Genomic DNA, 72,089 nt, shown 5'->3' with positions numbered 1-72,089 from the left:
GGGCCATCAGTAGCATAGGTAGCAGCATAATCAGCAGCTGAAGGGGCATCAGTTTCACCAGTCCCAGCTTCCTCAGTTTCACCAGCGTCAATAAAGGGGTCATCATTCCCAGAAGCACCAGTTTCATCCTTTTTCATTCCCAGGATCAGTTCCAGGATCATTTCTAGAAGCATTATTCCCTGCATCCCCAGAAGCACCAGTTTCATTGGCATCCCCATCAACACCAGTTGAATAAGTGTCATCTCCAGCTTCATTAGAACCATATGAGCCAGGCTCAGCAAAAGTAGCCTCAGTTCCAGGATCAGCTCCCAAAGCATTTATAGCAGCACCAGTCGGACCAGCAGGATTCATTAGAATCTCATTCCCAGAATCATTTCAAGCAACACCAGTTCAAACAACATAAATTGAACCAGTGAAACCAGCGTCAATAAAGGGGTCATCATTCCCAAGAGCATTCCCACCATCAGCAATATAACTGGCTTCATTCCCATAAGCACCGGTTGAACCAGAAGATTCACATATTATATCATTCCCATATGCACCAGTTGAACCTGGATTCCCAGGAGCACCAATTGAACTGGCATTTCAAGCAGCCCTATAAGCACTCACTAAACCCCTTTAAAACTTAGCTTATTTAAGCTTATCCAAAACCCTAACCTATAACCCCTTATTTAAAGGGCTAAGAAAGGCAGTACACCTTAACCCCTTATGGTAGGGCTCTCCTCTATACAGTTAGAGATATCCTTGCACTAGGAAGCGCAAGCCCCTCCGGGACCTTACCATTTCTGTCCTTACTTGTATGGGCTATCTTGACCATATCTGCCCTAACTATAAGGGCTTTACTGCCTGGGTGGGTGAAACTATCTACTGGAGAGGATAGATTTATTTATAAAGGCATCCATGTTCCTCGGTAGGTGCTGGGCTCGGCTATTCCTGCTATGCCTCTTGGCTGGCCAGACCGGCCGGCTATTTATCGCAGCAGGGTTATTGGCCCTACGGCCATTGCAAGCAAACTTAGCTTTCATGTTAGTCCTGCTACCATAACCCCTTTTCCCTAGGGCTTAAATAAGTAGGTGGAATCAATAGAGGTTGAAATTGTGCACAGTGATTGAGACTCCAACCATGGCATCTGCAAGGGTGTAACATACAAGGAATGTAATGAAGGTGGTGCAGGAACCCTCACCATATGAATAGTGAGTGACCCCATGAAAAAGTAGGGGCGATGGCGGCCCTCTCCCTCTCCTTAACAGTCGAGCACCTAAAGGTCCTCTCCTTAACAGTCGAGCCTGCTTACGCATCCTCTCCCTCTTGGTCGAGCACCTAAAGGTCCTTATGGTCGAGCACCTAAAGGTGATGGCGGCCTTAACAGTCGAGCCTGCTTACGCATCCTTATGGTCGAGTGATAAATCCCTGTGTTCCGTATACGTAAGCCCCGTCCCGGGGTCTGGGGTCCATCCTTCTCTCGGCCACTGCTGGGTCACTTCTATCTTGTATGTTGTCAACTTGGCTCTCTCATCTGTTGGGGAACTTGATACACTCGCATAAAAGCCGTTGTTAACTGAAGCCCTGAACTGAAGCACCTAGCCCCATGTCATTCACTCTCTGCACGAAGCCGTTCAAAGAAGCCCTGAACTGAAGCCGTTCATTCACTGCACATAGCCTCGACCCGGGCACATAGTTGACAAAAGCACATAGTCCATTTTATTCACCCCTTTTTTTCCCACCCTCGGTCTATCTATCGGTTGGCAGTAGTCGTCCTCCGGACCATCCCTCTCACAGAAGACTGGCCATAAAAAGATTTCCAGGCAAGCATATGTATCTACTATGACTGGCTATGCCCTTCCTTCTGGCTAAGATCGACTATGTCTGACTGGCATATGAACCTCATTCTTGTGAATTAACGTATGTAAGCCTCTTCATTCCTTCCATCCAGCAGCCCAGGTAGGAACTATGGTTCGGTAGCGTTAAGTGATGTAGGAACTATGTTTCCGTCTCGTTAAGTATTATGCAGGTAGTAACCTATGTTCCGTACGTAAAAACCCGTAAGATGTGCCAGTGTGGTAACGCCTCTCCCGTAAGATGTATAAGTGGTAACTTGCCTCCCCACTCCTAAGTTTAGAAATCGAATCAATGCCTATCCCGATAGATCAGTTTGTTCAGTTTGCATTATATAAGTTATAACCCAACAATAGGAGGAACCTAAAGGTGAGCACTAATCCGCAGGGGCCTACTACATAGGTGCTACTAAGGATACTACAGCTACACGTACAGCTATACACATTCCGCATATACCACTATGATTGCCAGGAGCCATTCATGCCCAGTTGAACGTAACCTGTTCTCTTTCCCACGTACACAGTCAGTGAGTGAGTACGTTAGTTAGGTTTGTGAGGTTAGGGGCTTTCCCGATAGACCGAACAGGATGGAGTTCTTATACGTGACCTGTTCTCAATACCACGTGCCCTGTAATTAGGTGGTGGTGGTCATTCTATGCGCGGGAACTGTTTATCATCCCCCCATCCCTGGAATGATGTTGGGATTCTAAGTGTCGTGTTACCAGCTCGACGTTAACTGGAAAGAACAACAGGTTGTCAACGAGTTTGAGACCCACGGGATTTAGAAGAAGGAATAACAGTTTCTTGCGCTTGCTTTCTTAGACTTTCCTGGGAGTCAGGATACAGGGTAGGACGAAAGGAGGATATTGCCTTGGCAAGGGCAACAATGAATACGGCTACGTATACGGCAGATACAATGGCAGATATGGCTGCGGATACGACGGCTACAACGGATATTAGCGGATACGGCAACTGCAGCCAACGTAGTAGTTAGTTTGAGGTGCACCAATAGAGAGAGGAGGAATCTGACGCTGCTGGCCGGTATCAGCGGCCAGAGGGTCCGGATGATGTAGTCTGTGAGGTCACGGACAAATGACAGCTTTCACCTTAGTGGCCTATCAAACCTTATCAATTCAGTTAAACCATTACTGAACGAGACGGAAACATAGTTACAGCAACACATAGAGCTAATCAAAGGGGCCTAAGCCACAGAGGTTACTACACAGGGCCACTAATCGCAGGGAAGGATACTAGTAATGGGGCTACACATAGAGCTACAACGTAGAGGATTCCTTTTAGTCCTACGGCTACTCACAGGAATCTAATACACAGAGAGGGGACCTAATCCGCAGGGCATACTCAATCAATGGGGACTAATTGAAGAGGACTAATCAAAGGGGACTGATCAACAGAGAAGGGGATACTCAATTGGGCTACTCCTACAGCAGCTACACTAGAGTACTTACTTAATACACATAGAGGTTACACGATGCATGAGGTACAATGGTTACACGAGGCAGGTTCGATTACAGTCATAGCTGGGCTGGCATACTCGGATACTCAGGCTGGAGACACTCATTGAGAAGTCACATTGAGCACTTCACATAGACGATCATTGACAGAAAGACAGAAGGGCATTCCCATACATAGAAAATCATACCTTGAACTCTGCCCTCTAACCTCTCGACCTCGACCCTCGACGAAGGAACTCGACCTCAAACTATTAATCTAAATCTTCCTGATACGGAAGAACCTCAGCCCTCAAAATAGATCCTTGACCCTCAAACTCGACCTCGAACTTGAACTCTTACTTTTATTACTTCGATCTTGACCCCGAAACTCACCTATAACCAAAACTAACTATACCTCGAAACTATAGCCTCTAACGCCACGGGACATTCTCTTCATTTTCTTTCGGGATTGATTTTGGACAGTCTTACGGGTGGATGCGTGGAGAGGGCTTTTCGGATTGAATTGATTGATTCACCTGATATCATCTTCCGATAGAACCGTTACCAACTTGACCCATCTTACGAGATAGGTGGAACACTGGACACTAGCAACATCGACCGAGATAGGCCATCCAGAATAAGAAGCTCTATTGCCTGATCTTGTATCAAGCCCCCTTCATTAACAGCTGTCGTCCCCTTCATTCGCTGAATAGCTCCTTACCACCAACCACACCTGCCCAGGCCGCAGCACCCAAGGCCCAGGATGTATTCAATATCATTCCCCTGATTCTCTATTACCCATTCGCGCATTACCGCATATTCCCCATTCAGTTCGCATTACTGCATTCTGTCCCCACCAGCCAACGTTCGCCCTATCTTTCCTAGAAAAAGACCAGGGTGGAAAACCTGATACCAGCGGTCATTCGGGGTACTCAAATATATTGTTTCTTAATGAAGATTGACTTTTCAAAAATTATCTATATGATTGCCGGGATTAAATCATCTTTTAGGTTCAGCGGGTCGCTGCTTGCTGGGAGAAGACGGGATGGATGCTATTACCTTGCCCCCTTGCCCCCTTGCCCTAAGCGGACAAGCGATCAATCCCTATCTTTATCGAGGCTTTATTATATTAAGGGGTCAAGGGTCGAGGTGTAGTAGTTGAAGTTCGAGGGTATAGTTTCGATAGTTATGGCAGCTATGGGGCAAACCTCCTGGCACAGTCAAAATGACTTTCAATCCGCGATGAAAACAGGGGATTCGGCCATATGAAACATGGGATTCGTCTATAATTGGCTATTAGCAATGGGCGGGCTATAAACAATGACCACCTCCTGGCTATCAACTGGCTGGGAATGACCGGCAATGACTGGATTGACTCCTCCTTCCTGTATTGACTAGCGGCTATCAAGATCCCCCGGTGACCGGCTCTGGGTTACCACTGGCTAACAACCGTCTAGCAATGACACCTCCTGGGATTGACTATCGGCCATCAGCGACCTTCTGTCTGTCTATGCTCAGCTACGTGCGTGGTGGGGCTAAGGCTTGTATGGTGGGCAGGTGCTATGTTTTGCTATGCTTGGCTATATTCTATGCTATACTCTCTTATCTATGCTTGGTAAGCTATCTCTATATTGTTGCTATCTATATCTTTCTCTGCTGCTCTATACGCTATGCTATGCTATGCTATATGCTGTTCTGCTAATTCATTGCTACGCTATTTGTGGCTATGCCAATGCTCATCATTTGTAGCTACGCTAATTTGGCTATGGCTTGTACGGTGGGCGCTATGCTCATTGGGCATTGGCTATGCTCCTTCAGTGAGGCTATGTCGTTTATGTGAGTGTCCCCTTCCCTGTGCTGTGCTGTCCCTTGCTGTGCCGGGTGGATGTGTATTCAGTAGATGCAGCCTGTTGCCGGTGGGATCGTCTCTTGGAATCGCCAGCATCAAGTAGAAAAATAGACTACTAGCATGCTTGCTCGCTTGCCGCTCTTAGAAGTAGTAAGCTTTCTTTTTCTCTTTTTCATTGAAACCTGGCATTCATTGAAACTTGGCATGTAGTACCAGCATTTGATGGACAAGTGAAACGTAGGGCGAGTATATTGCCAACGTCCATAAACCCTATAGCCTTCAGGGCCCTATGAACTGGCCTATGAACTGGGCAGCTAACAGGACAAGGTAAACGTCTCCATGCGAGCTCATATATCAACGTATATTGATGAGAACTAAAGAGATTTAGCTACTGCTGCACTAGACTAGCTAGAGATAGAAAGGGTTGAAAGAAAGCTAATTTCTATTGATCAGGCTTTTCGACAGAGGCAAGAACTAAGGGGGACTAAAAGAGTCTCTCTCTTAAGGCTTGTTTCCATGGAACTAAATGGCGCTTGTTGTCGGCAGGCTTGAACGGTACAGCAGTAGTCCATAGCGCAGGTAACATATAGACTTAGGCTATTATTTTCACACGGCACACGGATCAAGAAGAAGATCTCTCAACCGGGGATATTGCCATATCTACGTGAGACTAGTGGCATAAGAGTTCAGAGTGGTGGACGGAGAATAGTCATTAGACCCGGAAGGGATAAACACGTTGGACTCACTACGTGCATTCATGGTCTAGGGCTACAGATCTAGTAGTTCTTGCAGGTGGGATAAGGTGTAAGCATTTATGTGAAGGGTAGGTATATTCTTTCCTAGAATGCAGTGTATTCTGAATCGTATGGGCAAAGCTCTTCTTAAATCCAAGTTTGACCATCCAGCTGTGTTTCTGAAGTGCTGGCTGTTGAGAATCCATCTGACAGTTCCACGATCTCTGCTAGTAGAAGGGTGGTTAGGAGGGACTAAAAGGGTTTAGAGCGAAGCGAGCCGCATTAAGGTTCTTTTAGAACCGTTCACAATCCCGGTGTAGCATAAGCGGAGCCGTAACATAGTAGTAAGTCAAGCTAAAAGGTAAGTAGTGTCTGTAAGCCACCACCACAAGCACCACGAAGACTGGGCCTGTTTGTCTGTCTGCCTGTCTGTTGTAGGGTTCTCCACCCACCCACTCCACTAACTCAGTCACTGGGTTGCATGAAGGTAAGCGGGTCTAAGGCTCTGGTACGATTCTCAATTTTATTCTCTCGGGCTCATGAACCCACCCACCCAACGAATCTGGTGCGTGTAACACTGGTAAGAAGGGTCCAGCTAAACTCTCTCTCGTTCTAGGGTGAGGGTGAGCCAGCCGAACTCTCGACTAAAAGGAGAGGTACGGCCGGCATCTCGAATTCAGTCTTATTACGTATATAATAGTTCTAATTAATGGTTCGGCGGTGAAGTCTGTCCTCTCTTATATTAAGGTGAATGGGAGCGAGTCGGGTTCCGTGGAGTTAGTAGTCTCCTTTTCTTCCGGGTTGAGAAGGAAGGATTGCTTGCCTGACGATAGGAGGGCAAGGAATGTATATCGCTTGTCTGTAATCAGACAAGGAACGCGCGGGTCACAACGCTTGCATATTCACACGGGATCGTATAGACATTCAACACCAATAGCTCAGCTTTTCACCAGCGACCTTGAAAGGGGCTCTATACTTTCACATGGCCATGAGGAGCGGGAGCGGTAACTCATAGGCTATCTGTACTACACCTTTACTACTAATAGGTATTCTAACAGGTAGCATCTTTTCTCTTACTGCCAAGGTTTTCTATCTTTATGCATTGAGTTAGGCCATCTATAGCACATACATCTCTTGCTCCATTCGTTGGGGAACGCTTGCTCGTGGTCGGTGGGGAAGCGTATTAGCTTTCCTTGGGGTTACCATATTCTATTGCGGACCTTTATAAGGAGGAATACGCGTGTGGGACAAATCATGAGGGGCAAGGAACTATTCATGAGCATGAGCTAGTGGGGATACTACGTCTAGTGGGGATAGTACGTATAAGATACTGCCTTAGAGACTGCGGCGTGCCCGTATGAGGCCTTAGGTGGGATCTTCTATACATTCAATAGCATAAAGGGCATCACTAGTAGGTCTCAATTGGGGGTCCCATAGGTCGTCACTGCCTTATACAATAGAATAGATAGAATACACAGCCTACAGGGTGAGCCAACGAACCAAGGATCACTACTTTGGAGTGCCTCGGGTACCGAAGCCATCCATTCGGGTACGCATCACTAGTTAGTGCCCGATGGGGATAGTGTAATAGTCGGGCTAGTGGGGCAACGAATAGATATGCATCCGTTAGCTCCGTTAAGGAACACCTTAATAGAAAGGAGATCCGTTAGCCTTAGGAACGAGATAAAGACGAGATATATCTTTAGGAACAAGAAACGTTGCTAAAAAAGTGAGGATCTTTATACATACGTATCCAGCCGTTAGTGGGGCTAGTGGGGCAAGGAACTATTGGGATAAAGTGAGCTTCTTTACGGTTAAGTGAGCTTCTTTATACATACCTTAGTGCCCGTATGAGAGGAGATTTCAGGAAGACATCACTGCCTGAATGAAAGGAAGGCACACCTGAATGATAAGAGCTACTACCTTATTCCTAACTTTCTCCCTGTAAGATTCTTCTACTAATGCAAGTGGCCAAACACCTTTAGCTCCTAAACACATGCTTGCTTAGATAAGGAAGGACAGTTGCCGGGATTCACTGGGGCTTGAACCACACAAAGTAGAACTAGCCGGGATCAACCTCAACCTGTACGAGTCTTCAGTTGCGGGCTGCTAAATAGCCCTCTGGACGAGTAGTTCCTTACCCGGATAATAGCTCCCCGTACGATCAAAGTTCCTAACCGCTAAATAGCCCCCTATACGAGTATTAGTTCTCCTTTTGACCACCTAAGGGACTCTCTCACTTTGCCTAGCTGGGTTCGGCCTAACCTTGGGGCTTTCATTCAATGGCTCCCATTAGCAGCTTGACAACACAATTTAGCCCTGACTAAGCCACCCTAGGACACTTTAGTCTATATCTACTTATGCATGCTTAGATAAGGAATGTAACCCGGATTACCGTTACACAAAAAGACGGTTCACCTCAGCCAAGTATAGGTTACTATACATAAGAGCCCCCTGTACGAGGATAGAGGATAGTAGTTACGCGCTGGTAAATAGTGCCGGAACCCGTACAATAGGTGCCGGCTACATAGCTCCCTGTACCAGTCTTGGTTGCTGGCTTGAAAGTAGCTACGGAACGATTATATGGTCTATCCTAAGGCCGGTATCCCTAGATAGTTCTAGTTATTGATATAGATAGAATGAACATGCCATCAGTTACTTATTCGGGCTTGCTTATCTTCTCAAGGAAGCCTCCTCATACCCATTCGTAGAGTTACCCACTCTAGGCACTCTTCGGGGGGCTCGCTCGTCAAGGAGTATGGGTGGATAAATGCGGATCGCTGCTGGGAGGTCCAACCACCCTAAACTTTTCTCTTCGGCCATTCTCCCGGGTGCAGAGCAGATTTGTGAATTTGTTACGGCAACGTAATATTTGTCTCATCTTTTTTATGGCGAAATTACGTATATAACAACGGAAGTCCTTCCTCCGGTACTAGGTCAACCAAGAGTTCCAGTCCCAATCTTGAATTCAATGGCGAAATTCGTGATTTGATCATATTTCACAGACTATCTCCTTTGGGAGAAATAAGTACATTCGCGTAAATAAGAAGAAAATGATCTAATTCCTCTCCTTATCAGTCGAGCCCCCTGTCGGGTCCTTGCACTCGGAAGCGCAAGACCCTCCGGACCATCACTTTCTTTTCATTTTCATATATGACATCTAGGAAGAATTCGATGTATTTTTTTATGGAGAGGATGCGTAAGCATGGCTCGACCACCGCCCCCCCACCCAATAAGTAAAATGAATTCACCTCTAGGTTAGAATTCTATTCTTTCAATAAGGGTGAATTGGGGTTCGAATCCCCAGGTACCCACCTTTCCGTCTGTTCGTGATGCTGGGTTGCCCAAGCATGAAAGGCAGGCGGTCCTTCGGCCCCGAAAAGCCGGTTTCGGTCTGATTGAGAGCTGTAAAGGTAGTACAGATCTCTCAGTCGAGAGCTGGAAAGGTAGTACATCTCTCTCAGATCTCTGAATCAAAGAATCTATACTAGGTGGGCGCTGGGGGGCACGTTTCTCTCTGTTTCTCGGTTCAAAACAATGTAACCACCCCGGGAGAAAATGTACTTCATGCCTTCTGTATGGTCTTCCGGATAAGACATAACGCTGAGCTAGACCAGAGTGACAGGGATGAGTCTCCCGGGTTGTCCACGGCTCAACTTGAAGGGGCATGCTTCCCCAGTCTAGCACTTCAATCCATGGAGAGAGCTCTAAACCGAATCAATTCTAGCTCGCCACAAATGCATCTGAACTAGGCTTACTCCGGAGAGGGGCTATTAAGCCGTTATAGTCGTCCGCGACAGTCTCCAAAGGTCACACCTAACCGTGCGGGTGAACCGGAGCCCTTCCATCTGATATTCCCAAATCGATGCTCCTTATGGGGGAATCATTTACTAGGTATACGGATCAGATGGATGTTGGGGAGAGGGGGTTTGGGATCAATATTTAGAATCAAGCACGTGAATCCTTGTGGAAGGGTGACAAGGAGGGTTATCAGTATCCCCCGAGGGGAATCCGGTTAATGGACAAGCCTGGAAAGGGAACTGATTGCCCAGAGAACCGAAACCACCCAAAAGGAAAGGCGTGCGAGTCCCACCTTGTCCCACGGATCCCAGAGAATTGGAATACTTCGAGATGGTAGGATCCAAGAAACCGAAGACAATAAGAGCCGGTAAGAGATGCCGGATCTAATGGAAGGAAGCACTACTAAGGGTTTAGACCAAAGCTTGCACTTTAGGCGTTTCCACCCGTTCCTATCCACGGGCGGGGAACTCGACTTTATAAGGCATTTGAGAAAACCGCTTCAATGGCTCTTTTTATGAAATTTGACCTCACTTTCCAACCATCGATGGATGGATTGGCCATGCACGTGTCTGGTTAATAAGCTCATCAGAGCAAGGCCCTCGTTCGGAAACACGCACGTTACGGCATGGCAAGGCACACGTTACTTACATAAATAAATAAGGAGGGCACGTATTTGATACAGTAAATAAGGCGTTATAGGCGTATTTTATATAGGCGGATTTGAGACAGTTTGGTATTGTGTACTACTTTCTTTCTCCTTGGCCTTTTCTTATTTCCGGCCGGGCAATTGGACGTTATTTATTGTAGGTAAATACTTCCTTTCTTCGTTAAGTAAGGGTTCCGTAGGGGAACCATAGCCCCTAAGGTCCTTATCTTTACCAGGCCATCCCTTACCTTATTCCTCTTCTACAAAAAGAGCTTGGATGGAATAAAGGTAGGCATACCATTACTTATGATATTCTTCCTCTATTCAAGAAGACTTTGAAGTACGGAGTCACTCACTCATTCCGATGGGTGAGGGGCTCGACTGATAAGGAGAGGAACTTGAAGAACTAAAAGGCCGCCATCGCTCGACTGTTAAGGCCGCCATCGTGAGCCTGTCGAACTCTTTTTTAGTTACTTATTTGCCCCCCAAATTAAGTCAAAAAAAATAAGTAAATTGAATCACGCAAGTATAGTCGTTCGTTCCCTTCTCATTCAAATGAAATCAGATGACTGACTTGCTCGAGCAGCAGTGGCTTCCCAATCCCAATATATTATATATGTCATTATGCATTGTCGAATCAGAAAGGAAATAGAATGGCTGGACGTGTTGCTACAGTGAGTTGCCTAGCTCGTGGGTGGAGCAAGCAAGGGGCGCGAATACGCAGTGAACGACGGCTATGTGCATGGGACCATGGCTATGTGCGTGGGAAAGGGCTAAGTGAGACCTTCTCACACCAAGAGCGAGTTACTACAGCTCCTGAGATACGATGAACCTGTTGAGGATCATATGCAACTGACAATGGCTGTATGAACCAAAAAAGGCCTAGAAACCTAAGGGAGAGGGGCTAGGTTGAGCCATTCAGGCAGGGCAGGATAGTGCCTGAATGGGGGGGGGAGGGGCAGAGGAGCCAGGGAGAGGAAGGATGGCTCATATGGGTGAGCCATTCAGGCAGGATAGTGCCTGAATGGGGGGGGAGGGGCTAAAGCCAGGGAGAGTAAGGAGGGCTCACTCATTCATATGGGTGAGGGAGAGGAATAGACCTACCTTTCTTTTCATGCCTCCACCTGCATAGTTAACCACATTAAGACCTAGACCTGCCTTCTCCCTATAGCACTTAATGAATGAATGCTTATTGGATTGACCGGAACCACCCCTGGGTGTCTGCCCCCTGGTACCTTCTTACGGGAATCTTATTGTTGCGCACCTTCTTCTGAATAGATAGGATTTATACTCTACCCTTAGGATTAGATTCTCTTTGCGATCCTCATCTTTTGTTTCTTAACAGACAAATACCCTGAAAAAGTGCCACATGGTTTCATAAAGTAAGACCCCTTATCCTTGAAGGAAGGGCTTCTTGGATGGGCACTTTGAAACATTGCTAGCGCGCCTTGCTTACTTGCATTACTTAAGTACGATCACCCAACCAACCCACCCACCTTCTTTTTACCAACACACTCTATTCCATTAGTTAGCGAACGTTATAGTAAAGCAGAGTTAGCGTGCCAGGTAACTAGGTGGGAGGGTCCTTCGCTCAATCAATTCATTCCTTGATCCCTGAAACCTTTCAAGAAGGTATAACCTTCTCGTTACGGGAAAAGGAGAACCCTTCGCTATGCTCGCTCAAGCCTACACAAATTATGACCGGTGTTATGTAGAATTGTACGAACAACACTAAATACTGCTTGGAACGGGAAGCGGAGGGCGCGCAGTGGAAATGGAGTGGAATCGTAGGCTCGACGAACGAAATAGTAGATTAGGATCGATCATGCCCGCCCGAGAGGAGGTGACCTACTAGCTCGCGGTGCATAAGTAACTATTGAATGCGAAACCGCTTTGTGACGTTAGTGATATATTCCGACAGGGCTGAAAAAAAGTATTAGCCCGGTCTCTAAAGATGAAGAGAAAGGCCCGACCAGCCGCTTCTTCCAACCAATATGTATTTGTTCTGCAACCTTAGCCAGCCAATCTGATTTTCATTGTACCCATCTTTCCTTTATCTCTCGACTACCTATCCATAACCGCATTCGTTTGTTGATGACCTTATCCCGAACCCTTCTCGATTGAAGGAGCATCACTCACCCTACCTACCTATTCGTTCATCTGGGTGTGGGCCAAAGGGCTAGATTCGGGGTGGAGGGCTTATTACTTGAATCGCTGAAATGGCCTAAATAATGCGTTTGATCGCCACGAAAACCCAAGTAAGCTGTGTACCTCACCTCTGCCACTTGGTCACCTGTGCCTGCCTCCATCTTTGCTCTTAGCAGTTCATCGACTGATTCAACTGTACATACGAGACTAAACAATATGAAACCTGATGGCCTGGGGTGCTCTTTTGGGGTAGGGGCCCGCCCAAGATAGTGAGGTGGCCTCGCTAGGATTTATTACGTGGTCTGGCTTGTTGGTCGAGCTTGCTGGGTGGGGAGCTTGCTGGGGAGCTTGTTAGCTGGGGCCGAAGCTGGTGGGATAGATGGATCGGATGGATTGGATGGATCGGATGTGTGGGGGAGGTGGTCCACCGGACGAGAGAGATTATGTTACACCCATTTTCCCAGCAATGAATGAATGCACTGTTCACCAATAGCCCCATGTGACCTTTAAGTTAGTGTTCTTCGTGCCCAGTTATACGTGCCCCATAAGCCCAATAGGCCATTTTTGACAATCAGTACGTGCCCAGGAAGAAGTGCCTTAAGAGCAGTGCCGAGAGCCGAGACACCATCAGTCACAGTTTGACATTCCCCCCAGTTGGTTGACACAGGGAAGTGTCAATGCCGGTAGGAAATCCCAGGAGTGCCGATCCCAAAAGTTGATCCCAAGTGTTGATGCAGTCGATATCCAAGTGTCGAGTACTGAAATCCTGTCATCGAATCACCACCTGTCATTGAGTAGCGGCATCTAAACCTATCTGGAACAGCTATTGGCTATGCTCAGCTATAATATAGAAACGTTGTAAAGGGGTATAGTTTATTAAGAAGAAAATCCACTTTCCTGCCCCAATGATTCGGTGAACCGATCGATTGATTCTTATTGTCTGTTTGCGAACCGATGGATTACTTATCTGTCTGTGAACCAATAGCCCATCCTCACCCGTCATTGCCAGTCTGCCGATAGCCGAGACCCCAGAACAGTGTGTGAGCTGCCGCTAGCCGAACACGGGAGAGAGCATAGCTGTAGATCAGTGCCGATCAGTGCCGATAGACAATAGTCGATACAGGTTGTTGATGCACTTGATGCTTAGAGCTTTCTTTATACTTCAAGTTCTATCACGTCCCAATACGTGGGCTAATATAGCGCCCCAATGCAAGGTATAATCTAAACCCCCCATGTTGGTATCTACCCTCGACCCTACCTCCTCACTTACCGGTACGGATCACAAGGTTACTACATCAACTTGGATTGAAGGGATGATTCGACAATGCTTACTTACAAGGCACCTGTCGAGGAGGATCATGCGCCAGACACACACAGCAGAGTGCTAGTCTCCGGTAGTGCCCGCAAGGAAGGAACATAGCTGATGCCAGATAGTGATTGATTGATCGAGACTTAATGTCTTCTGAGTTTGCTGGCCGTTCAACTTCTCGATCTGCTACACATGCTTCACGCTGGCGGCTGGCTCATCATTCCTTATATATGTCATATTACACATATATAAAACGAATCCCCCTCTATCTATTCGTCGGATGCTTCATTCATCCATTTTGGTAAAAGAATGAAAAGAGTTTCCCTCCCATAAAGAGAGGAAAGATAATGAAACCGGCCGGACATAGAGGGACGAAAGAGAATCTAAGGTTTGGGTTTCACCTGTCTCGGGATCTTTTGCTGGATATTGATATGCTTTTTGTTTCTGAAACGGGCTATGGCCCTAGAGATGGAACTGGATATGCACCTGTAATAGATGCTGCCATCTTTGCTTCTCCTACAGAAGAAGAAAGAAGAAGATGGAGGGCACACGAATGACTATCTACCGCTTAGTGGGGTGTCCCAGGTTCCTGCGCGTACAAGATTTCCTAGCTCCGCAAGAGAAAGTCTAAAGAGTCTATGAGGCGAAGTGGCATGACTACAGTGGAACTTCTAACGCGCGGCGTGCCTGTTCTTTATATACTCTATTTTCTACGCTATGCTCGATATGCTATATGGCGATATATGGCTATGTATAGCTATGGGCTGTATGGCTTATGGTGTTTATGTGAGGCTGCTAGTATGGCTATGTATTACGTATGATCCTCCAATGGTGAATCGTATATAATGAGCTGTTTGAAATCGCTCTTGGTGTGATGGTATCGCTAGCTGTGATTCACTAACAGTGTCGCTCATAGTGCCGTACTGTACCGTACCATGCCGGGGTTGACATAGTCGCTGTTCACTGCATGCACATAGTAAAACACTGCACATAGTCGTTCACTGCACATAGTTGATTCGCCTGGATAGTGGCCTTCCTGGGTTTTCCCCAGGTCAAGGGGGTAAGGGTCCCCCGTTCTAGTGCTGGGGTTGGATTCCCTAGGGTGTGTAATGCCGATTGAACTGTTGCCCCTCCCCTTCCTGAAAGGCACTACCTGACCAGCGTGAATGGCTCAACCTAGCCCCTCTCTCTCTGAATGTCTCATCTATCCGGCCTCTGCTCTCCCTGAGGTGTATTTCTAGGCTTTTGTTGAAAGATTTGTGTAGCAGCCACTGTCTGTTGCATATGTTCCTCAAATAGTGAATCTCGACGTATGTAAGCTTTGTCATTGCATCCGGTTGAGGTAGGAAAATAGCATGGTTCCATAGCGTAAAGCTTAGTTAAGCCAGCGGAGTCCCATTGTCCCGTTCAGTCAGTCCGTGGGCGCTATCGGTTCACACCCCTAGGTTTTCTTGTTAGCGTAAGTAAGCAAGATCTATTTCAAAAGCAGCAAGCAGCTCCACTAATGGGCTTTCATTTCACTTGTGTTCTTTCGGTTCGCTGTGCGCTGTAGGTGGCCCTATCTGTGTATGCGCTTCTTCCTTCAGTTGACCGACCTCCTTCCGTCCGTTGGAGAACCTCCCCCAACCAAACATATAGCAAGCAAGCTCAAGAAGCCCGTCCGCAATAATCAATCTAGCAAGCGGCGAGGGTCCTGCTCAACCTCAAAGCAATTGTTGCCGTCCTGCCTGTCATAGTGCAACGTGGTGAAATGCCAATCTTCAGTTCAGTCATGAAAAAATCACTTTCTGTGCCCGAATGAGCGAGCAATGATGATTCCTCCGACCCCATAAAAAAGAGGTTTAGCTCAATAAAAACAGCGAACTATTTACCCACCCACCCCAATCCCCGAACGTAGTCGCTTGTCCGCATCGGACAAGGTGCGAAGCCGCTTGCTCGACCAAAGCCCCGTAAGGAATCGATAAGTACTTCGGCAAGGAAATAAGGAAGGTCCGGAGGGTCTTGCGCTTCCGAGTGCAAGGACCGCTACGAGTTGATAAGGTCAATCCTTTGACAATGCATATATTATATATGTCATTATGCATGAAGAAATGGCTCACATTCCAGTAGCGAAATGTCTTCATCATATGAAACTATGATGCGGTAGTTTTCCGTTCCGTATGCACGAATCAATTGATCATATTCGATCACTGATTCTGCCATTTCTCTCTTTCTTCCCGTCCCGTCCCCCCTCTCTGAGAAGGTCATCTGCATGTTGGTATTATATATGTCATTACGACATAACTCAATACCACCCGAAAACGACTATATATGTCATTATGCATTCATTCATTATATATGTCATTACGGTTTAGCAGACAATGCATATATGGGCATATGTAATTACGTCATTCATTATAGCAGTCATTCTTCTTGCTATGGGCATATGTCATTATGCCTCGCCCTATGACTTGAAACGAAGTGTTTCACGAACGACTCCTCGCCCTTATTAGGTCGGGCGAGTCACTTAACGTACCTCGTACCTCTACTTACTCAACTTACTTACCGGGTGAAAATTAGGTTCGGGAAGATATTTATGCTATCCGTCCGGGCCTTCCAACGATATCCGGGCCTTTAAACAGCAGTTGAGCTCCCCCATCCCCGAGCTTCCAACCGGGGTGGGGTACCCGTTTCTTGAATCAATGCTGGAGGGTTGTGAGAATCTCACTATAGATATGGATCTCTATCTTGATGATGCTAGAGTTGCTGGAAAGTAGAGATTAAGCTAGGAAGGAGGGTAAGTCAGGTGGGGGTGGTCGGCACGCATAAGTAGGCAGGTAAAGGTGGGTCTAAAGGCTAATAAGGGTTTATAGGAACGAGAGGTAGGAAGGTGGGTCGAATTAGTCGAGCGAAGCAGGAAAGGGAGAAGGAGAAAGGTGAAAGAAAGGAAAGGGAGAGTCGGCCGGTAAGTCATAAAAAGAGCAAGGATGGAATAATAGATGTAAGTAGGTAGGTAGGTAGAAATATAGGTAGAGTAAAAGAAAGGGCCGGTCTCGTAGGAATGAAATGAAACACTGTTGGAATATCTATATTTCATCGTCTCACCTGCCTGCTGCATCGTTGCACCTCTCGAAACGGGCTAAAATGCGCTTTTTGTTTGCTTTCACTTGACTTTGAGTCCTTTTTGATTAGTCATATGGTCATGGCGGAATACTTCAATGCTGTAGAACGCAGTTTGGTTAAGAAAGATGGGGCGGTAGAGAAAAAAAGAAATTGGAACAATCTTCTTCCAACCTTATTCTCTCTCGTCCTGGGTGCGATGAAAAGGAACAGCCTGGTATCCTGCTACGCTTTTCTTTCTAACCTACCGATCTTTGAAGGTAGGTGTGGTTCGTACCTAAGTGGCTTGAAGTGGGGGGGTGTGCAGTAATAAGGAAATAGGGCTGGACCGGGACTTATAACCTTTCACCAGCCGCGTTGATCCAGTGGGTTCTGTTTATTATCCAGAAGTAGGTTAAGCTGTTGATGGAGTTTAAGCACACGTTTAAGCATACGTTTATCCAGTCGTTGATGGAGCATAAGCAAAGGCAAGAGCAGCTAGAGCACGGGCATAGGAGGTTTTAGCTAGAGCATAGGCCAAGACTCAGCCAACAGCAGCATCAGAGCTAGTTTACTTTGTTGAAGCACCTGTTGACCTAGAACCACCACAAGCAGAAGCTTATACAGTACCAGCAGCATCATCAGTCGATACAGTTGATTCATTCCTAGACGAAGACTTTCCACCTCTCCGCTTCTGCCCCGACAGGATAGATAGTGGTGAGCTTGAGCCTACCATATCACACATCCCACCCACGTACTGGAATACATGTTGATGTATGAGGAACGAAGTGCAAGTCAAGTGCATATCATCCTTGATTCTTGCCTGCGAGAGATAGGGAAGTGCGTGCAGTGAGAAATATCCTTTTAAGCACCTAACCCTCACTCATCTATCGAACTCATCTATACTCGCCTACCTTACCTACAATTCCGTCCCTATAAGCCCTTCGGGGGAAGTAAGTAAAGCCATCCCCATCCCCACCCCCTGAAGGGGAAGAGCTATCAGGGGAAGCAGAGAAGGGAATAAGGATAAGTCAGTAGCGATCAAGGGAAGGGCATAGTAAGGTAGAGCTCTAAGATAAGGGAAGGGGAAGATCACGACCCAACCGAGCCAGGAGAATCATTTCTTTGTGGCGGGGCGGCTTGTTTTTGGCTCGCTTTCGCCATGCACGGTTTCACAATCCAACACGTAGAGCAGAGCCCACCTTCCTTCGCAGCGGTATCATACAGAGAAAAGTAACTTGGCCTTGCTTGCCGGCCAAGTCATCTCTTTCACTAGGCCTTACTTGCTTGCCGGCCAAGTGCCGTATCTCTGAGGATTTTATATTTCGCATTACTTATGAGATTATGTCATACCATATTTGTGATTCTTTTGGGGTGAAATCAATGTCATTCCAATGCAAGGTATTGTACCCTTCCTTTCCCTTCTCATTTTCACTCGGTATTCCAACCAAGCATGAAACTCAACCGCCAGGCATACCACCTAAGCGTCACACCTTAACTTACGAGCATGCAAGGCTAAGTCATATAGAAAGCATCCAACCTACGTGGTGGCTACTTCTGGTGCAACCCTTCAAATACCGGGAAGTCCCTTCCCTACCTGAGCTACACGCCCCCTCCTTCCTTCCTTCTGTGGAAGAGGCAGGTAGGTAAATGCTTTCAGGTGCATCCCCCCCCCTTCCCAACAGATGGAAATCCAGTCGAGCACATTATGAACTTCGGACCGTAAACCTCCTGACTCTATTATCGAAAGGATATGACCGTTTTCAAGAGCGAGCTTTTCATACCACCTGGAATCTTATCCGGTCTTAAAGATGACTGGGTGCGACCGGCGCCCTTCGGACCGTGCCGGGCAGAGGGGTCAGGCACCTACCACTCCCGGGCAGTGACCAGAAAGAAGTCCTCCTATTCATCTTTCCCGGACAAGGTGGAAGAACAAGCATTGGCGGCCACCCCTACTCTCCCCTGAGAAGTACCGGAGGGTGCGACCAGAGCTGCTGGACCTTTGGAAGGAAAAGCTCTTAAAAAGATCTTGAGGCCCATTATACGGAAGAACGTGTCTCGGGTGCGGAGAACTTATATAAGGTGAATGGGGAGTTTGGAAGTAAGTCCTACCTAACTACCCTTCGGAGAAGAAGAGCATCGAGTTACCCCTCTCCCCACTGACTTCATGGGTTGAGTGCAGCTCTAAAAGAGGACCTTAGAATTCTTGAGGAGTCGAGTCGATCATATACGTATTAACAACGACAACCGGTCGTTCGCCTTTTAAGCTCTCTCCAAGTTATAAGATAGAGAGGTCGCATCTTTTAAGCTCTCTGCCTCGCTTACGGGAAAGAACTGAAAACGAATGCCCTTTATATAGTATATATAGAAAGGAAAGCATCACTGGCGGGACCTTTTTTTCCATGACTAGCATGCGAGAATACAAGCATCACCGGAATACGAGCAACGCTAGCGGGATACAAGCATGCACACCCTGCACACCCTTCACTAGTGGTTAAGCACTACTGGAATCAATCAAGCTTCAAAACATCCATCACATACGGAATAACAAAATAGCTTCTCCATACGGAAAGAGACCCCCTGAACAAGCATCACGAGCATACGGGCATCACTAGCGGGAATAATAACTAGCAAGAACAACCAGCACGAGAGCATCACTAGCGTACAAGAATGCAAGCCCCTGCACGCCTTTAACCGGCATACGGCACCCCCGTCAATAACGCATTGAAATGTCTGGTGCCCCGACTTCCCCTGCAAGGGATTAATGGACTCGGACGTTTTTATATCTATCGCCCTGTAGGACCTTGAAAAAGCCTGACCAACCGTTTTAAGAGAGCATTCGAGCTTTTCAAATCCCTACGCCTTTGAAATGATCACTAGAGCAACTAACTATAACTACTCACTAGAGCCTCTTGGGGTTAGTTAAGGTACCGGTATGAATTCCGTTTCAGAGCTGGTTCCTTGATGCTTATTGGGTGGGGGGCGTTGGTCGAGCCTGCTTGCGCATCCTAAGTTGACTTATTGGGTGAGGGGGAACCTGGCGTATCAGTTATCAATTCTACCTGCTCAAACTGGTCAATTCAAGAGTGAAAGGGTGGCGTTACCCTCTATTGGGCCCCTACCCCTTTATAGAGACTCGCTCATCCCCATACGTCATGTTATACTCTCCAATTTCCCAGTTCAAGGTCCAAATTAATGCATCATATCAATTGACTAATCGATACGCCATCTTTGCTTACTTCATTTCCCATCCATTTCATAGAGGGAAAGGAAGGGGTTACCCATCCCAATCATCCCAATTGAGAAGGGTAACAAAAGAAATGTACCTTAGGGAGATGTACCTTAGAACGGAGTAAATTGAAGAAGAGGTACAAGGGTTGATGATACATTGAAGAGTCAACAAGGTGGCTAGATAAAGGGGGAATTCATCCCACTGAAGTAAGGGGAAAAGTAAGTGGTTGGGGGAACCCATCCCACAGAAAGGAGGCTGTCAGAGTCAAAGGGGTAACCCATCCCAATCTAAAGCGAGAAACCCCAAGTTGCACAAGTAGACCAGGGGATAGGGTAAGGTGATGAGAATCGAAGAGGCAAATAAGAGCGAAAACCACGGACAGGTCTTTCAAAGACCGACAAGACCAACCAACTAAAATCAACCACCAAACCACAGTAACCCCAGACCAGGCCATGTGAGAAATGGTAAGATGGAAAAGGCATTAGGGGCCAACCCCTAATGGACTGAAGGCAAGATCGCGTAATAACCAATCCAATCTAGCAGTACTTAGTGTGCAACGATATTGAAGCATATGCGCATTAATGAAGCAAGTAGAATGACATACATAACATGAGAAAAACCAGGGCATGTGGCTCCCAATGTAAGGCACAGGCCTCATGAAGACGGGCAAGGTGATCAATTCTCCTCTAATAACCTGGCCTCTAGTGGAGTGGCTACCCCGCCTCACTCCTTCTACGCTCTCTGTCCCGCCTAAGCCTCTAAGTTCTCAGCCTAACTCTATATCCTTCCTGCCTGGGAAGCCTTCTTATGTATGGACTATAGCAAGTGGAATGGAATAACAGGGGGAAGAGAATGGGTGGTGGGTGTGTGCCTATTGATTGCGCGGTGACTGGGAGAGCATATGAAGTCCAATCCAGTCAATCTCCGAGTTGGGACGGGGAAGGAGACCCTGGCTGGAAGCTCTCTGTCCAAGTCATAGTAATAATCACGTGAACCAATAGTCACTGGAACCTGGGCTACCTCGCGAGCTGGTTGTTGGAGGTGGTAGGCCGGTAGGGATTGGAACCTGCTGAACACGATTGATCCAAACTCATTCTGGACAAGTTTCGTGGGGAGAGAGAAGGGAGCCCTTTCATCAAAGAAAGAAATGACCCATCTCGCTTTTCAGCCAGTACCTTATATTATAGAGGTTATTATTTCATTGTCCCATATTCTCTAAAAAAAGAACATGAAAGTATGAGATACATGAATGATTCTTTTTTCTGTCCCTTGAGTGAGTATTAGAAGCGTTATATGTATTCTATTTTCTATACGTTATTATGAGAGTAGAACGAGTATGAGATACGAGTAGTGAGTATGATAAGCTTTATATGAATGAGTCCCATACTTCCAACAACAACCTTGAGTGTATGATTCTGTCTTCCCTACCTTACCTTGATGAGTTAGATATGATTATCTACGTTATTATGGGATTCCTCCGGGGTATCTATGGTTCCCTTCGGGGCTTAATAGTATGTGTCTGAGTCCCCTACTTACTTCCCATACATACATTGTACTAAGCTTCTGACATACATTCTGATTGGATCCCCTTCGGGGTTGTCTTTCTGTGCCCTCCTTCGTCGGGGTCCCTTTCTTACCTCTCATAGCTAGTGAGCCTATGTGAGTGAAAGAAGCCTTATATGTAGTTTGATGAGTCCCCTACTACCTTTCTTAGTGAGTCTGAATGAGTGGCCCGGCCGGGCGGGTATTTCTCCTTCCCTAGCCTTCTTATCTAAGCTTCATGAGTGGGTGTATGAGTGAAACTACTACTACCTTCTACCTTCTATTCGCTGTTACCTACCCTATCTGTACCTATCCTTCTTAGATCGGTGTTTCGGCTTCTACCTCATCTACCTCATACATTAAGGAAGAAGCTTAGAAGGAAGACTCTATCACTCACATAACAAAGCCATAAAGCCAGCCAGTCATAGCTGTTCCCGAACCTAAGGAAGGTGCTTTATTAGTCAATATGCCAGAGCCAGTAGGGAGGGGCCAGAGAAAGCCACAAGCCCAAGCTCCAGTCCAACAAGGACAACTTAAGACAGGTGCCGGAAGACAAGCCAAGCCGAGTTATTGATTGATTTTCTTTTGATTGTCAGTCTTTTGAGAGGGGTGGAACCACATCACACGATACCCGTTCAACAGACAACCCCGTTCATCGTACCCCGATCAGTAGTTAAGCCGCTAACTAACTGCACATAGCCATTCACTGATGCACCTAGCCCCCTCCGCTTCATTAACTGCACGAAGGTTAACCACTGACTTCACTGCACGAATCCGTTCAAATCACAGCAAACAGAAAGCTGTTCGCGTCACAGTACACAGAATCCATTAACATACAAAAATAAACCGTGCCATTCCCCAACAAATTCAACCATTCCAGCAATGACTGACTGATTGACTATAAGCTATGATTGGCTATCGGGTAAATGACTGTTGCTTCTGGGCTCTGAATGTAGTATGATCCTCAAAAGGTGAATCCATATCTAGCAAGCATTGGTCAATCTTTCTTGGCTAAAAGGTATGGCTCACGGATCTTAAAGTAAGAAATTTGAAGGTAAGTCTGGGGGTGCAGGTGAGCATCAAGATCAAGTTTCAAAGGCGGCAGGTAGAGGGCAGGCAGATCTAAGTTTAAGCAAGTGAGAAAGCCGGTTTCTTATCCCAGTCTGTTTCTGCAACAATCCAGCCAGTCACTTTCTAAGCAAGTAACTAAAGCAGCACTACTAATTCACTGATTGTGTTATATACGTAATTATACAACAATAAGCTCATCAACTTATCAAAACAGTAGCATCGTAAGTAATGCCTCGTTCATGCCATGCGATCCAGAACGATTGTTCCATATCGTTAAGTGAAAGGGGATTTAGTAGCTGTAGGAACGATTGTTGGTCTCGGCATTCAATCGGGTAGGTGGGATCGTGCTCTGCCCTTGCCAACGCCAATCAACATGCCAACGCGAATCAACATCAAAAAGGAGCTCAAAATGCATCGTAGAAACATCATTGTCCTTCATGCATCGAACCTGCTGCTGCATCGTGTCAAATAAAGCTCATACCTCATCGACTCGTGATTGATGGCGCTTGATTCGGGCATTGATTATTGAGACGGAGTGGGTCAGTCAACAAGCGGTGGATGCGCGAGGGACAGCCTCTGCGGGCACTTTCTTTACCGCGCTTTATTTGGAAATAGATGGTGCGCGAGTGCTTGCTTTGCTCCTACTTCTAGGTTAACCGCCTACGCTGCTTAGTCTGCAAGGTCAAATGCTTTTATACGTACGAGGGGCTATAAGGGGATGAATGTGATGGGAAATGAATTTGGTTCTGCGACCTATACCCCTGCCTGTGCCTCCCCTATTATAGTAGAATCCTGATTGTGCGTTCGCTGCCCTGACCTAAGGTAAGGCCTTGCCCGTGTGATGAACTGCGTTGGTCCAACCCTATATCTATCTGGTGCCCCCTTTCCTGATGAGGAATCTACGATGTTGGGCTCTGGACCTCTATATACTTGGTATCTAACTGTGGGGTAAACCATGGGTTATGCCTCCGCTATTGGTGCTTAACCACCGCTTGGGGGTGCCGAGTAAACTGAAATTAGCACTACTTATATATTGCTCCCCATAATCGTTCAAGACTGCGCTGCTGCGACTTATGCTTTCACTTAGCCAACTCCCCGCCAACTGATTGGGGCTGCCTATGCCCGTTTTCAAAAGGGAATCAAAGCTCATGGCCACTGGGCTTCAGGATTGGTGCAGCACTTAGTCCCAGACACCTATCCAATTCCTGAATTCGTATAGCTGTGTGCATTTTCACCCCTCCACTTCAGCTGTCATGTCCACCGACGGGTAGACTTCAATTTTTTTCATCAATGCCCAGACCATCTCCGCCATGCTAGGCACCTCCATGGGTACTGTGGCCCTATCCCATGAAAAGAAAACAAATAGGTTCAAAGGCCTAAACCAAGCATTGGAATAGGAGAGTCAATTTAGTTAGGGAGATCTCCAAAGACTAAAGTTTTTTGGTAGAGATAAACCTCTTGATAATCTCTTCCTAACCGTAGGCCAGTGGGGCTCTAGAGTATATATGGCCTTAGGGTAAGTGTGGGAATAGATGCATGGACTAAGAAGAGAGTATCTTAAGGCTAAGTGACATGGAATAATCAATGGACTCTATAGGCCTTAGAGGGCTTTCACTCTCTACCAGAGGGCTTACTCGGAAGCTCAGAGTCTATACTGCATGTGGACTCAAGCAAGTAGACCTACTGCATAGACTCAAGCTGCATGTACTTCTTATAGGGCTAGTTAGTACTTAAACTACAGACTACTACAAGTAGTAATGTCTGGACACAACTGGAAGTATATAGTGCTAAATCACTAGTTGTTAGAGTTAGAGTTAGCAAGAGTTGATGCATATTCGATGGCTTATAGTCAGTTTGTGATCCAAGTTTAATTGAAGCTGAGCGTAAGCGAATAAATATTAGAGCCTTTATCGTGGTTAGTAGATTAGGTTCAACTATATGGTAAGCAACCAAGTCTGAATAGAGAGATAAGCAGTACCAACCCCATTAGATTGGCATTATCTAATTTAGTTACCCATTACACCAGTACCTATGTCAATGTTGTAAACTCAATACATGGTAGTTATTAGAGCTAATAGTACTTACTGCATAGACTATTAAGGCAGTATCGCCTTACTCGGAAGCTCTAGCAGAGACGGAAATAGTATTGACTCTAGTTTTAGTACTAATTGAACTATCTACAGCTACTATACAGACTAGAGCTAGAGCTCTTCACCTATTAGTTAGTAGCTGTAGTACTACTAGCCCTAACTACTAAACACAGGTGGATATTATAGATTTAGTTTCGTTGCCCTTACATTGGGAGGATTAATCACTTCAAGTGTATCAGTGGGGTGGCCCAATCTGCTCAATGCCAAAGTGAGTAGCTCTATCATAACATCGATATACAATATCGCGTATCTACGTTTACCCTTGTCATTGTAATTTGTAATCTGAACAGGATTATGGATGGCTTCAATTGATATTAGGTTGAATGGGCTTCTTGAGCTGGCTGGTCATATGTTCATCATATTCACACGGTCACATATGCACTGAATAAGATAAACATATACAATAGGTAAGCTCTATACCTCTATACCAGGATTAATGGGAATGTAATAAGCATAGGTTCTAACCCCATAGAGCATGTGTAGCAATAAAGACGTAGATAGAACCCATCATCAGTCCCCCTAACTTCTTCTCGCCCATTCCAAAAAGTTTATGAGAGAAGTCCCCTTTCAAGCCAACAGACCGGTTATAATAGAGGTAGGTGTTATAAGTTGAAGTTCCATGGAGACACTAGCATTTGAGACGAGTGCAGCCTTTTCCGCCTTAAGAGAAACTAGCCTGTAGTCCACATGCACTTATGGGTGATTCCCGGTTTCTTCCACTACTAAGAGATAGGGGGAAATAGAAGTTATAGATGTAATTCTTCCATTATATGCAATGGGCATACGGAAACATACTAATTGTAGTTAGTAGGAGAGTAGTACGACGACTTACTTGGAAGCTAATAGTCTCTATTGGGAATAATCCATGGGAGCTCTAATCCGAAAGTTCCCATACTGTATTTTCTATTTCTTACATTACCACCAGATATTATTGAGTTGTTATCCATGGCTTCAGGTTCGGTCGGGACAGGCACAACAAAGAAGTTTGTTGGACAATATGCCTTCTTCTCAGGAAGTTTCTCTAGGGGCAGGATGAAGTCGATTGAGGCTCGACCAAACTCGCATATCTACGCCCGGAGGGGCTCATACGAGGTTACGAGTGTGAGGTTGAAACTTTGCCATTGGTCAGAATCTGAATATGCAATATCTTAGAGGGCATACGGAAACATACTAATAATTGTATTTCAGGCTAGTAGTACTGTACTACTTGAAGCTACTAATAGTTAGTCTCTATCTCTATGGGGCCTTAGGGCAATAAAGAAAGACTGCTGAAGAGCTTATTCTAGGAAGTAAGCACCATATAAAAACCATAGGGCAGGGCATTGACTATGTAGGTTGTGTCCCACCCAAGTCCCCTTTCTTAGTTCAAATACGTGAAAGCCTTTCTATTCTTGATGTTCTATTCTTGATGTTGGGATCTATACATATGATACTGCATCTCTACGTGATACTTGCATCAATGGCTAGAGCTAGATATTACCTAAGGCAGTTTATCCTCTGTGGAAATGAAAGTATCTCGTATGGCCTATAGATAGTTATTGAGACTCATACAAATAAATAGATAGTGATTTCTATCAAATGTATCCTTTATATATGTGATTAAAGCCAGCAAGTAAGGAAGGGGATGATGTGTATTCTGTTGAGGGAAGCTTTGGTTGAGAAAGACTATCTATCCGTCTTAGCTCCGCACTTGCCAATCGGTCGAGAAAGACTATCTATCCATCCGCTCGACCAACGGAAGAGGAGGGTACATAGCAACCTTTCTAATACCGAGTGGGTCCTGTCAAATATGGGTCCTTTCCAATAGTAGAACTACCCCATATTTCTTATCTAAATCTGTATACATATAGGACACTTTATGGTTGGCTAGGGAACTATGAAGGCTTAAGCAATCCGATCTAAAGACTATTGAGAAGGGTTACAATCCGATCCGAACTGGCTATGAAGGCTCTCGTATATAAACCTTTGGTCTAGCTTGATAACATAACCTATGAACCGAGGCAAGGCATACCGAGGGTGCATAGCATATCTGAGAGGGTGAGAAATACGACTATCCGTACCAATAGAGAGGGGCATCTCACCTATGAACCAAGGCAAGGCATACCGGGGCATCAGAGGGCGCATCCCAAGTGACTTATTTAGTGAGGGGGAGGGTTAGACCTGAGTGAGAAGATAGGGGCGCATCTTCCTTCCATCCTTAGCCCGCATCAAGCCCCGCATCACGCACCCACGCCACGCTTTCTTTTCATTAGCGAACTCCCAATACGATCCCATCTTTTTTATCCCCATACAATCCAATCTAGCGTCCCAATGTGATAGGTCTAATCTTAGGCCCCTTGACCTAGACCCTCAATCTACAACTCCTACTCGATCCTACAACCTTTGCACCCTCGACTGGACAAAAGCAGGACCTTACCCAAAAACCCCTTATTGCCGCTACATAGCCCCCACCCAGGAGTCATTGTCTTTTCTCATTGCCGATTGCCTATAGTCATGGTCCCCTAGTCATAGTCCCCTAGTCATAGTCCCCATCATAGCCAGCTGGTCATAGCCAATAGCCAAAGCCATAAGGTTATAGCCAGTCGTAGCCACTTGTAATAGCCAATGATAGACGGTAGTCCTTGCCAGGAGTACTTGCCAGTCATAGCCAGTCAGTCATAGCAGCAGTAAACAATCATAGCAGTAGACGATCATTGCTGATCATTGCCACTCATAGCCAGTTATCATTGACACTAGTCATAGCCGGGAGTCATAGACAGGAGTCCTTGATGATCATTCCCTAGTGTCATTGCCAATAGTCGATCACTGTAAGCCGGTCATAACCAGGAGGTTGATAGCCAGTATCATTGACAGGAGATCAATAGCCATCATTGCAAGGAGAGGAGGTGGGTGGGTGTAAATAAGAAAAGGAGAAAAGAAATAAAGGTCCCGGAGGGGCTTGCGCTTCCTAGTGCAAGGAAAAAGCGTAATTACATATATAAAACACTCTGCTTTGACTCATTTGACTCATTCCCTTCAATTTACTTATTTGATGGTCGAGCCTGCTTACGCATCCTTAATAGTCGAGTACCTAAAGGTCCTATGGTCGAGTACCTAAAGGTCCTCTTGTGAGCGCATGAAACTTGGCATTTACACTTGAAACGGAGTACCGGCAACAACTGGGAACAACTGGGTACGGAAAACAACTGGTCATGGGGGATATCCAACTGGAGGTCACTTACAACTCCTTCCCGGTCACGTAGTATAGGTAACGTATAATTTGGGACGAACACATACCTCCTGGAAACGGGGTATATCGAACAGGTGGGCACGTACAACTGGGTATCATCAACAGGGGGGATATCATTCCTGGGCCTGATGTCCTCTCGGCTGAGGTTGACCAGTGGTAATGAGGGGAAAGTGATCCTGGGTATTGTAAACGGGTGTCTATTTATTGGCAACCATCAATCGGCACTGACAGGGGCTCTCCTATTATTGGCTCGAGTAGCGGTTAAGATGAAGTGCTATCCCTGCACTATTTAGCTGTTGTATTATATAAGCTATTATGAGAATTTATCTATCTATGTGTCACTCTTCTCTGTGTAGTAGCTGTATGTGTAGCTGTAGTAGTAGACCCTGCCCCCCCTGTGAGTAGGCAGGTGCGGATGGAATGTAAGGCGTACTGAAAGCGTATGGAACTGAATGCGGGGCGTGGGTGGACCTACTAGCTCTCCTAACTATTTGATAAGAAGACTGGTGGGTACGACTATTAAGATAACCCGACCTCCCCGGGAAAGAGACCCTTCCCGGAAAAGATAGATAAGCACGGGAAAGAGTCTGTATTTCCTCAAGCGTTAGAGATAGAAGCACGGGGACTAGTATCAACGACTATAAGCCATCCAGCCATCCAGTTTCTTTTATAAGCCGTTTGCTCATGGTTGTACACGACTATTGCGACTAGTCTCCTAGTATCAATGACCCTTGAGATAAGAAGGTCTTCCTTGGGGTTATGTTTCTCATTGTCCCTCTTATTCTTAAGGTAAAGAGACTGGCTTTCCTAGAGAGATAGAGAGGCTGGCCTTCCCACCCAGATTGGCTATTCTTTAGAGCCCACCCAGATTGGTATTGGGTAAGATTAGTTACTGATCAGTAGGGATCTTACTGAGTGAATATGTCCCCTATATATTGAAATGATCTATATCATCAGATAGAGACTGGCTATAGAGATAGAGAGGCCGGCCTTCCTATAGAAGAGAGGTAGATATATTACAGTAACCCTCCATCCATCCATTCACCATCCATTATGAAGGGCTAACCATCCATAAAACCATTATGCTAGTGGAATTGAGTAATTGACTTTCGAGTGCTTGCCTACACTTGCCTACAGGAGAAAGTTCGAGTGCTTGCCTTACGACTTGCTTTATCGAGTGCTTGCCTACAGGAGAGATTGAAAGTGCCCGTAACTGGTGCAAAATTGAAAGGAATAATAACGTATAATAAATGGATACGACGGAATATCCTCTGGTGCCAAGCTAGCAAAGTAGCTGGGTAAGATGCTAACGTCGCGGGCCGCTTTCCGGTTTTCAGGTCGTTTCAATTCGGAATCTAGCCCTGTCTCCTCTGGGCTCACTCTTTTTTGTACCTCGCTGGGGAACTATATTCATTCATTCAAGGAGTCAAGCGATAGCGATCACCCACACCAAGGAGGCAAGCGTTAAGCTGGCAAGCAGCACACCTTCGCAGACACCAGCACCACAGAAAGTGGCTAAACCACGCCACGGAGGCAAGCACCCGACAGCCCACTTTGAATACAACACCTATGTTCACTTCAACCGTCCAGCAACACAGGTATACCTCATTCGTTCCACCTTTGCATACGAAACTTTTTGGGCATCTCCCGGCTAGCAGCTGAAACAAGCAGATAAGCCTTATCTCATTTCTCTGGGTGCACCTAACAACACTATATTATTCGTTGGCATTCGTTGGCAGTTGTCCGTCCGTAGTTGCCGTAGTTGGCGTATCCGTTGTAGCTGCCGTAGTTGCCGTATTCGTTTGCCGTAGCCTGTTCCCACCCTCCGAGCTATGGGTATGGGGTCCTTAATGTGGATTGGTGCATAAGTATTGGTCCCTGAAGGCTTAATGTGTGAACTGCGAGCGTAAGGGGGGGGTGGGTATAGGGTTCAGAAGGCAAGTACTACGACGCTGGTAACACGGTTTCTTTTCACCTCTCTCATCAACATGTCCTAGGCGAATAGAATCGACCGATGCACCTCACTCACTAACTCACTAACTCACTTGTAGAATTGTAAATGAACATGTCAACTTCGCTCCTTCCTCTCTCGATCACCTTTGCATACAACTCTGGTTACTGATCTTGACAAGCAGCCCCTCACCTTCGCATTATACAACAGAACCTCCTGTGGAGTGATCATCCCGGCAAGCTTTTCTCTCTTGGTGCACCTCACACGTCTAAATCTGCCCACTAAAGACGAGCCCCCAAACATATATTGCTCAGCTCGCCGCATCATTACATATATAATTTTATATCTGTTTGTATACGATATTCTTAAAACATGTTTTCGACCCCGTGCCTCTGTACCTCCCCTTCTTTTCTATCCCTGTCTGTCTTCCCATCGATCCATCGAAGATGCGTTCCCTCACTCAATTGCTCTCCCTAAGGTCTAAGCGCGTCCCAAGTAAGCATGATTTCAGGCAATGTCAAAGCCCGTCCTGCCCTGCTATCTATCTTTCGAATGCCCTTGCCTCTAAGTTTCAGTAATATGGGTACGTCCTTCCATCCTTCCAAGATCAGGGGTATGGCTGGAGTTCCTCAATCAAGCAAGCTATCTACTCCCTCTATTCGAGCAAAACCGTCCATTCAATCCAGCGAAGCCAGCCATTGAAGCAAGAAGACCAGCCATCTCATCCAGCCCATCCAGCCCGATAAGATAAGTCTAGTGCAGTAGCTAGCTACAAAGCATTAATGAAGCAAGTGGTATAGGGAGGTTTTGGACATTCTCCCTAATAGATTGGCCATTGAATTTACTTATTGGGTGGGGGGGCGGCGGAGGTTAGGGAAGTTTGACTTATCATTTTCTCATATCAACTTGGCGGATAACACCCCTTCTTAACAACCCATCTTGACCCCTTTTTCAGCTTACTTTTTCATCTCTAATGGCGTGTGGATCATAAGGCTAGTCTGAGTGTGTAAGATGGATGGAGAGTATGCCTGCTTGAATGATTGATTGATTGATGGAGAGTCTGCATAGATGTTACCGCGAAGTGGGCATCGGGCTTTCTTTCAGTATAAGTTACCAGTTCAGGTACCACGAAGTGAGCTTTATACAATGAGAATATCTATAAGAGATAGAACCTAGGAGGATCTTGAATAAGAATATTTTCAATAAGATTTCTTTTCCCTTCTTCCTTTTCATCAAAGTAAGTGGTAAGAAAGCCCTGTTAGTCAGGCCTTTCTATTAGATATCAGATTCTCCTTGCCCGATGCGGACAAGCGGGTCAACCTCCCTTCTTCCTTTATTTTCGATTCAGGTGCCCACTAGCAAAAGGTGCTAGGAATTGCGGAAATTAATAGAGCAAGTTTCCTAAATGGAGGTTTTGAACCCGAAGATTAATGAGGATTGGTAACTGAAAGCTTAATGAGGATTGGGGAATGTGGGAATGGGAGAATGGTAGAATGGGTATTAATCGTATGGGACTCGTGCTATGGGACCGAATAAATCTATGCTATGTAGTGTATCTACGTATATCTCTATCTGTGTTTTTCTGTTGCCAATGTCCTATGTGCGGTTAGGCACCTTTTCCGTATCGTTAATATCTTCAGTGAACTGAAACAGGTAGGAACCTAAAGTTCCGTCTCGTTAAGTGAACGGATCTAGGTAGGAAGGATCTCGGTAAGCTCTAGTGCCATCGCTTGTTTCGATCTCTCGTCGTCTTCTGTTGGGAAGGTGGGTTAATTACTGACCTCCCTCGTAAACCTGTCCTGGGTGAATAAGTGAATCCACCTCACCCACAAGTGTTTAATTGTATATAACCAAGCCGTTGTCGTAAACCTCGCTCTATCGATCCACTCACCTTTGCATACAGGACCTCTGGCGAAATATACCAGCAGCCAGACCCGGAAAGCATATAAGATAACTCTTGCTATCGCATTACACCTTTGGCATACAGAACCTCTGCATATATCGGTAAGCACCACATCTACCGGCCAGCATAAATATATATACCACCGGAAAGCAACAGCTCATATAAATTATATCCTTCTATTGATCACTTAAAACGGCAACTCCGTCCGTTGGCCCTTGAGCTACTACTAACCTCCACAATGTGTGTCATCAATTTCATTAATAACTCCTCATCAGTGACCTCACAAACACTCGCTCGGTATGAGATATGTTTTAACGTATATAGACTTCACCCTATTTGGTATAGGGTTAAGGGGGTATAGTTAGTTGGTTATGGCAAGGTATACGTGTACTGTGTGGCACGTTGCTTGGTAGACGTGGCCTGGGCGGTATCCTCTCCTCCTTCCTTACGCGTACTGGGCCTTGGTTGACGTGTGGGGATGCGTAATGGGGATGCGGGAATGCGAACTGAATGTGGAAGGCAAGGGCGAAGCCGCTTGTCCGCATCGGGCAAGGGTAGTTTGGGAAGGTTGGGTCAGAAGAGAAGGGGTGTATGGATCAAATCAAGCAACAGGAACATGGTCTGGGTAGGAAGATGGGGTATCAATCAAGTTCATCAAGTAAGAAGGATCAAGCAACACTACTAAACTAAAGAGAGGTAGGTAACTGGTAAACGCTTAGAAGCGACTACGTAACCACCTAGCTCTGCTTTTGTCCAGTCCAGTCCAGTAAACATGCCCCACCCATAAGTGAACATGCGCCACCATAAGTTGGGAATGCTGGGATGGATAGATCAAGTTCATCAAGTAAGAAGAATAAAGCACCAACACTAATAAACAAAGAGGTAACAGGTTGGTATAATCGCGTCTATAAGCAACTACGTCTCGCACCACCCCCCGCCTACCTAACCTAGCTGTTGTGTCTTGTGTGGTAATGTTTTTGGGCAGGAGTATACCCAGGTACCCACCAGTAGCTCTTTATTCCCAGCCAAGTGTGTCTTTATTTCAAAGCCAAGTGAGCTATCCCAAGCAAAGTAGGTGATGAGCTCGGGCCAAGTGGTAGTGAGCAGATTAGGGTAAGAACAGGGCTTAATCGGAACATAAATCAGTGAACATCGACCAGTGAACATCCTCAATTGGGTAACCTCCTCTACTGGGTAACCTAAATAAGTTAACAACCTACCTTTCTCCTCCCTCGACCAGTGAACCTCCCTCAATTAGTTGGGAACAAGGGTTCTAAAGATAGCATTCATTAATTGTTGGTAAAATATGTAACCGGGGTTCTATGGATAAATAAAGTGAATAAAGCCAATCAAGCGCTGTGTGAACTCTTGGGATGTATGGACAAGTAATCAATTTGCAGTAGGGTACAAGCCTAAATATAAAATCCCTAAGGCGGAAGGTAGGGGGCCAGGCATATATCTAAGTTGAAGCAAGCCATTGTTTCATTAGCCCGTCGTGTCATATCTTCTGCCCGGGGTTTCTTCGACCTTTCAAGTTTCTTGTCCGACGACATAATTTTCTAATAATCAAGTTGCCAAGTAACTCAAGCAGTAATAATGAAATGATTGCATTATATATTCTATATGTTATTATACAAGAATAAGCTAAGCAACTTATCTAATGCTTTCTTTTTCCTCCCCCTCCTTTATCTCAAAATCATATTGGATTGAAAGCGAACCTATCTAAAAATTCTTCCAGCAGCATCCCGGTATCCAAGCCAAGCCAAGTAGCCCATCAAAGTGGTTGATCCCAGCCAAGTGTTTTTTCAAAGGTATTCCCGACCAAGTAAGCATATTCAAAAAGTGAGGGTGAGCATCGCATCATATTCCCATCCCAGGTGAGCGATCCCAGCCTACCTAGTGGGTGAACCCGTCAAAGTGTTTTAACAGAGTAGGGGAAGTAGGGCAAGGCCAAGCAAAGTGAGTGAGCAGAGTATTATTCCCAGCTAAGTAGTATTATCCAAGTGAGCATCGTAGGCTTGTTGGATTGCTTGGCTTGCTTGTTGGTAAGTTGGTAACGGACAATAGCTTTTTTTCCACCCGCGCTAAGGTACGTAGTCGCTTGTCCGCATCGGGCAAGGCGGGATCAATCTTTTATAAAGGAAATCTTCTCAAGAGGTCGCACGGTCTAATCACGTCATAAGCAGCTCCGTGTAAATAGCACCACCCACCTGCCTGTTGTGCCTTGTGTCATAATGTTTGGGCAGGACCCCAGCTCCCGTCCCAGGTAACATATTCCCATCCCGGGTAACAGCTTTCCTTCCTACCATCCCAGGTAACATTCGCCCAGGTAACATCCGTAGTCCCAGGTGAGCATAGGCCAAGTGAGCAGGATCCCAGCAAAGTAGGTGAGCTAGTCCCAGGTTTTCTAGGGTAGGTGAGCTAGGGCAAGTGGGTGAGCTATTCCCAGCCAATTGATCCCAGCCAAGTTGTTTACAGGTGGGAGTGCTTGGAGCGCTTGGTGGGCAGGTTTCACATCAATCAGTGAACATCAATCAGTTGATGCAGTGGTCCTGCGGCCTGCCTATCAGTTCAAACCTACCTCCTTCCTAGGTATTCTGGTTAGGGTAAGTAAGCAAGACATCATCAACGGGCAAGCAGAATTATCTCTAAGGGTCCCTCACATGGGTCTAGGTCCGCCTGTGCGTGTTTGTTGGCAAAGTAGGCGATGGCGGCCTTATAGTCGAGAGTTCGGCAAGCTCACCCTACCGGGCCTATTTTGCCATTTTCACTTGGCGGACTGAATAGAGCAGATGGTCCAACCGCAGAACTTCTTCTTTTTCATTACTTCCATGGTCGTGCCTCGTGGCACGGCAGCACCCGTACTATTGAAATGGTTAGTCGGTAGAGATGTTCCCACAGGTGCTCCTTCTTCCAGTGGCACTATAATCCCTATTCCTACATCTCTATTACCCTCTCTAGTCTATCTACATCCCAGGGGATTCATACGCTCTATGGACGAAGCGAAAGGTATAGTGTTGGTTGGAGCAAGCCGCCCTATTCTATTACCAAACCTAATTGGGATAAGCTCACCCGAAACTAGAGCTAAAGACGCATCATTTTGCTCCGTTTTCGTTCTTCATTTTATTCTTCTCGGATTCATGGGAGACTTGTCATATCCAGAATCTTTCCGCGGTGTGCTCTGTTTACTATTATTTCGTACCCTTCTCTTACCATACAATCATGGGCGCGATAGGTTAGCGAACAAAGGGCTCCGAAGAAAACGCCAAACGCTTCGGTCCAACGGGAATGATGAGACACGACGAAATGACAAGATAAGGTGCCCCGGGAGCTTGTGCCCCCCCCCACCCCCCCATTTGGAAATAAGGGAATTCGGGCCTGTAGCTTTCCCCGCCCCCCCTTCGTCGGGTGGTGCTTGTGGGGGGGGTGTTCCACCCGAGGCAGAAATTGGGCTTGAAGCGCGTTCTCTCGCCAACCCAACGAGTCGACTGCTGATGGCTGTTGGTCACGGCTACTACCGAAAAGCTCCAATGAATATGAATCTTTCACATGGAGGAGTGTGCATTTTCATTATGGGTGTGATTTTGTCGCGCGACCCGTGGCTGGCTTATGTTTCGACCATAATTGCTGGAGGGCCCACGCCTCCTATTTCTTCAGGACGGGCGGCGTGAACTCCGGTTCAATTCGGGTATTCAATCCCGCCGCTGAGATGCTCAGTTGACTCCTGAACCTTTATTGATAGGAAGATGGCTCATCCCCAAATTCGTGCATGAGGGTCGGGAACTTTGGATGAACCAATGTGAATGGGTGTAAGCCCCGCTGCTCGGAGACACCCAGTGCTGACCACACCGAGAGACACTAGTAATCACCGCAGGTAACGCCAGTTGGCGAAGTGGCGTTAAGCATCCCCAGCGGTACGGAAAGAGAGGTCGTGATGATACCATCTACGTCCGTACCGCTCCTCGTGGAGTAGATCCCGCATCCAACCATTTGATTGACCAGGGAACGGGATAATTCCCACTAAGCCCCGGTTCAACCGGCGGGCCAGCCGGGCCGTGAGCGCGGTGGGAACAGGATATTCCCAAAAAGCAAAAACCTCCAGGCTCGCCAATGAAGGGCCCTGATGTTGGCAAAGCCAACCACGCCCCCCCTCCTTTTTCCATAAGGATGGGTAGGGCCGGGGGGGTGGAAGCGGACGTGGGGACTCGGGGCCAATGGCGAGCGAGGAATGAGATGGGCAGTTCATTTGGATCTATCTCCGCTCTGATAGGAAAAAAAGATTGGTCAGACGACAATTATTATTTTTTAGCCGCCGCTTACTATATTATATAAATACCGTATATCACACACATAACGTGGGGAGGGGGGAGGGAGAAGAAGCTTGCCTCTTCACAAGCTTCTTCTATCCCCCCACCGTGGGTTTTTGGCCAGATCTTCCCGAACTCTAACTCTGGCAGGTAAGACCAGGACCAGGATAACCTTGCAATGCCTTTCTGTACCGTGTAAAGGCCTTGCTATGACTTATGTCACGAAGTGTACACCAGGGTCTTTAGACACTCGATCTCCCTATGGTCAATCGAGTAACTAAAAGTTCCCATCCCTATTTATTAATGATTAATGAATGAGCAACTTCGTTCCTCTCCTGTTAGTCGAGTCACTTAACGTACCAGAGATCACATTTCATAAACAATTTGCTATTAGCTTGGTAATAGCAACATTTAGCAACTATATTCTAATCCCCGTCGGTCTTCGTGTCTAAAGAACCTCGCCCAATTCTTCCTCTGGTCTTTAGAGCGGTTCGGTTCCCTCACCCTCGCCCTCCTGCGTCTTTAGAGCGACTCCGTCCCTCGATCTCCGGGGTAAGGTGAGTAACTAAAAGTTTCTCTCCCTATCGGTCGAGCAACTAAAAAGTTCCTAAGCCATTGGCGTTGTGAAGAGGGGCGACTTCATTAAGTGGGCTAAGTAGTGGGATAGACAAAGAGATCTGTCTTGTGCTTTGACACGCTAACTCATAACGTATTGACTCGTATCATTTCGGTCATTAGCCAGGGAGATAAGTGCATACATAAGGAGAATAACTCCATAACAATGTTCCACCACAGCCCACTCATTGAAGGCTAAGGGCGCCTACTTTCGTTATAGACGTATTTGATACAGTGAAGGTCTTCATTCGCCAATGAAATTAAGGGCCATTCAAATACTTTCCTGGGGCCCCCTTTACTGATTACCCCCAAAGAATTTTCTGGAGCTATTTGTCTTAGTGCTGTACCACGCTAACTCAGCCACTAACAACTGCCCTAGTTCGCGCGATAAGGATATGATAAGGAGAGGACACAACACCTTAGAAAGAACGCGCTCTTTGAGGTATTTATTGCTCGACCGCTAGGGAGAGGTATTTATTGCTCGACCGCTAGGGAGAGGTATTTATTGCTCGACCGCTAGGGAGAGGTATTTATTGCTCGACCGCTAGGGAGAGGTATTTATTGCTCGACCATAAGGGAGAGGTATTTATTGCTCGACCATAAGGGAGAGGTATTTATTGCTCGACCATAAGGGAGAGGGAGAGGAACGTAGTCGCTCGACCAAAGGGAAAGGGGAATAAAGAAAGGGCGGGACCTTGCTCTCCTTTTGTCGAGCAAGCGAGAAATCGATGGCGGCCCGTTGGTCGAGCCATGCGTTAGCACCCTCTCCTTATATTGAGAGCGTGCGTTCCTCTCCCGTTGGTCGAGTCACTAACGTACCTCTCCCGTTGGTCGAGTCACTAACGTACCTCTCCCGTTGGTCGAGTCACTAACGTACCTCTCCCGTTGGTCGAGTCACTAACGTACCTCTCCCGTTGGTCGAGTCACTAACGTACCTCTCCCGTTGGTCGAGTCACTAACGTACCTCTCCCGGGGGTCGAGCAACTAAAGTTCCTCTCCTTATCAGTCGAGCCCCGTTGCCGGTTCAATTTACTTATTTGCCCCCCCAAATAAGTAAAAAAAAGAGTCGAGCAACTAAAGTTCCTTGATGCTTATTGGGTGGGGGGCGATGGTCGAGTAAGAAATTTCAATTTACTTATTGGGTGGGGGGGCGTTGGTCGAGCCCTGTCGGACCTCTCCTTAACAGTCGAGCCCTGCCGGGGGCATCCTCTCCCGGTGGTCGAGCCTGCTTACGCATCCTTACCTTACTTTACTTTACTTTACTTGCCCCATGGGAAGAGCCGTATGAGGCAAAAACTCGTCCCACGTACGGTTCGGAGGCCGAGCCCCAGCAGTAATGGCGCGGCTCAGGTCAACTAGCACGGAAAAGATACAGTTTACTCAACGATTGCCTTTGGGTCCCGAACTCCATATGGGGAAGGAGCGTTGTGGTTTGCGGGGTATTGATCATTCACATGGACCCACTTTTCATTCCATTTGTGGTAATTTGATGATCTATAAACCGTCCTTAACGAACCCATTCATGTTCGAGCATGATGAATCACTTCGTGCCATAATCGACCTGTTGCCAATCCACTTTTCCTCATATGAGAATGGAAAACTGGATTCTTTTCTGCATCGTGAAAGATCGTGGTGGATAAAGAATCGCGGACATAATAGTTTCTGGTTGACCATGTTCCCCGAAAAGAGATACTTTTTATCCATTCAAGAAACGACGAGCACAACTAAAGCTACTATAAATACAAATCTATTTACGGATCCATATGCTCCGATTGGAACTGGAAGTTTCGAAACAGGCGGCTGGTATACCACCATGATGAAACCGCCTCTTATTTTTCGCATTCGGATAGGATTTCTGTTGGCTCCGCCGGGAGGCTTGCGTAGTTTGTTACGTCAGCTCCAGAAGGATAAGTCGCATCGGAATCAAAAAAGTCAAGTGAAATTCATAATCGCATAAATCCAGAGTCGAAGGAGGGGCCCCACCAGATAAGTTCTTTCCCCACAGCCAGCCCCACCCGCAAAACGGAGGGTGGGCTCGCGTCGAGGTTCAACCTTTACCTAAATGGGGCGCAGCGTTATCCCGGGAAGGCATTTTTGATCAAGAGGGAGAGGGGAATAAATAGAAATTCGGAGTTCAAGACCTTAAGTTCTTTATGCTATCTCTAGTTACCTAACACGAGGTCGAAGCGCTTTCAATGAGATTCTCAGATCGAAAAAGAATGACTTTCCACATCCCTGGAGAGCTTTTATACGTAGACGGCGACAGTGAACCAGTGGGACTAACATGAAAGCTAAGTTTAACAGGGGCTGGTAGGGCTTCCTTTAAATAAGGGGTTATAGGTTTACGATAGCCCTAAACTCTAAGCCCCTTGTTTTGGATAAGTTGTCACGATAGATACCGTATCTAAAACGACTCGACTCGTTAATACTACTCGAGTGATATGTGTCGATATTACGTATGTAATAACGGCATTTTGGCCATTATTCATATAAGCGAGCCTTAACGTTATAAAACGAGTCCTTTTCCGTTTCATATAGGTTGAGTGCACGCTATCCCCCGTTTCAATCTTAATAGGGAATTCGAGAGGTTTTAAGCGCTATTTTTAGACCCGTCTATCATCTTTCCTTAGCTTAAGTAAGGCCCTTTCTGGCCTTTTGAAAGAGCTTACCTAAGCTTAAGGACCTTACCTGAACCTTACCGTGCTTTCTTTTATATAAATCCCTTTCAGAAGCTTTCTCTTAGTCTGCCCTTACTGACCTTCGCCAGCTCCCTACGCAATCTCCTCTCGGTGTTGCCTAGCCGCATTGGTTGCCTCCTCAACCCTTATTGCGCTTAGACTAGTAGCGGTCGTCCCAACCCTCGGGCAGTGATCCCGCAGCGGAGCATGCCCTTTTATTTGGCTTTTTTCCACCTCTCAATCTGGACCCGTGGCGACGGCATAGTTAGAATATGGGGTTCGGGTCGCCCGGCCGAGTTCGTTTCCTTGGGGTAGGGTCCTTCTTTCAGAGCAGGCGAAAATAGAAGTAGTTGACTAAGTAGCTTATTCCATGAGATATGAATTGAATCCATTTCTATCTCTCCCTTACCCCACTAAAATAACCGGCTTGGTGATCAATAATGGAAATAATTACTCCACCCACCCGCTCCCGCACCTTTGCTAGTAACTCATGTTTCATTGACTGGATTGAGCAGACAGAGCGAGCGGATCCAGGGCTGAGCAACACACCGAGCCCCCTCCATATCACGTTACCTTTTTTTCCCCCCCCATCCCATCTGGCTGGCATTCACTTTCCAACTCTTGTTCCAGCAATAGCTACCTCTCAGACAATCTACCTCTTATCTCAACTCGTGCTCGCAAATACCAATCTATAGTTTGAGTACTCTACAGATTCTTTTGCGGGCAGCACCCTTACCAAACGGAGTGAGGGGAAAGCGCCGACCCTCTCTCTATTTACTTCCCTTCTACCTTTTTCCGAACTAGCTCGGGGAAGGAGAGGGATATAGAAGGGATTGGTCCTCCGGATGCAGATTCTTCTAATGAATGGATCGAGGCGAGCAGGTCAAAAAGACGGGGTGGTACGGGGGAAAAAAGAAACAAATTGGCCTTTTAGTCCCCGTGTGAGGCCCATGCCTCCGACCTCAACAAAACGAGTTTTATGTGACTTCAAATGGCAAAAGAGAAGGATCGTAGAGGAATCTGGTGTACCCGAACTTCTTGCCTGCCCCAAATGGTGGTGCTAAAGAGAATATGGTATCCGCGTATTCACCTGAATAAGGCCCCTTCAAGGTATAGGTGCGGTCACTGGCATTATATATGAGATTCTCAAAAGTGACTCTATTTTGTCATAATCGCCCATTATGAACCAACCTCCCTGGAATTCACGTATGTAACGCATCGTAATTCCTTCGATCTAGCCCAGGTAAGAACATTCTGATGATTCTGTAGAGATAGGGGATCTAGGTATAGGTAGAGGTTCCCGTAGAGGGTTGATATCGAAGTCGAGTAAGAGGGTATAGTTGGAGGGCTGCTATGGTTTCGTCGACTACTAGCTATCGGCAGTGCCCCTCCTATGGCGATGCCCTTCTGGCACTGGTGACCACTGTCTAAATCCAAGTCGAGTAGCCCCATCCCACCAAGGAGAGTATCCTACCCAAACCAAGTGCTCGTAGCTCTGTCTCCCTAAGCCTCTCTTACCCCTAGGGCTATCAGTCAGTCTCTGTTCCATAGCGGTTATCTTATGCTACCGTTGTATGGTCTAACTCAATGGCTTGCCAGACTGCCTCTCTCTCTGTGGGACTAACGACACTGCCTATCTTAATGACATATATAATCTATCTCATTCATGACTCGATATTTGTCATTTTCCCCCTTTCCAGAAAGTGGTTGCTGTCAATAGGTAGATCTTTGTGAATCAACGTAAGTCATATCTCTGTTGGATGTATGTAATGAGGTAGCTTTTTCTAGAAGTTCTATGATTGGTTGAATGGATCTGCTTGCTAGAGGTGAGGTGGATGGTGTGATATTTCATGTGTGATGGCCCTCCCTGTAGAAAGGGTTCTGGCTAAAGGCTGCTTCCTGGTGACTGGCTAGAGGTTTCAAGTCCAACAAATACAACAACTTCGACAATAGTGGATCATACTTAAAGGAGGATGGATAAGTCTTATGCCAGGAGTCTACTGCCGGGAGTCTTATGCCGGGAGATGAGGAAGTTAGTGCACCGATGAGTAGTGATTGATTGATTTGATTTATAATAAAGTTTACGATGCATCATGATATTCTCAAAGGAATGTGCTTCTACCAGGGTTTGGAGTACTCTGGGGTCAACGGAGGGTAAGGTGGAAGGAAGGCTATGACAAGAGGGGAATATGACTCAAGGCTTGACTCTGCTGCTGACTGAGAGTCATAGTAAACCATCCAATTGTGAGCCAAAGGGGAGAGCATAATGTATGAGCTACTGAACTGAGTCCCTCCATAGTCTGGTACTGTACTATGATGTAAGAGATTTATATAGCTGAATGCACATAGTCTCTCCAATATGGAATGGATACTATAATCCTCCTGACTGTATGATATGAGGATCCAACTGATGATATCCCTCCAGCATAGCTGGAACAGAGATATGCTGCATGATGACACATGTCCTCCCTGTAACTGCTGGCACGAGGACAAGAGGGAAATATGTTGACTGGTACTAGGCTCATGTAAGTGTTTACTTACACTTGCTCAATCCATCTCCACAGGAGTAGGTCATATCAGTGTAATGTGATCTTGGCTTTGGCTACTAGGCATAACGCTCTAAATGTGATACAACTGGGCATGGACTCCATATAGGTGCTGACTGGTACTAGTAAAGCCTTAGTCATAGGGTAAACAGAGGAAAGTGAATGGCTCGGTGGATGTATAACGGGCTAACATATGTGATCAATGGGCGGATGTATAACACGATAATGTATGGATAGGCCCAACCCCTAATAGAAACACTAGGCTCCAATGTAGCGAGGGTATCAAGATGTACCATTACTCTACTCATCAATAAATAGGGTAAAGAATATGGTCATTCTCTAGGTTTCTTTCACACTAAGTAGCAAGTTTACCAGGGTTAGTTTTCATTAATGAGCTTAAAGTATACAATGCACACATCAAACCACAAGCTGATCAAAATAATATAATAAACCATGCAGGAAGATCACATCACCATCATAAATTCATCATAATACAACTTCTCATAATCCAAAAACATACCCTGGACATGTCATCATGAAGAATGGCACTAAAACATGCACATGTAACCTGTGAAAAGTGGATCATCATTGATGACCTAAGCCTAGCCTTGGCCATCATCCCTCATCAATATATGATCTGGAGAGAGATGGACTCATCTGAATACAAAAACTGTATCATCATGTACCCCATACAATATGTGGTACAATAAGCATCACAGGGAAATGGCCTCTCCTTCTTTAGGAGACAGTTTAGGGGACAGGATAGCTTTTCAAAACCCTATCAAAAATGGTGAAGAGTACCCACCTAACAAAGGAAGGATTGAATCACCTTTACATTATAGGGCTCTGGCATCTTAAGAATCACTTGGGCCTTCATAGGATCAACATTGATACCACATCAGTAAATAAGAAAACCTAGGAGCCTGCTTGCAGTAACGCCAAAGATACACTTCTTAGGGTTTAAGTGAACCATGTACTCACGACAATAGAGAAAGATCATTTGTAGGTCACGAGGGTGATCTCATCGATGAAGGGATTTAGGAATCAGATCATTAACATAAATCTTTCGAATATTTTGGATCAGTTCATGAAAGGTTGTGGTCGTGGTGTGCTGGTAAGTAGCATCCACATTCTGAAGGCCAAAGGGCATTACTTGGTAGTAGTAGGTACCCACTCCCACTCAAAGGCTATCTTATGATGGTCCACCTCAATGATGAGGATCTAATTGTAACCTAAGAAGCCATCTAAGAGAGACATAATATCATACCCAGTCATAGAATCAATCAACTGATCGATGGAAGGGAGAGGATAATCATCCTTAGGGCTCACATAATTTAGGTCATGAAAATCTATGCGAACTAAACCATGCCATTCTTCTTTATGATTGACATTACGTTAGCTAGCCACTCAAGATAGTCTATGGGCTTGAGAAAACCTACCTCAATAAGCTTTTGGATCTCCTTGTACACTATGGTATTAGCCTCAGGTCAGTGGCATCTCAGCTTTTGCTTTATAGGTTTGGCGTTGGCCTTGAGCAAGAGGTTGTACACCACCAACTTGGGATCTATGCCAAGTATATCCTTGTAATTCCAAGTCAATATGTCTTGAAGCTCCTTGAGAAGCTCGCTATACTCAGTGACTTTATCAGAAGTAAGATCTGCCCTAAGTTTTAGGATATGTGGTCGATCCTTGGTCCCTATGTTGACATCTATGGTATTCTCTATGAGGAGGCGATTACCCGGTATCATGAGGCAAGGCAAGGTATTCGATTCGCCAGGAGCATTTAGATCTTTATTATGGTAGGGGCATGATAACTTATTATTGTATATGTAGCACTCACCAATTCTTTTCTCCACGTTTCACCTTTCCATGGCAAGTACAAAAGAAAGTGTCAAGGCTGCTAGTAAATAGAGAAGGCCCCCATTGGGTAGTAGATCCAGTTGATCCCAGGTTGAAGTGCCATAGCCCTCTCACAGCTAGTCATTGCTTTGCTTTAAGGGTGCTACTACTATAGCCTCCTCTCATTTTCCATTGGCAGGAGTCATAATCATTTCCAGGTTTCGTTGCTGGGAGTGTAGTATTTGCCAGTCTCTTTGCTAGAAGGTAAGGTCAGCAAGGTTCTTAACTTTATTTAGTCCCATGCCGGCCATAGAGAGAGAGTTCAATGAAAGTGAAAGCCTTAATAGAGGCAGTCTCCATTCTTTGTAAGGAGTATTTCATTTTAGTTCTAATTAGCTGTAGTGCAACTGGGAATAATCCGCAGGTGATGATCCAATGGGAGGAATAAGCCAAGGGGACTAATAAATGGGTTTACTCCCACAGGGGGAGCCGTGCATACCCGTTCAATCCATAGGTCTCCACGTGTTAATATATAATATATAGCATATAGACGTTTTAACATATGATACGCGCATCGATACGTCCTTGCCATTGTAAGAATTTGTCATCTATGCAAGTGGATTTACCTCCTTTGTTGATGCACCCGCCTTTAGCCTCACCTTTACCTTTTTCCACCAGCGGGTACAACAGCAGGAAGGAGGTCCCGGTTTCAAAGAGAATAAGCCCAGGAACTTTCTTATTTTAGGAGGTGTATCCCTCACTTCTTTGCAGGTTGAACCAATCTACAGTAGAACTAATAAATGTAGTATAGGTTTATTTGATGCTGCCACCAATATGTACGGGAGCTATGAAGAGAGCCGGCACCTATAGATACTTGCTCTGGTGCAACTGTAAGAAGGTTTATCCCGGGGACAGAGGAAGCCCTATGGACACTAGCTTTTCTTCTTGGTCCAGCAGAGAAACTCGCCTTAAGAGAGTCTCCATTGGAGTGAAGAGAGTTAGATTAAGCTGGACATCCTAGCACCAACCCTACCTTTCTTTAGCCTAGGGAGAGCATCCTCTAAATAGTTATCGTTGAGGGAGAGCATCCTCTCATTTCATTACCCATCCAAGGAGATAAGGTTAGCCGGTGGGGTGGCCGGGTATTAGCTCCAGCAGTTCAGGATGGAGAACCACAGCTGTCGGGATCTACTTCTATTGTCCCCGGTGGGCGGGAAGCTATCCCGTCCTGCACCCCCGGTTCAGGATGGCACGAGCACGAACTTGATATCTTAACCAGCGAGATGAGAGCGAACTAGCTTAACCAGCGACCCCAATGAGGAGGACCAGGAGAGCAATGTTACCAGGGTTATTCCAATGCTCGACCGGAAGGTGGGAGGGTGGGTAAAAGAAAGAACTTCGCCTCGGATGGCTCTACCACTAGCAGGATAGGATGGGATTCAACCGGAAGTAGATCTGGACGCCTCCTGCCCAGTTATTGGCCTTCGATTGATTGAGAGTAGTAGCTGTAGAGCAGTGGATGGATGGGAAGGAAGTAACTCCTACCCCTCCCGTCCTTCACCCACGGTGGGGGATGGAAGCAGGGAAAGCTTCAAGGAGGCAGGGAAAGCGGGGGTGGAGAGCCTAACGAGGAGATTAGCAAATTAGTTCACTCCCATCCTTCACCCACGATTAGGAATTCAAGGAGATTAGCAGAGCATCAATCTAGTTGTTTCTTAGTAAAGAATGTCCTTTCCCGTGGGTCATTGCATATATTATATATGTCATTATGCCATCGCTCTCAATTTCAGGAGAGGGAGAGGGCAGCTTCGAAAACATTAGCGGATAGACCTATTTACGCCTTCCTGACCTGACTGAGCAAGCAGAGAAGGTGGCCTCAGACAGAGTGCTTGGTCTTGTCTCTTTGCCTTCTTCTACTCCTTGGTTTGTCTTATCTTGGCTGGTCTCTCTGTTTTATATTGGTTGCCCCCTCAATCACTCTCTCACTATTGGTTTATGTATTGGTCCAGTTCCGTTATCCTCTATCTCAAGAAATCGACCGAAGGAGCATGGCATGGTTGCCTGAGCATTCAACTTCCGCTCGTGAATCCGCATAGTTCTCCTAACTGAGTAGCTCATGGTTACGTAATGGGTACTCTTATATGGCTACTCTTATTCAACTAACTCCCTTGTTACAACGTTACAACTAACTACCCATATCTTGTTACATTACAACTCCTATCTTGTTACCACTCACTCCTAACTCTCATGATTTGGAAGCATTCTGAGGGGGAAAGGGTGAAACCCGCCGATGAATCATTTGTGTGTGTGTCCCTGTCTGTCTCAATCTGTCTCAATAAAAGAAAATAGGCAAATCAGGCAACTCATTGTGGAGGAGCGTAGCGCATAAGTGCTAAGCTAAGTGGTACCATGATCGCTAAGTGGCTCATGATATATCTCTATCTATCCGAAAGAAACTACCCAATCCAACATCAACAACGAACTCCCCAGCATCCCAGCATCTTGTTACAACTCACTCCCCATATTTGGAAGGAAACGAACGAATAACTCACCGCATAGTTCTCCGTTCTCCTAACACCGCAAGGGCATGGGCTACTGGTTACGTCATGAGGGATTGGGCTACGCTACATGGTGGTTGTAGTTATCCGCTTATCCTAACTGAGTAGCTAACTAACTACATAACTAACTACATCTTGGGTGTATTCTTGGGTGTTACGGTATCGACGAAGGGGCTCATGGTTAGCTCCTCATGGTTACGTCAGGGGCTCGGCTCATGGTTACGTAATGCTTATTCCCATCTATATCAATCTTATTAATCACTCATTAACTCAATCAAACTCCGGAAACGAACGTAGCGTTAGCGTGTGGATCATGAATTGTAGAGATCCAAATAGATCTTGTAGAGGTTAGAGTGATAGCCTTTATATATAGTACTGAAACTGCTCCTTCTCCATGTAGGCTATGGGGCTAACATGACTTAGATAGCAATATGTGTAACCCTTAGGATGTTGTGGCTCATTATGGAATAGACATGTCAGCCATAAATATGGTGCTAATTGTGAGGGAGGCTTCGGTTGAATCAGGAAAGTAATGTGCTACAGGTTGAGCAAGAATACACTTTAGTTTGGCGGAGGTTTTGGACATTCTCCCTACGAGATTGGCCATTTTAGGTTGGCGGAGGATGCGTAAGCAGGCTCGACCATAAGGACCCTTTAGGGGGCTCGACTGATAAGGAGAGGATGCGTAAGCAGGCTCGACTGTTAAGGAGAGGACCTTTAGGTACTCGACCATAAGGATGCGTAAGCAGGCTCGACTGTTAAGGAGAGGACCTTTAGGTACTCGACTGTTAAGGACCCTTTAGGGGGCTCGACCATAGGGAGAGGAGAGGGAGAGGGAGAGGTTTTCAAGATTAGGGCGCGGAACCACACCCTCTCCTCTCCTCTCCCTTGGGGTCGAGTACCTAAAGGTCCTTATCAGTCGAGCCCCCTAAAGGGACAGAGTCACTCACTATTCATATGGTGAGGGTCCTCTCGATGGAGACGCAGGACGGATACGGAGGACGGAGATGAGACGGAGGACGGAGATAAGACGGAGGACGGATACGGAGGACGGAGATGAGACGGAGGACGGAGATGGAGACGGGTCCACCACTCCCACTGGATCCACTCGATGACGGATCCACTTCTCTATTTTATGAAGCCGCAACTACCACATGCTCATAGACTGGTCTTTCTTCTCTCTCTCTAGTTAGGAAATCACTATCATTATATATGTCATTATGCCATACTGAACCTAAACTACTACATGCTCATATATAACTAACTACCACCATGCCCAGGTACGTTAGTGACTCGACTGATAAGGACCGGAGGCGCTCGACCATAGGGAGAGGATGCGGAGGCAGGCTCGACTGTTAAGGAGAGGACCGGATGCATTTTCTGCTAAAGCATAATGACATATATAATATATGCTTTGGCGGAGGTTTTCACATATTTCCCTCTCCCGGTGGTCGAGCGTTCGTTGCCTCACCCTATGGAGGTGAGCCGCACGAATTCTTATTTCGACGTCGTGTCTTTATATACGCTATTTCCGTAAGCGCGAAGCCCTAACCAGTAAGGTGCATCCTTATCAGCGCATCGATCAAGTCGGTTCAGAGAGAAAGAGCGAAGCCCTCTCCTCTCCCTAATGGTCGAGCCCCCTCTCCTTATTAGTCGAGTGTGCTAACGCACCCTAAAGGGTCCTCTCCTTAACAGTCGAGCCTGCTTACGCATCCTTATCAGTCGAGCCCCTGCCGGTCCTAACCAGCGCATCATGGGAGTGGATCCATTCGGTTCAGAGAGAGAAAAGAGCGAAGCCCTAACCAGTGAAGGCGAAGCCCTTACCAGTTAAGCGCGAAGCCCTAACCAGTAAGGTGCATCCTTATCAGTGAAGTGCATCCTTACCAGCGCATCATGGGAGTGGATCCAGTCGGTTCAGAGAAAACAAGCCGTTCCTCTCCCTCTCCTCTCCCTATGGTCGAGTACCTAAAGGTGATGGCGGCCTTAACAGTCGAGCCTGCTTACGCATCCTTAACAGTCGAGTACCTAAAGGTCCTCTCCTTAACAGTCGAGCCTGCTTACGCATCCTTATGGTCGAGTACCTAAAGGTCCTCTCCTCTCCTCTCCCTAATGGTCGAGCCCCCTAAAGGGTCCTTATCAGTCGAGCCCCCTCTCCTCTCCCTCTCCTTAACAGTCGAGTACCTAAAGGTCCTTGGGGTCGAGTACCTAAAGGTCCTCTCCTTAACAGTCGAGCCTGCTTACGCATCCTTATTAGTCGAGTGTGCTAACACACCCTAAAGGGTCCTCTCCCTATGGTCGAGCCTACTTACGCATCCTTAACAGTCGAGCCTGCTTACGCATCCTCTCCCTCTTGGTCGAGCACCTAAAGGTGATGGCGGCCTTAACAGTCGAGCCTGCTTACGCATCCTTGGAGCCACGTGAAAATGGCCATTTTAGGCTATTTATTAGGTCCCCGCTAGGTCCGAACCCCAGCTTGGGCCTTTTGAAGTAGCCGTAAAACGCACGCAAGTGGCCTTTCAGACGGGAATAGAGACAGAGATGCGCTTCGAAAGCTTTCTCTTTCATGATCTGAAATGACATATATAATATAGAATCTCAGTCATCAGAGTTATATGGGTAATGCAGTAAATCTATTTATGAATTGACGGATTCGCCCACCTTCAGATTAGGTGGGGTCGTAGAGAAATGCGGGTGGCTGCTGGTAGGTCCAACGCTAAGCTTAAATGCTTTCCCTGCCAATAAAAGCAGGGCCATTCTTCAGTTCAGTTGCTTTCATTGTATATTTCTCAGTCATATGCCCACTAACCGCGTAACTCCCACTAACCGCCTAAGTACGGGTGGTTCCCCACCTACTAATTACGAGGTAAAAGCTAATTACGGGAAAGCATATAAGTTGCTGAGATATTTGTTGGATTATTACATATATAATATACCATTGGTGAATTAGTACAGTTACTCGCTTCGTTCGTTACTAGCTGGATTAAAGTGGAACGGACCTTGTGTAAGAGCATTACGTAGCTCAGTTAGCTAGCGATATGAGTTCAGTGAGCGTAGCGATTATGGTAAGTAAGAGTTAGGAAGGGTAGTGAAAGTGGCAGTAGCAGTGATGGTGTTCCATTGATGTTTGACTTTGACGGGGTAGGTGCGCTACGAGGTATTGGACGGTTCTTTCTCGATAGCTTGTTCGTGTGCCACCGGTTCGGGTTAGACCATTTCATCTTGGACAATGGGTTAGCGAGAAGTAGTAGTGGGTTAGATAGCTTGGATGGTTCAGTTAAGTGAATCAGTCTCAGTAGGCAGTGAGATTGCTTGCTAGGAAGGATAGCTTGGACGGATAGATTGGTTCGATGGCTTAGATGTTTTCATTATTGTTCCGATAGTGTCTGTAAGGGTCGAAGACCTAGATTCGGTGAGTTATTTCTTGTTTCAGTTTAAATAAGTTAATAAGTCTCAGTGACACTAGCTTCACCTTGAGATGGCTACACCTATTTATTGCTCCGCTTGGTTTGCTAGCTCTGGCACTTGTTGCACGATACACTGTTTCACAGCTTGGTTCGGCCCACTTTGACGGGGCAACTTCTATTGCATTACAGCTTTGACCATACCAATTGCTATGGATGATGACCAGCCTAACAGCTAGCGATAGAAGCAGCATGAGGTTCAGCTAGCTCCCAGTTAGTACCAGTCAAAGTATCAATCACTAGCTTTACCTTTTGCTTTTCCTTTCCCGTTGGTCAAGCCTGCTTACGCATCCTTTTCCTTATCCTTTGGCTTGATAAGCTTCACTTTGCTATTCTTCATGGGCATAGTTTCTTCACCTCGCTCCGCTTCCACTTGGTGGGCTTCGCTTAGCTATTTCCATTTCCTCTTCCATTAGCTATTGTTTCACGAGGTACGAGAACTCTATCCTCTGGTGAACGAGGTTCAGCTTCGCCATTGTTTGGTAGACGAGGTTCAGGTTCGAATGGTTCTGTTTCGACCAGGGTTAGCGAGCACAGGTATGGTTAACCACTTTTTTTGGACAACTTCCGTTTAGACCAGGTTTGATTGAGCAGCATCGGGTAACACTTGGACAACCCATTAATGGTTCATCAGGAGGTTCAGCTTCGCAATCCATTGTTTGGTTCACGATCTATGGGTTAAGTTCACACGATACAATGTTTCACGATCTATTGGTTAAGTATTCCTCGTACAGATTGAAAGCTTGAACAGCTTCCAGCGCACGAACTAGCACGAGGCAAGGATGCTGGCGCAATCGCAGGACGAGGTGCGGTTCACAGCTTAACAGCCCAGGAACTCTAGCTAGCGAGAGAGAGTATCCCAGGTTCAGCTAGCTCAGTTTAAGTATAAAAAACAGTATCAATCACTAGCTCTAGCTTTACCTTTTCCTTTGGATGGATAAGCTTCACCTGGATCTTATCTTGATTGGTAAAAGCTTAAACCTGCCTTAACTATAGCTTGGTCGGGATGATAACCAGCCCAATAGCAGCACGAGGTCAGGTTCACGGCTTATCAGCTCATGAACTAGCACGAGGTTAGGATCCAGCCCAACAACAATCACGAGGTATGGCGGGCTCGATCGATGGCAGGTTGGTAGGTGGAGAGCTTTCCCTGCCCCGCATGAGGGATGTGGGCGAGAGCTCCCCCTGGTCTCGATGTATGGATGAGCGCCTTTATATGTCTGGATCGATGGCAGGTTTGGAGGGAGAGTGGAAGTATGTATGCTCGACCGATCGGATGGGAGGCTTTACCGATGGCGGGTTCCTCTTGATCGAAGGTATGCTGAGTCGAGGTATCTGCCGTGTCTGGATCGAAGGATGGATCGTTGGAACTGCCTTCTTGGATTGATTCTCAACAGTCATAACCTTCAGAGAAACGGGGCTGGCTGGAGGGGCTTGCCATCAAATTCACAATCTAAGCATAGTCGTGGTGGGCCTATCTCGCTAGCTGAGGCTTAACATTTGAAACTATCTGTTTAGTAATCTATTACAGAATAAATGTTTGACCGGCTCAATAAGAAATATATCTAGGAGCGTAGCGAGGGTTTCCTGCTAGTAATAATCAATATCCTTTTCCATCTAGTCATGTAGGCAGGCTGGTAATGACAGAAAGAGTATATCCTCATAGGTCGCCCAAAGGTCTGGACTCATGGTTGGTAGATCAGATGGGAGGCATCGTAACACTTCAAACCCTTCTAACGTAACACTTACATGTGGATAAAGATATATATCTATTTGTTTTAAGGACTAGCTTTAGTAGGAAGGGAGGTCAGGTAAGTTCTCAGAGTTCATAGCCCTAAAGAGAGATTATGAGGCGATACAGAAGCTATCCCCTTGAGCAAATCGATGGAAGTGACTCGTATCCATTTTATTCAATATTGAATGGTTAGGTGAGCAAGGTGGAGCCAAACCTGTCACGGTGAGGAGGCGACTTAGCGAGCTCTATCTAGATCTTTTTCTGTCTAGATCTTTCCAACTTGACCGGTATGTTCCGTGCCTATTTTTAGGGGAAACTTTTCAATTTGACTTATTGGGTGGGGGGGCTAACGGTCGAGCCTGCTTGCGCATCCTTCCCCTCCTATTTAGGTACTAAAATTGACCCACAACTTTCATTTTGACTTATTGGGTGGGGGGCGTTGGTCGAGTCCCTACCGGGCCTCACCCTCCTTTGTCGGATGAGCCATTCTTCCTAATTGCCATTTTGATCAATATTTGAGCAAATCTGGCGGAATGAGCTGAATAAATAGGGCAGGCCACCTAAGGAAGGAAGGACGGCCACCTCACGCTCGAAGGGATATGAATGACCTACAAGGGAGGAGACAGAACCAAGGAAAGGTATTCAACCACAGCCTGATAACCCAGAAAGACTTCGGTTCTACCTTCCCTAACCAAATAGGTTCTACCTTTGCTATGCTAAAAAGGCCGATAACCCCCCAGCAATACCGCGGACCTATTCTCCATTATCCATCCTTAGCGGACCTATTCTCCGCGGACCTAATCTATATCGATCTATCCTTATCTTATCGGATCTTCAGGAAGGCGGGATCCGCTCCTGAGATTCTCGGGTGGTAAGATAGTTCAGACTAGGCGGACCTATCTGATCTGAAGACAGTATTGTAAGGACCTTTCTGGTATGTGATAACCTTACCTTATAGAGAGCTCTCTCTGCTTGCTTGTAATTTGACCCTTCGCTATCTCCGCTTGCTTCTAGCGCTTCTTGCTTGTAAGACCTTTCCTTCTAGGCCTGCTTGTCCATCATCACCTTGGCAAGTACTTCATTTATTTCCAATCATTAACGGAAATCCGACGAAATGAGCAGGGGCTGAACGGACATGAATTGGATAGTAATTACAACGAATTAGAGAAGGTTCGAATCCCAGACACAGGCACCCTAAAGGGTCCTGAAAATGCTATAATAGGACCTTTAGGTGCTCGACCATGAGGACCTTTAGGTGCTCGACCATAAGGGCCGCCATCGAGAGGAGGGAAATATGTGAAAACCTCTTTTTTACTTATTTGGGGGGGCCAATAAGTCAATTGAAAAGCGTAATGACATATATAATATATGCATTCACGCTCTCTCGATCGAATAGGGTGAGGTACAACCGACTGGATCCACTCCCCGCGCTTTTCTCTGAACCGACTGGATCCACTCCCATGATGCGCTGGTAAGGATGCACTTCACTGATAAGGATGCACCTTATCGAGGGTCTTAACAGCACCCTAGGCACCAGTCTCGACAAATTTCATATACCACTGCAGGGGTTATAGGGCCTCATGTTCTCTACCCTCGACCCTGCAACTCTACCCGCCGCCCTACACCATCGACCCTACGCCTCACTTATCGATACGGCATCTCGAACTAATTGGTTCATTTCGACCAGTGATTCCAGTCATTCATTATATATGTCATTACGCTCGCAACCTCACTGGCATTTCTGGTGTAACGTATATAAAGAAAAGCATTGATCTAGCTTGGTCGAGCCTCACTGGCATTTCTGGTGTAACGTATATAAAGAACCTGCCTCTCCCTCTCCTCTCCTCTCCTTATCAGTCGAGCCCCTAACGGACCTCGGTGTCGTTCGCTCGTCTGAAGCGGGTGCAGGTATGCCCGACGATCCGGAAGCACCTGATAGTGAGAATGCATGCCGAAAAGCGATCGGGCCTCTTTCGCTGAGCCGTGAGCACTTTCCCCCTCCCCTTTGACTCTGAAAGATTTGGCTGGGAAGTCTGCCTGCAATGACGAAGGCTGTGCATGCCCGCTGAGCCGTTGCGGGGAGTTGCGATTCACCTAATGCAAGATGAAAAGCGCCCGAGGCCTCTCTCTGTTCACTGAGCCGTAAGCACAGGCAGTTCCGCCATTTCTCCTTTGAAGTTTCAGCCCCGTTTTTCCTCTCCTTATCAGTCGAGCCCCTAACGGACCTCTTCCGTTCTGGCTGTGGATCATCAATCAATCGTATCTGGCGGGTTAATCCATCCCTCCCGGCCCGGGTCTATAGTTGTCCCTCCTAAGATTCATTCATAAGTGTTATCGAGCGCCTGTGAATGCTGTATCGAAGCTAAGAGGCAAGAGTTCAGCCTCCCTACCAAAGGCGTTCCTGGGTGAAGGGAGAAAGGTAAGGTTAAGGTTGTATCATATAATCCATGCTTCTAATCGAAGGTAAGTAACAGTCCCTCCTAACTAAGTGCATTCATCAAGTCAAGTGGTCTAAGGCTAACATGTCTAGGTCTGAAGGTGGTGGATAGGTTGTATGTACTTAATGAAAGGTAAGGCAAGGGAAAGGGGTAAATAGCAGGTACCTACCTCCTAAGAGTTTGTGGTGGTGGCTAAAAGGTCTATTGATTCAGCAGGTGGGTAAAGAGGTAGTGTGAAACCAAGGTAGGGGGTTCTTATAGTGCCGTACCCTACAAGGTGTTCCTGGATGAAGGGAATAGCAGCACTCCATCGTGCTAGGGTGAAGGCATGAAAGGTAAGGGTAAGGTTGACCGGTTCCCCCGACCCTCTCAAAGTCTAGTGCAGTAGCTACTAAGCTAAGCATTCATAAAGTTTTTGATATAAGCTAACAGGTCTAGTTCTTGCAGGTGGGTGGGTTAAGCAAGGGAAGGAGTACTACCGTACCCATCATCTAATCCTTCCTGGCAGAAGGGATGGTTGGCAGCACTAACTAACCGGTGGGTTGAAGGGTCAAGTATCTATCTGGTGGATGCTCGTAAGTAAAGGGTTCATAGTGCCGGCCGTACACAAAGCATTCATTAAGCAATGAGAAAAGGCATATCTTAGGTCTGAAGCCCGTCCAGCTCTCTCTGTTGATCCCATTCCGTCCCATCCATCTCCAACGAGGCTTTCCGATGGACCACATAATCCAAGCCATCCGGCATGAAACGATATCTGCTGCTAGAAGGTCACCCCTATTGGCTAATTGAAAATCCCATCCTGTGTTTCAAAGATAAGGGGTTATAAGCAGTGCTTCCTAAGGGACGGAGTCACTCACTATTCATATGGTGAGGGTCCTCGATCCAGTGGGATGGGAGTGGATCCAGCGGGAGTGGACCCGTCTCCATCTCCTCTCCTTATCAGTCGAGCCCCCTAAAGGGTCCTCTCCCTATGGTCGAGCGCCTCCGGTCCTGAGTGAGTGGATCCAGTTCGGTTCAGAGAGAGAAGGACCGGTAGGGACGGAGTCACTCACTATTCATATGGTGAGGGGCTCACCATTCCGATGGTGAGGATCGGATCCATATCAGTGGACCCGTATCCATCCTCTCCTCTCCTCTCCCTAATGGTCGAGCCCCCTAAAGGGACGGAGTCACTCACTATTCATATGGTGAGGGTTTTAACGCTCACTCATCATATGGGTGAGGGACGGAGTCACTCACTATTCATATGGTGAGGGTCCTTATCAGTCGAGCCCCCTGTCGGGTCCTCTCCTCTCCCTCTCCTTAACAGTCGAGCCCCTCCGGTCCTTGATTGCTTATTGGGTGGGGCTTATGGATGAGCCTGCTTGCGCATCCTCTACAGTTTAAGTTCTCGAGAGATCTACTCTCTTTCAGTAAGTTCAAGTGGTAAGGTTGGTCCCTAAAGGTAAGATTCTCCAGCAAGTAGGGTTCGGCGGGTGATTCGTTCTCTGTTCCAAACTGCGAGTAATTGAAGTCTATCCGGGCGTAAGCCCGGGCCAGTCAATTCTATAAATAATAGGTGATAAAGCCAAGTAAAGAAAGCTAAGGCAGTGAGGTCAATCAATATCTCTCTAGCAGCAGGGTGTCTATCTAATAAGTGTGGATCTTATCAATCTGGTTGTTCCATTCCATTCCCATCTCCGTGTTCTCCTGGTATCGTTGGACCATGCCCTTCTAAGTCTTCTCCAGGTGTGTCACTTCCTCTAAAGCTAAGTTCCATGCCCTGTCTCTCTTCAGCGTGCACCTCAAAGCGCCCTTTCTAATCCATAATCAAATCTGCAGGCGAGGTACATCAACATCCAAAGTAATCCATCTGAGAGAGAAATAGAGAAAGAAAAAGCTCTTCGAGGGAGGGGTAGCTTGTTGGATGGGAGACTATCGTGTCTGCTTCCGCTGGCCCTGTAATCCTATCAATTAAGCCAATCAATCCTGTTTGTCCTTCCTGCCCATGCCATGCCATTTATCCGATCTGATCCGATTCGCTAGCCCTGTTTGTCCTGCCATTGCAACGAAAGCGATCAATTACACGTGTACGCCCTGCCAATAAATGACAAACCCAAGAATGTTCCAAGCGGGGATATCAAGCTAGACCTTGTTTTTAAGCAACAATGACGTAATAAATAACAAGCTTAGCTCTCAAGAATGTTCCAAGGTGGGGATATCCACAAAAAGCTAGACCTTTTTTGAACCCACACAATGACAAGCTCTAATCAACGTATAAGCTTGTGGTGTACACCTTCGTATCGTTGCCCTTGAGGCCCTGCCCATGCCATGCGATGTGCCGCCATGCCATCCATCCCCATCCTTGTCCTGCCCATGCCAGCCTAACAACCCAATTCACACCAAACCAATCCATTCAACGTGTGCCCAGCGATTCACCAAACCAAGAATGTGCAAAGCGGGAAAAATCCCAATGAATTTATCCCTAATCGTTAGAATCATAAGGCCAGGTAATTCCGCCAAAGGACTTTGACTAGTATTTTTTCCATACTAGTGTAAAGGTTAGGAAAGATGGACTGCTTTAACGAGTGGAAAGAAGGATGGACTTACCGGTATGGTTGAGGGAGGGTTCATTTTATCCCGTAATAGTGGAGGGTGAAGGTTTACGTTTGAAGGTGCTCTACCGAGGGTGCTTTGCTACTCCGCTTGGATTGGTTATTCAGAATGGATGGCTGCTGCGCTACTTGAATCGGCTTGGTTACTCAGCTTGGGGGATACTTGACTGGCTACTCGACTGTGGCTTGGCTAATCAGATTGGCTAATCGAATAGGATGGCTGCTGCGCTATTCTACTGCTTGGCTTGGATACTCAGCTGCTTGGATTGACTGCGCTAATCAACTGCGCTAATCGAATTGGGCTAATCGAATGGGCTAATCGAATGGGATGGCTAGTCTTAAACTTTCAGGGTATGGGAATGTATGACCTCAACCTTGTCGAAACAGTAATTCGATGTCGTCCAAGCTGCTTGGCTTGGTTACTCAGAATTGGATACTCGGGCTGGGCTACTCGGCTGATCAAATCGATTGGCTACTCGACTGGGCTATTCGACTAGGCTACTCGGCTTGGCTACTCTCTCTATACTTGGACATTCTACTCGGCTACTCTACACTGGGGCTTCTGGGATGGGATACTCTACTGGATGGAAGGAGCTCCCGGGATTGCTGCTGGGGGGGACATTGATTCTGTGAACAGATGGATTCTGGGACATCTGAACTCTATAAGGCTGGGTCTGGGGTTGCTCTCTGACTATTAGTCATTTATATACTTATATCCTATGAGCGGGGTTCTTTACAACTTCATAAAGGGGTATGGGAATGTTCAGTTTGCTCAGCTCATGCCTGATGTCAAAGGGTGGAGGTGCTAGAGGGGTATAGTGCCAAAGATAGACTCCCTCAGCTCAGATCCAGGTTTTGTTGAGTGGCCAGTTATCGATTTAGAGTGTATTCCCCTTGACCTTTAGTGGTAGGATTTTTTTGGCCCCTTGATCTAGGGCTCATATTGGGATCCCTCCTAGAGTTATGTAGTCGTGGCCCCTCAGCCTTGGATACTCTCTGGACGACCTTCTTATACAATGTACTCCTCGGCCATATTATATACGTGATAGCCTAACAGGCAGAGAGTAGACAATGAACGACTGTCCTCAGGTAGGTCGCCCAGCAGCTAGTTCGGAAGGAATGAAACTAGTGAAACCGTTGGTGCGGGGTGGTTTAATCGGCCAATAGAGTGAATTGGTTACCCGGCCAGAAAGAAGGATTGTTACTGTGTTGGTCCGGATATTCAATATTGGGTTGGGGGCAGTAGGGCACTAATGAATTGGTAGGCTTATCCCTCCCTCTTAGGCAGGATCTTCCCGGTTCGAGCATGCTTAACTTCGTTGAACTCGAGAAACCCATCCCGTCCTATCTATAGTTGATGGATGGGGGAAAGTCTCTCCCAAACCCCCTGTTCCCTCTCTAATCCTTTATAGGATCTCTAATAAGGAGGATAGTGGGTGCCTCCCTTCGGTTGGAAAACCTTCTTATCCCCCTAACCTTCTTAGAACCGTAGTGGCAAGTTGAACCAGCTCACTAGCCTTCGTAGGAGCATACAGATGTGGAACCAGCTATCGTTGTTTGAAGTTGAACTCACTCACTCCAGAAGGATGGATAAAGAATGCATGCATAAGAAAGATGCGGGACTACTCACTTCAGAAGGATGGGAAGCTTAGAGACATAGTTAGAGTACGCAGCTTAGAGAAGACAAGGTTTGAATTAGCCTTCTTAGAGCAGCTAAGTGGGATTAGAAGCCTTAAGAAAGCATAGTCAGAGTACGCAGCCTTAACTAGACTGCATGCAGAGAGTGGGATGATAAGCCTGGACGGCAAAGCTTAGAGAGGGTAGTAGAAGCCATACCACTATACGCCTACCATTAAGCCATAAGAATCCCACTACTTCAGCAGAATGGGCTTAACTTCTATAGGTATGGGGGGGTTTGAACCTAATTCATTTTATTAGAAGCTAGCTAATAGAGATAAGCACCACAGCCGGGAGAATAAGAAAGACTAAGAGACTTACTAAGAAAGAAAGACATATAAGTACTTATACCCGGCCGAAGGGAGGTACCCATTAAACCCTACATAGAAGGATTATAAGCTTATATAAGAAGGTAGTAGTTGGAAGCTGGGCGCCCATATGTTCAGACTAGTCATAGAAAGGGGAAACTCATATGCTCCTACATCTAGGCATAGAAGTAAAAGCCAGTATTCTATTTCAAGTGGGAATAGAGAAAGACAGACATAGGGAAGGAAGGCGGGCGTTTTGCTCCCCCACTAACTCACTCTACGGCCTATCTATCACTACTATGGCCGGTAGGCAGGGCGTATTTTCAGACAATAAGTCAAGAAGGACCTGAAGAAGAGAAAGGAACCTGACTGAAGAAGCGAGAAAGGCCAAGACATAGCTCCCTTCTAACCCAAGTTACCGAAGCTTCAACAACTGGCTCTATTACTGGTACTGGATCGACTTATGCTACTGGTGCGTTGCGTCTGGTTATGCTTCTGGTTCAACTGCTGAGGTGACAACCTTAAATTGCTTAACCCCAAAGTCAAGTAAGGTTATCACTAACCTACCCTACTATAGATGAACCTACCTACCACTACCATAGCCACGGGCACTTTCCCCCATTTCCTTCCCGCAGCAACGAGGGGGCAACCTTACCTGAGCTAGCTCTTTGAGGGTCACAAATAGAGAGTTTGCTTACTCACTCTAACTTTCTGTTCGTGAAAGACTTCGTGTCAAGTAATAAGACAAGCAAGAATATCGTAGTATAAGCAATCCGCCCAATAACGAAACAAAATCACCTATGCTCACGAACAAAAGCCAAATACCACTAACTAAGTGGATACAATCCAGCCGCAGATTCCCCTACGGCTACCTTTTGACTTTCCTTCGCTAGCACTAAACCACCTAACCTAATAGGCATATATCGATCGATGGAAGGCTCTATCAGCTCTATGGGTTTGGTTTGGCAGGTGTAAGCTACAATAGATTTTCCCATCTATTTCCTATAACCAACCCATTGAGGGGATTATTCGTACAGATGTCTTCACCTACAGATAGGACCAGTGGGAACGAAGGTGGAAGCAAATCGATCTCTCAAAATTGCATAATTACATATATAATATATCTCATGAATGACTGGAATCACTGGTCGAACTAAAGCGTTGTCGAAGGATTGACCTTGTCAACTCGTATCGGATTGATCGATTCTTTTCTCAATTCTTCGATAGCGTAATGACATATATAAAGAATGACTGGAAGAACGTTTTCAGCATTCTTAGAACACCGAATTGTTATTACATATATAAAGAATGACTGGAAGATCCCTCCACATTCTCGTTAGTTCAATAGAATCTGTACGAATTCTATAGTCAGTCGCGCTCAAAATGCAAGGCACTGCACTCTAGATCTGATCTAATCCACAGTAAGGCTTGGTTATACTAGACAGCGAGTAACCGGCCATTTCTTATCTATCTATAGACGCCCATTCCCGTCCCGGTTCTGGGTTCAGGGTTGGCCATTCCGGAACTCTTCTCGAATGCAGCGGACAACCTTAGATAGTACTTGTGAATGTGGGGAAGAATACGTTGATCGTAGTCTCGGAATGGAATAAATGGCGTTGTTTCCATCTCCTGTTTCATCTTCGGGTGGGGATCTTGATAGATAGGGGAGGTGGTTTATTGGCTCTCCCGACCGGTTCTTCCGCAGCGAAGAGACCTGGCCGCCCACAGACGTTGGGGATCAACTACCGGTAAATGGGCCTGCGATCAACCAACCACTTCATCAAGTACCGCTCCCTACCCACCCACCGCACAATATATTCAAGGCTAGCCTCACAAAAAAACACTCCTCAAATACCCATCACTGCCACTCCCAGAGGGGCGGAGTGGTCAAATTCTTCTGCCACCTTGGCCCACCACCCCAGGGGTGGGGATATAGAAGTTCGCTGGCGCAATGGAATAGTTGCTCGGGTGGATAGGGAAATCAAAACGTTGATTGGCACGCCTTATATTCCCACCTACCTTTCATATATGCAGTCCTCCTTCCCTGACAACGTGAAACACCTATGTTCGCGGAGATAGGAAGCAATGTAGGGGTATAGGGCCTCGATGGAATGTTCTGCTAACTGGATCTTAATATAATACCACGAGGAGTGCAACGACCTATAGAGGGCGATTCGAAGTTCTGCCGCCCCACCGTTCTTAATGCTGCGTCGCCCCTGTACTGCGGCAAAGAAAAAGTGGCTGCGTACCGGCATTGCAATAACAGGTAGAAGCCTTCCCTACCACCTTCTGGTCGATGGAAAGGTACGTACGTAGGTCGATTCCTAAGCATATCTGTCGATTGAAAGGGTCCATATTATGCCAATGGAAAGATCCCTCACCATATGAATAGTGAGTGACTCCGTCCCTATGGCGATCGTATGAGTCAGGAGGCGGTGAAAGAGGAGTGGTTCTTTGGACATGGATTACTACCTTGTGCGTGCATAGATCATGATGGGCTTATATGCTAGGGGGAGGGGGGTACCTTTTTGTCTATTTGAGAGATATATGGTCTGCCGCTGGTAGATCAACGAGTGCTTCAACAGGTTCAACCACAATAGGTGCTAACCTTGCCTCCGCCCCTAGTGCTTTCGTTGCTGGTGCTGCTTGCTTTGATGCCTATCCTGCTGGCGAAACTGTTTCTTTGCTGCTTAAACAAATGCTACTTCTACGGCATCTTTGTCCTGCCCTTGCCCTAGCTTTTGGCTTTGCATTTCAATCTGGGTCTGGAACCATAATTGCGAGAGGATGCTAGGCGAAGTAGTGCTACTTAAGGTGCTGGGACTGGGTCAACCACTTATGGATATGGAATTCAATCTCGAGCTGCTTCCGGCTCAAATGCTTATGTTAGTGAGGGTTAACCTTCCGCCTTGACTCGGTCAACAGGCACAGGATCAACTGGCTTTTGAAGGAGCTCCGCATCTAGAACCGTATTTGCTCGACCTCCCTGAACCCCTGAAAGCGTCACCCATCCATATAATACATGGTTGAAGTCGCGTCGGTCTTGGCCGATCAATCTCTCTCGGTAGTGGTTCTGTCTTTCGCGAGAATCTATTATTTCATTCCCCTCGCTTTGCTTTTTCAGGTATGCCCCCCCCCCTGTGCTTTGTTCCCGCCCATCCTGTTTCATAATCAAAGCTTCCCACCTCCCGCTCTGGCAACTCTGCCTGTTTGATTGTACTGGTTCGTGCATAGTCTTGGTATGGTATAGTCCAGTAACACTCGTATGCCTGACTGTCAGGGGTCCGACAGCTGCCGAAGAAGGAGTAGCTTCTTTCTGTCTGTCCTGTGAATGCGTATGAATGGGTAAGAGTGTCCCTATTGTATGTAGCCGGATGTCTGAGTGGAGCTAAGTATGCTCCCTTCGGTAAGACTGTTTTCTGCCCCCGAAATAATGAGTCGTCTAAGTGGTAGCTCCTTTGTCTAAAGGATGGATAGGGTGTAGTTCCACTGGTTGGTGTGAATTCTTTTGCTGACATTGTCGCTGCCTGCCCATTGATTGGTTTTAGTTGCTCTGCTCGCCCGTAATATAGTGAATGAATGGCTCTCGTACATGACTGGGTGATTCTGGTAAATGAAAGAAATCGGATGCCTTAAGCGATAAGGCACGTTGAGTGTGCCTTTTCCCTCACTCCAGCCCGCTTTCTCTCGGGGTGACCTGTTGGGGGCTGATCGGACCAATCCTTGTTCAACTGTCTCGCTTGGCTTTCTCCTTTCCATCTAGTTGTTTGGTTGGATTGATCGCATTAGAAATAATAGAAACGAGGGTGAGCCTGCCGAACTCTCGACTATAAGGCCGCCATCGAAATATGGAAAAAGCCGGTTCTTTGAATTCTTTGGTGAGATCAAGCCTTTACCTGGGCACATCGCACGTAAAGTCTTGATTAGAGAGTTAGTCAGCCAGAAAGAAAGCTAGAAAGAAAGCCAGCCATCCCTTCCAAATCTGTCATAGTGCTTGGTTGGCGTAATTACGTATATAACGAATGAATGCATCGATATGTGTCATACCAGATTCGATGTGAGATATTGCCCCAGTAGTTTAGGTTCAGTATGGCGTAATGACATATATAATGATAGTGATTTCCTAGCTAGAGAGAGAATAAAGACCAGTTATTGTTATATATGAGCATGTGGTAGTTGCGGCTTCATAAAATAGAGATTCAGATCGTAATGACATATATAATTCAATGTAGACCTACTCGATCTATCTCTCTTTAGCTAGCCTATGTTGCGGTAGTTTTCCAGAGCCCCGTGGAATATCGTCTGAAAGGCTATTTGCGTGCGTTTTTACGGCGACTTGACACACCCAAGCTGGGGTTTTAGCGTAGACCTCAGAAATCGTCTGAAAGGATGCGTAAGCAGGCTCGACTGATAAGGACCGGAGGCGCTCGACCATAGGGAGAGGACCCTTTAGGTACTCGACCATAAGGGGGCTCGACCATTAGGGAGAGGAGAGGGGCTCACCATTCCGATGGTGAGGAAACGACCGCCTCTCTGATCAAGACTTTACGTGCGACGTGCCCAGGTAAAGGCTTGATCTCACCAAATAGATGGAAAGGGCCCGCCATTCTCACTTCCCCGCGCTTACACACTCAGCCCCTTTTTGTTGAAGGCCGAAATATGTTGGAAAGTGGAGAACTCCCTGTCAAACTCGAGAGGCGTCCCAGATATCTCGCCGCAACCTTCTGCGGCATTTAGTATCGTGGCGGCCATTCTGCCCACCGGCATAACCTCGAACAAGGAGGGGTCCTTCCACTCCACCACACGGAGTCGGGAATGAAACTCCTCTGATCGCAAGGTTACCGGTATCTCGGGTAAAGCTGGTACCAAGATGACCGGCGTCTTGATCTCATTTCGGAATGCGTGTTCCCCTCGCCGGTAGATCAAATGGAAGGTCGAAGGAGAGCACAAGTAGATGAAAGACCTGGCTATAACTACTTTCTTATACGTCATTACTGAAAAGCATATTCTCCGTAAGTCAATTCTGATTCTATTTCTTGAAAGTGATGAGCTAAGCCAGCCGCACCAGAAATATGCACGGGGCTCTTTTTCCCGCTATATAAGCCTGGAAGGCCCAGTACGCATTATCGCTTGCCTCCTTGGTGGTTCATGTTTTTTCAACGTTGGCAAGGGAAACAACAGATACAGATACGGCAACGGCAGATATGGCAATAACAACACGCCAACAAACAGCTACGGCACGCAGCTACAATGGATATGGCAACTACGGCAACTACAGAATATATGGCAACAACAAGCAACGCCAGCTACAACGAACGGATACGGCACACTGCAATAAACGGACGGACGGACACAACAGCCAACGAAAGCCAACGAACGACGTATAGTGTTGTAAGGTGCACCAAGAGGTAGAGAGGTGGTATCTTAGTATGCTTGCCGGGTTCTTAAGCTGCTGGCCGGTTGAAGTGACCAGAGGTTCTGTATGCAAAGGTGGGATGCTTGCCGAGTGCTTGCCTACTTCGTGTGGTGCGTGCTTGATCCCTAACGCTTGCCTCCTTCGTTTGGTCGTCGTGGTTGATCAATATTGCTTGCCCCATGAGGTTGGAATGATCGCTACCACTTGTCCCCATGAATAGAAAAGGATCGCTACAGATCGATTATACGCCCCGCATGACCTGGCATAACCAGATTGGCAAAGAAAGGTTCCAAGTTCGCTTACAACAGATTTCATAAACCTCCTAATTCTTTGGTTTCTTTTATGAAAATGCTACTTTGGGGTGTCCAAGGCATTAATCCTCATCGGGCCATACAACTGGATTTTCCTCCATATCAACTATATCCTCTTAGAGCGTTTCTCTTGTATAACCGGTATTTCATTGCCCAGGCATTGATGCCCATCAGCGCGCGTAGTCCTTGCTTACTCTGGGGTTTCTCCATTCAGCCCATCCAAACGAACAGGAGCTTGATATGAACCGTGAGCATGCTTAGGAACATCACATTGATTGAGCAGCATGAAGAACTCAGGTTTGATACATCAACCGAGCCCATTCGGTAGTATTCCAGCAGAGAGATCTAGGTCCTTTTCCAATTAGATAGAAAAAGTAGTAGAAATTGGAGAAAGAAAGGCCGGTCATGCCTTCACGCTTGTTTCGGGAGTAACCGGGAAGATATAGATATAGATATATCTAGCTAGCTCCGGAAAATAGACAAATCAAGAGGGGATACAGGGTAACAACCGCAGTACATCAGTTGGTGCGAAGCGCCGGTATGAAACGGGTGCGATAGGACGGACTGGATCACCTTTGATAAGCTTCATAGAAGCAGCAGGTTATATATATGATCGAAATCGCGTTATGGTGTGGCTCAAAAATATGCAGCTAGCGAGTGCAGGAAAATTCTATAGAAAAGGCGGATTGGATCTTAACTCTCTTCAATGCACCAGATAGATAGATGGAGTTGGCTAGAACGTATATAAGACTGCAATCAGGGTCTCGAGCTCTCAATATGCTTGAGTGTTGGCGGTTCATTAGAGCAAGTCGAGAGGATGATAAAGCGAGGTATAGTTCGGGTTAAGGCAGGTCCCCGTAGCTCCTAGCCGAAACTGCGCTACACACCGCCCGCTTTCAACTCTACCGAAGTTCATGAATTTAGTAGCTGCATTACTATTTAGCCAAGCAGCTGATTAGCCAAGCAGTCAAGTAGGCCCAGCAGCCATCCCATTTGATTAGCCGAGCCCGGGAGCTAATCCAACCAAGTAGCCCCTGCCCCGTGCCCAATTGAGTAGGCCCTGTCAATATTCCCCTCCCGATGATCCGAAAACCTCCGCCCTCCTCTCCTCTCCTTAACAGTCGAGCCCCCTCTCCTCTCCTTATCAGTCGAGCCCCCTAAAGGGTCCTTATTAGTCGAGTGTGCTAACGCACCCTAAAGGGTCCTTATCAGTCGAGCCCCCTAAAGGGTCCTCGTGGGGCCTAATTATTAGGGAAAGATGTTAAAACCTCCGCCAATCAATTCATAATTGTGAAAGACTGCCTGCCTATTCAACTGGCTGGCTTTTGAACTGCTGCTTTATCCATTGCCTATGCCTTCGCTACCTATACTAATTCTTGTTCGGGTGGTGCTGCTTCCCCATGTGGATCTGAATCTAGATAACGTAGGAAGAGCGCTCAAACCTCCGCCAAGGACCTTTAGGTACTCGACCATAGGGAGAGGATGCGTAAGCAGGCTCGACTGTTAAGGAGAGGACCTTTAGGGTGCGTAAGCACGCTCGACTAATAAGGAGAGGTGCTCGACCATAGGACCTTTAGGTACTCGACCATAAGGACCTTTAGGTACTCGACTGTTAAGGAGAGGGAGAGGGAGAGGTGAAAATGACAAATCTCGTAGGAAACGTAGTCGAAAGAATGAATGCATAATGACATGTATTGCACTTCGGCCAAGTTACGTAATAGCATATATAATATATGCATTGAAGAAGGGTTGGGTACCAACGTGTGGCTAAAGTAGCGATCAAAAGCAAGCAAATGGCCGTTGAAGCCGTTCTTTGCATTTCAATCCATCCATCCGAACCACGCATCCATCCGGAAGTAACGAGTTGACAACCGAAAGCCTATCCACTAAGGAAGGTCCGGAAGGAAGGTGAAATCAGCAGCTAGAACCTCATACCTAACCGGGGCCCTCCTTTATAAGTAACAAGGTGTCCGCCCACTCTCTAAGCTAGTCATTTACCGTGGGTGAGAGGCAAGGCTTTCTATCGATCCGGGAGTTCAATTTGGATAATCGGAGGAATGAAACTAGTGAAGACAAGCTGGACCGAGGGCTAACTCAATCTATAGGATGAGACCCTCCCTATGTCAATGAGCACCGGCTATGACTGGTTGCACGTACTACTTGGCACTGAGTAGAGGTTAATGAGCCATATCCCTTCTCTCATCACCGTAATTACGTATATAATATCTAGAGATCCTCTAAGGAGAGGAATTTACCACTCTTACCACTTACTTCCTTGCACTAGGAAGCGCAAGCCCCTCCAGGACCTTGTTCCTCTATTTGTTTTAGGGACCCTACTTCTGATACACCAACTTTTCAATATCAAATTGACTTCATGTTTCCACGATCGCACTCTCTATCATCCCAAGGCATACGCCATCTTTGCACTCTACAATTTACCCTATCAATTGGAAGTATTTATTCCTTTATTCAAAGGTTCAGTCATAACGACTTGGCCAAATAGGCAATGAAATGAAAGGTTCAGTCATTTCACAACTAGGACAGATAGGCTACTATACCCCAGTATCAGTGAACAGCTAGGACAGATAGGCACTAAATATGGTTCAAGTTTCACTACTAAGACAGATTGTAAGACCACTTGGCCAATTGCTTCAGGGGGATATAAGGGATAACTAAACACTCATTTAGAAAGAAAAATAGAAGGAACAGGTATAAACAACACGCTTATTCTTTGCCAAGATACGAGTTCCGCTCACCACTGCTGCAGCCACCTCCCCTCATATGCCGAATCGGAACAAGCCCCGGAACCCCCCGAACCCACCGCGCCAACACCGTAGCCAACGCCCTACAACGAAGAGAACAAAGATGACGACGAGAACGACGGACAAGAAACAACGTCCCTCAAGCAAGCTGGAAAGGAAGGATCCTCTTTCTTCTTATAGTATATAGTTTCGGGTTCTCCTTATCCTAGTTTGGTGCATCTGAGCATGTGTTATAGACAAGGTGGGGAGGGGGGGATGACACACTGGATTGAAAAATAAGGTTGGAGAAAGGTCCCGGAGGGGCTTGCGCTTCCTAGTGCAAGGAGTATCATATAGTTTTATCCAGTTTGATTCAACCTTTGAAACAGAAAGGAATCAAGTAGGCATATCAAAGAAAGGTCAGTCAATAGTCAAGTTCAAAGTGCCTAAAGTCAAGCCCGTCCAATCAAGAACTAAGTTTAGTAAGTAAGTATGTAAGCTCAAAGTTCCGACCTAAGTGTGTAAACGTCCAATAAGCCTAGTGGGGTTTTTCTGCTCAATTCAAAAAACCTTATTCAAGTGCGCATTTGAGAACGAGAAACCTCGAAAGCCAGGGGTCCAAGAGATAGTTTGGGTTTATAACTATAATTTGTCATTAGAGAACTGGAGGATTTCCAGCATTTCATGTGATTATATCCATCCAATAAGGCAGGCAGGTAGCAAAATAATGAGGGAGCAGCAGGTGAGGGCGAAAACCTACCTCTCTCCGCGCTTCAAAGGAAATTTGAGCGTGCTCCCATTGCTCTCCCTATCTGGTTTTTTCCTATCTGGCTTTTTTTTTATTTCCTTCATCATAGTTTTCCTTCCTTTCTTTCTAGCCTGTATTCATTTGCTTTTTTCTTGCGGGATATGGGGGGGTGAGCAGAGGGTGCGTGTGTGCATAGGAGGTCCGGGGATTTTTCTGGGTCCGGTGCGGAGGTGAGGTTAGATGATATGAGGATAGGGTTGTGAGATGCATTGAGATGTGGGGTAAGGGGGTTTACCCGCTCGTCCGAGGCACGAGGGCGAGGAACGAACCGCTCGCCATAAATAGTCGAGGGCGAGGGGTGAGAGCCAAAAACCAAAAGCCTAAAACATAGGTAAAGCCCACCGAGGAGTTATTTATTGAGTTGATTGATTGGATTTGATCGATGCCCAGGTGACTGCGTCCGGTCCCACGGACGGAAGGCCGCCAACCGATACAAACCCGACGGACAGAAAGAAGGCAGGCAGGAGAGCAGACTGACATGTAGACAAGAAGGGAAGAAAAGGTCCCGGAGGGGCTTGCGCTTCCTAGTGCAAGGAAGGAATCATCCTTTTGACTTTTGCCTTTTGCCTGCAACCTAAAAGTTGTTACCTCTCACCATAAGCCTTAAGCCAAGCCTACCGCACTAGTAGAAATAACCTAATCTAGAACAGCGAATACACCAATAATAATAATTACACCAAGCGGGACGTTCACTGAAAGCAGTTTCACTATTCGCCCTCTTTGATCTTGATGCTGCTGATACCTTTTACCTTTTACTTTCTTACTTGAATCCCAGTTCGGCATGGATAGAGGAATGACTCTTCTGATGATGCTGTTGGATGGAAGGTTTGCCCAGGAGAGATGAGCTTTTCACCAATATACATGATGAGAGAAGTACTTACCACAGAGAAGGCCTTACCAATAGATGAGAAAAGAGAAGTCCGCCCAGTACGCGTAAAGAACCCGCCAAGGAAAAGAAGTCCGCCCAGTACGCGTACATAAGGCACCCGCCAAAATACACCAAGTAAGGCCGCCAATAGAGGATAAGTACCCTATTTATATATCATACCCAATTGAGGTGAGGAGAAGGTCCCTCTCCCCCTGGTCGAGAGTTCGCTTACTCACCCTTATTGATCCACCGAATATCAGATTGATTATGTTCCCATACATTTTCCCACTATAAGAAAGACATTGAGCCTATTTGTTTACTTACAAGCAATTAATTGAGCCGTGTTAACAGATGAGATTGACAGATGAGATTGATCAATCAATGGCCTACCTGGAAAGGGGCAGGCAATAAGTTAGCTTGGAACAGATGCTAGAAAACCTTCTCTCTCTTTTGACGTTTTCATTTTGCTAAACCTTCTTTTGAGGGGTCCAAAGATCTCTTCAGGGGTACTCAAAATGATTTCTTATTACTTAGATTTGCCATTTGATTCAGTTTTTCTATAATTGGCGGTATGAAAGCATTTGTTTCGAGGTTTAGCGCCTTGATGCGGCTATCACATTTGGCGAGAGGCTAGAGACCCCCCACACCCACCCAAATAGTAACTTAGAGCTAGATAGAAACAGTCTTTTTAGAGGGGTGGCCCAACTTACATTGGAAAGCGAAATTATCTTTTTGAATAATGCCTCCTCACAACGTTTCAAAGGATAGGCAATGCCAAAGCTAGGAGGATTTGGATTGCTGGCTGGAAACATCTCCTCCTTACTTCAATCTCCCATAGGAACTAGGTTCGGCACAAATATAGACCTGCCAGAGCAGGTAGATGTGTGGGTCCAAGTGAGCAATTGATCGCTTTTTTTCATTTACAGCCAACAGATGAAGGAGAGACAAGGAGGATAGATACTGCTCCATCTTTGAGGTGGGGTTATCCCGTTCGAGAACATTTGATTTATCAGTCGATTGAGTGATTGATCGACTACATAGTTGGGAGATCAAGCCGAGATGAAAACATCTTTTTTAGGAAATCAAGTTGGGACCAATGAGGTAGGTATTAAGGAAGGATATCAAAGAGAAACGGAACCCTTGGAGGGGTAGACGCTCGGACGGATTAAGCCTTCGGAATAAGTCGTGGACGGATGCCAAGTTCGCAACAGACAAATAAGGACGCTGGCGCTATGAAATAGTCGTTTGATTAGACCTTTTTTTTCTTCGGTTCACGCTTTGCTTGGGCCAGTCATTACTAAAACCATCTCAATTTAGGTTTTGGCATGACACAGCTTGCGCTGTCCTTGGATTTGTCCTGCCAAGCATATCTTCCGTGCACCTCTGTCCCACTACGCGGTAAGCTAATGTTTTGGCGGTATGGACTCGTATCATTTCATTCACTATATACGGAAACAAATAGGGATCCACAACCAAAGCTACCAGTTCCAGGTCCAGCAACTACCTCCTATGCCGCAAGCTACCCCCCCCCATCCTCTTCATATTCTCTCTAAAGGTCAGATTTTTATTTCACACGACGCGTGATTATCATCCTTCCTCTTATTCATCTCCTCCGGGTCATCAGTCTCAGTCTCAGGCTCAGGCTCATCATCAAGCACTGTCTGCCTCCTCTTATCCTTTTCCAGACCAGAATCATGTATGGCCCGCCTTATCCTTTCCCTATGTTGGTCAGGTTCCCTGTTCGACCCGCTGCTTCTTCTCCATTTGCCCCTTCTCCGATTATTTCTTCGCTGGTCTCTTTTGTGGTTATTTTCTGACCAAATATGTATTGGGGAAGGCGATATGAAATAAGAATAAGAAATGGGAATACCTAGATGGAAAAAGTGCAGTTGCTGTTTGTTGTTTATGATGCCTCGTATCATTCATAATTTGGAATGGAAAAAATGATAAAGAAATTGGGTAGAGCCTTACGCCTCGGAACTGCTTGAATTGAAGAAAGGAACTACTCCCAGCGAGTGGAGATTGGAACTGCTTGGTTCAAGACTGCCTCACGAAACTTAGTGATTGAACCGGCTGGGCTGCTTACGCACCGTTGCTAGCGGGCATAGCGGGACTATAAATGACTGGATCATCGAGGGTTCGATAAGCAAGCGTTGATTCGCCGTATAATTAATAGATAGAATGGTAAAGGGCCACTTAGAGGAACATGAATCGAGGGAATATGAGCCGCCTGGGAGGCGAGGGCGCATCGAGGTAAGAATGATAGGTGATTGCGATCGAGGTCACTAACCTGTTCCAAAAGCACCCTACACATGGTTCTAAGGTGAAGTCTGAGAAGAAACTACGAAGGGAGCAGCGCCGTAGGGATAAACATGCTAAGAAGGGTAATCCTTAAGTCGCTTGAAAGCCCATTTGCGTGCGTTTTACGGCAACTTTACACCCCCCAAGCTGGGTACATAGCTTAGCGTAAGTATTTTGCTCGATTAGGTTACCATTAGTGTATTGTGTATGGTGTCAGCTATAATGAAGTAAGGTGTCAGGAGTTTTGTTCAATTTATACTGGGTTCCAACGATCCCCAACCACATATATCAAGGAGCGCATTTTACTCAAACTGTCAACCACTCTAAGATCCCACAGAGAGACTTAAGATTCCCTCTGTAGGGTTATTTGGTATGGCTGTTTAGCTTGGCGGAGGTTTTTCAATATTCCCCTTTCATTCTTGCCATTTTAGTTTGGCGGAGGTTTGAACATCAATATATATATCAAGGAGCCCATTTGACTCAAACTGTCTACATCAGTCGAGCCCCCTCTCCTCTCCCTTATGGTCGAGCACCCTAAAGGGTCCTCTCCCTATGGTCGAGCGCCTCCGGTCCTTATTAGTCGAGTGTGCTAACGCACCCTGACGGACCTTATGGTCGAGCAACTAAAGTTCCTCTCCTCTCCCTCTCCTTATCAGTCGAGCCCCTCTCCTTATTAGTCGAGCGTGCTACGCACCCTGACGGACCTTATGGTCGAGCACCCTAAAGGGTTTTAACGCTCACTCATCATATGGGTGAGGGACGGAGTAACTCACTATTCATATGGTGAGGGTCCTTATCAGTCGAGCCCCGTTGCCGGTCCTCTCCTTAACAGTCGAGCCTGCTGAAGCATCCTTATCAGTCGAGTGTGCTTACGCACCCTATAGGCCGTTCTCACGGTCGGTTAGAAAGAGCGGTCACCCACCGTTCCACCCTGGTCGGTGCCCGGCCTCCGGAGGACA

Source organism: Pinus tabuliformis, chromosome J (assembly GCF_031772625.1).
Source record: "Pinus tabuliformis cultivar Carrire ecotype Pingquan chromosome J, CPIR1, whole genome shotgun sequence".
Lineage (NCBI taxonomy): Eukaryota > Viridiplantae > Streptophyta > Pinopsida > Pinales > Pinaceae > Pinus > Pinus tabuliformis.
The sequence above is the reverse complement of the archived record's forward strand: the minus strand, read 5'-3'. Positions refer to the sequence as shown.